General features: G+C 43.0%; 1 protein-coding gene across 1 annotated transcript; it reads left to right on the top strand.

The window, feature by feature from the left end:
* Positions 1–29,506: 29,506 nt before the first annotated feature.
* LOC310799549 (LIM domain only protein 7-like) lies at positions 29,507–70,938 on the top strand (the record flags this gene model as incomplete). The annotated part of the gene is made up of 30 exons (XM_083662146.1): positions 29,507–29,575; positions 33,755–33,825; positions 35,261–35,330; positions 35,775–35,881; positions 38,275–38,305; positions 43,432–43,545; positions 43,853–43,997; positions 45,023–45,182; positions 48,550–48,891; positions 51,033–51,092; positions 53,634–53,802; positions 53,995–54,143; positions 54,737–54,833; positions 55,916–56,539; positions 58,886–59,209; positions 59,538–59,652; positions 61,625–61,786; positions 61,978–62,138; positions 62,292–62,355; positions 64,713–64,738; positions 64,842–64,949; positions 65,142–65,231; positions 65,735–66,378; positions 67,162–67,203; positions 67,844–67,896; positions 67,980–68,151; positions 68,311–68,535; positions 69,104–69,212; positions 70,321–70,423; positions 70,635–70,938. The coding sequence occupies 30 exons, from the start codon at positions 29,507–29,509 to the stop codon at positions 70,655–70,657; spliced, it is 4,629 nt and encodes a 1,542-aa protein (XP_083518272.1). The 3' UTR covers positions 70,658–70,938.
* Between the last annotated feature and the right edge of the window lie 1,151 nt (positions 70,939–72,089).

The following is a 72,089-nucleotide window of genomic DNA, read 5'->3' as shown; positions in this document are numbered from 1 at the left end:
CCTCTGTTATGATGTAAACATCTTAAGTGCATTTGAGAGGGGGAAATGGGTTATGATGCTGTAAATGATTTATGTCATTTTCACCCAGTCTCCTATCCAGATACATCATATATTCTGCAGTGATTAGTGTGCATATACAATGCTTCACTCCTCCTCAGTTAAAAAATGTCAGTTACTGCTGCTCACACAGACAGAAAGCCTGAAAACACTGGCAACAAATGTCCTTGGATTTTTACGACGCTATTAAATAATAACGATAGTAATATTCAGTCATTTCTGCCTCATATCCACCTCAAATCCCAGATGTCTCACATTTTCCAGGCGAGCGGATGATGGATCGTGTATGCCACTACGCTGCAGTTCTTGTGGTTGTTGAATGTGAATTTGTGACCACGTCTTTGTTTGAAATAAAATAGACAATGAATGCTGCGGCTAATAGGCTCTTAAACAAATTAGAAGCCATGAAGAAGAAGGGCCGTGCCGTCCACTAACCAGCCTTTTGGTGCCTTTATTCACTTAGCGTGTGTTGAAAGCCAGACTGCTTCCTGCTGCTGGAGACATATTGATTAGCATTATTAATATAATGAGAATGCATTAATTGTGGTATTAGCTAATGGACATGAGGCCTGGTGGTGGTGATGTGGAACTACGTCTTGCTGAGATCTTGTTACAGGCTGGAGTGGGGGGAAAAACACAGTGTGACAATTAGGCGACATCGTGAGCGTTTTCTCATCACTTAACTCTGGTATTTTTATACTGAAGAATTTAATACAATGAAAGAGCAGCAGAGGAAGTGATTCGGCCGCAGTTTTCTAACTTTTTCATTGTGCAGATCCTCTGAGAGTTGAAATGTGCCACAGGCCCCCAAATAAATTAGTTGATACATTTTCTTTGTGGTCTTTTGCGAGTTTCGTGTCTCTATATATATATATATGTATATATATATACTGTATATAGTATATATAAGTGTGAATTTGGGTGACATTTTATTTAGAGCTTTTTCGGCCTTACACAGATTTCTACACCTAAATACACAGAGTTTTATGCATTTGGCCCCAGACGTTGAAGCGGAGCCAGTTTCCTTTCGACACCCTTTGTTGACATGGTTAGACCGTTCAGACCGTGTGTGAAGCCAGGCAGGAAGTCAGTACAAGTTGTAAGCGTCACGGAGCAAAACGGTGTGTCAGGTGTGAACGGCCAAGTTGAGTTCACGCTTGCTGGTGCTTTGGAAGCTGCTGTGTTTGCACGCAAGACTAGGATAGTCGGGCACCTGGGTAGTGCTTTGGAAACTCCTCGCTGTCAGGTGAAAAGAAGTGGCTGGCAAGTTCACATGTAGGAGGCATGTGCGGGACTACAACACTCCCCAGATCGGCAGAGGGGGCGGATCAACGACCAGGGCAGCAGCTTGGCAGGGGGCAGTGGGGGGGGGGGGGGGGGGGAGGGGGGAGAGTAGCATAGTCTTATGGAGGAAAGAAAACATGTTTGTGATTTGAAAAGTAGAACGAATACCGTAAATTATGAGATACTTTCCAAAGACATTGGATGACATTTCTCTTCCTACTGGCTCACTACAGTCTAGACTAAAACCAATTCCATATTCAAATATAGACATGACTAAAAAACAATGTCAACCACTGCTTTAGTTTCGACTTTCCTTTTACTGTAATCAAGTCAGATGATCACAGTGTTTTATATCCTAAAGGCCCATTTGAGAAGCCCTTGATTTATTCTAAGGCTGTTTTTGTATCTTTTCCAGCCAATCAATAGACACTATCAGGTAAACAGATTACTGGCATATGTCTCAACTGAATCATCAGGGTTATCTAGCTTATTGATTTGTGCCATGTGACATTTTGACGAATGTTTTTGAAGAAGTCAAAATGTATTTTTCACGAGATGGTTAAGACAGACTAACCTATCATCTGATGGAGACGCAGCATGAACAGTGTTGGGCAAGTTACTTTCAAAATGTAATATACTACATATTACTAGTTACTTTCATTTGAAAGTAATTACTTTACAATATTACTTTCTGTGTAGAGTAACTTGTTACTTATTACACTACTTTTGCATTACTTTGACCAAAACAACAGCAGCAGCAGAAGGACATCGCCGCCCCGGAACCATCCCGAAAAATAATTTCACCCGCCTTGAAGTCAGTGTAAACAATCCAAAATTCTAAATGTTATTCGTTTCCTTTGTTATGGTCATCTATAGTGGTTATTTGCATAAAAACACACAGTTTGATTAGGAAATGATTGTATCTTTTTTAAATATGGCTTTGATTTAATAAAATGTAACTCAATTTGTAACTTGAGTTACTTGACAAAGTAACTGGTATAATATTACTGAAATCCTATAAGCAATAAGTTATATTACTGAGTTACTGCTAAAAGTAATATATTACATGTAATATGTTACTTTTGTAATGAGTTACCCCCAACACTGAGCATGAAATCAGTGCCTACTGTAAGTCCACTGACGACTGGACACCTGATGTGTGCCATTATAGAGAGCCAAAGTGAACGTGACTTCCTGCTACAGCACTGTAGCAGGAAGTGTCTATTTTCCCATAGACATTTCGTAAAATGCTTATAAGAATAGTTTTACTTGGTAAAACCAAACGGTTCAGCTATATTTAGAATCGGGAGAGACCATAGAACATTTCACTTGGACCAAAACAATATTGGAAAAATATTTTCTTTAAATGCGAAAAGATCCCGCATGTGTAGAAGGGTAAAACTGACAAATATCCTCCTCTGGCTAGCCAGACATCGTCCAGACTTCATGTTTAGAAGTGGCTTTACAGTAATGGTGATTAACGTGTTGTCCCTGTAAAAAATAAAACGTGAAATAAATCAATATAATGTTCCTGTAGATTGGTAGCTTCTGTCCAAATGCTCACCCGGGTATCAGTAGTACTGTATACTATAGTAGTATTAGTATCAGTAGTACTGTATACTATAGTAGTATTAGTATGTACTAGTGCATCCTAAAATAGTGACTGCTGTGAACAGAGCGGCTGGCAACTGAGGAAAGAGCAGGTGACAGCCTGGAAAGACAGATGACAGCAGGGAATAGAGCCCAGTCCAAACAGCCAGGTTTCCATGGCTGTTGACTTTGGAATAAATTTGACTATGAGCCGGGAGAGAAATCCAACGGATGGCGCTAGTTAATATATAGAGAGGGAAAGAAAGAAGCGTCATGTTTGCTCTTGTGGCTGAGAAAAAATAACAAGCCTCTGAATTAGGGCTGCACAATTCATTGTATTTTCATCATCATCGCAATATGAACATGCACAATAAACACATCGCAAAGACTGCCTGAAACGCAATGAATAGCAAAAGTGGTTTTATTGACATTTATTTAGTGGCATTCCCACTCAGCATCTGACCATTTTGTCTAAATCCAGCGTACACCTTTCCCTTGCAACAGTGCGCTCCGCCCCTCTGCCAAAGCCCAAACACGCTGTGTGTAGTTTCAGCTAGAGTCAGTGTGTATTTCATTTCTTTATTCAGTGGGCATAGGCTATGTTTGGGGTCTATGTTAGCATTATTAAAGCAGAAAGACATAGGAACTGTATAGCTAATATGCATACTTTTAATATTTGTTTATTTATCGCAAGTCGTATCGTCATCGCTATATTGAACAATGTTATCGCAGATTTTCCTCATATCGTGCAGGCCTACTCTGAATACATAAAAGGGAAGAAAAGAGCGGTTGTTCAGGGATACCTGTCCACTATTTCCTAACAGATCGGTCAAGTCAAAAGCAGCCTCGACAGGATATCAGTATCCCTGTCAGGCAGTTGTAGGCTACTGTCTATAGAGCTCAACAGGCACGAGACTTTTCCTGATGTCATTTGCCCCAGAAGTAAGTTCTGCATCCATTTTCTCCATAGACATTTCGATAAATCCAAATATAACGAGTTTTAAGGCTCGAACCAAGCCAACACGTGATCCAGAGAATCTTGAGTGACCATAAAACATTCGGTTTAAGTGAGAAACAACAGGGGGGGGGGGGAGAATCTATTTTCTAAGATTCTCTGGAAGACGTGTTGGCTTGGTTCGAGCCTTACAACTCATTATATTTGGATTGATCTAAATGTCTATGGAGAAAATGGACGCGGAACTTACTTCCGGGGCAAATTACGTCACAAAAGGTCACGTGCATGTTGAGCTGTATGAGGCAGGCAGGCAGGTGTAGGCTACTGAAGTGCAAGGTTGGGCTCTGGAGGGCAACGGGCTCAGTCTGCCAAAAAGCAAAAGAACTGTGGGGAAACGGCCAACGGAGGAGAGTGAAGGAGGAAGCTGTTACTATGGTGACCAGACATCTCCATTTTCAGTCCTGAATGCGGTGCGTTGTCCCCAGTTATAGAGACACATGGAGAGAGTTTCACTGATGTTTTACTGGTGGGATGAAATGGGTAAAATAGTCGACAGTTTATGTGGCCAACTGTCGGGACCCACTCGGCTAGTAGTAGGACCAAGTTCAGGCGGCAGAAGGACATTGATAGATTGATCCAAGAGAGGAGGCAGCTGAGGAAGCAGTGTAGGAAGGCAACAGCTAACAGGAAAGAGGGTGTCAATGTCCTGCAAACAAATCTGAAGAATTGGTGAGCAGCAGCTTGGAGGAGAGCATAAAATAATGTGGAAAAATAGCAGAAAGAAAGAGTGAGTCAGGACAGCATTTTGTAGGATACATTTAAATGTGTTAAGGCTCTAATAGAGAACAGTCAGGCAGCCTGCAAGCAAATCAGGAGCTAAGACTCTTAGGCCATGTTCACAGTAGGAGGCACAAATCCGATTTGTGAACTTTAATGGCCTATTAATGATTCTATCCATCCAGATTGGTTTTATGAGTCTGGACGCTCCAAGTCTGACTGATTTATGTCACTTGTCCCAAACCACATATGGAGGTAGTTTCCAATCTGCATTCGACTGATGTGACTTCAGTGTAGACGTCTTTTTCAGGGGGCGGGGACTTGAAGAGCAGAGATCAGATATGCAAACACTGCCAGAAACATTGTCTGTTGGCTCAGATTGTGTGTGAATAAATATGCCTTACACACACACTGCATTAAGAGTGGTGTTATTGCCCTGATTCCCATCACAATACATCCTGCTAAGCCAAATTCCTCGTTTGTAATCTGATTACTTACTGTGGCTAATCTATTAAAATTAATCTTGATAGTGTCACATCATTTACAAATCACTACACTGACAACAAGTGGATTATGATTTTGGCACACAGTTTTCAACAATCCCTAGGCTGTAGCCTACTCTTGCTATAGCCAGTGTTGGGGGTAACTCATTACAAAAGTAACATATTACATCAGTAATATCATTATACTAGTTACTTTGTCAAGTAAAATAAATTAATCAAAGCACATATTTCAATAATTTCCTAATCAAACTGTGTTTTTATGCAAATAACCACTATAGATGACAATAACAACGGAAAAGGATAACATTTAGAATTTTGGATTGTTTACACTGACTTCAAGACGGTTGAAATTATTTTTCAGGATGGTTCTGCTGCGGCGATGTCATTCTGCTACTGCTGTTATTACAGTGAAAGTAATGCAAAAGTAGTGTAATAAGTAACAAGTTACTCTACACAGACAGTAATATTGTAAAGGAACGTATTACTTTCAAATGAGAGTAACTAGTAATATGTAGTACATTACATTTTGAAAGTAACTTGCCCAACACTGGCTATACTGTAGCCTACATATCATTGTATTTGTATCCTAAATTGCTGCACCCTCTGCCACGTATTACATATCGTGGGGATGAATTGTCTCTGCAGTCATAATCCACTTGTGTGGGAGGAAATTAAATGTACTCTGTGAGATCTGATTTCATTCAAAGGGTGAACCTCCCAAAGGTCTGTCTTGGCAATGTGCTGCAAAAACAAAATCGGCGACAGTCGTCGAGAAGGTTGAAGCGATTTAGTCAGCTGATAATGAAAAATAGTGAAATAATATTCAATTGTGAATATTGTTTAGGTAAGACTATTCCATCCAGAGGCACATTTTGTGTTGAGAGAGGGATGTTAATATTACAGCGATCCAGCTGTATCAGCTGTTACGCTCTCCATTTACAAATCCATTGGGTTGTTTGAGTGAGTTGTTTTCTAGTGGGAGGTCTCTCTTGCCTGTCTGGACGTATTACCAAGCTGGCGTTTAACACAAGGCCTCCAAACATGTATAACACAAGAGACACGCTGAAAGCCTTCAAGCAAAGCACCCTTGCTGACACTGTCTGAATGGTACCGAAATGTGCCAACAATGCTATGAATGTTTTTAAAATGATGTTTTATGTGCGCTCGCTCACTACTAAGAAAACTGAAGACCTCATTTTCTGAGTTGGTATTATTATTAGACTGGACTGATAGCTTGACTGAATGTGTGTTGTGTGTGTCGGACACTGTTGTGTATGAGGTGCTTTCATTGCAAACTGGGGACAATAAATTGTTTTGTGTAGTTGTATTGTTACATGTCTGCGCCCTTATCTGATGCACCACTGACATTTTAAACTGCATTTTTGGAACTGCCTCAAAAGAAACAACTGTAGTCATGCGGTCTCAACAATATAGCTGTAAACTAAACATCGACTATAACTGAAATCTGCGTCTCCCCCTCTGTCTGTACAGAACCAAAGGTGCTGATGCATCTGAATGCCTCTTCTTCTCTGGGAATAGGTCCATCATTATTATCATATTGGATTTGCATCAACTCCGCACTGTCCCAGAAATGGAGCAGCACCTTTCTTCTCATTCCATGCATGTTCCTCTCACAAGCATTAACCCCTGCCAACCAACTCAGTGGTGTCTGTCATTATTTCTCCGCTTTTCCAGGTGGACCTCATCGTCCCCATTAGGGATGTTCATCAATTATCGAAAATCGATAATCGATCGTTAAGGATTGGAATCGATCCTGTGGCATTTGGATCGATTTTTTAATTATTAAAAAAAAAAAAAAAAAAAAAAAAAAAAAAAAAAAATTTGGACTAGGTTTGGGTGGAATTCGTTCCTCCTCGCCCCACTCCATTGCACAGCCGACTAACGTGAGGTGGAGCTTCATATAGTCTCTAGTTTTCTGGCTGGGCACGGGCCTTTGTGCCAACAAAACTGTTTTAAACATGAGAAATTCACACCGGCATGCGCCGGGGACAGCAGTGTTGGAGAGGAGACACATTGAAATAAAGAGTTCATTGAGGAGAACACGTTGTCTTTCGTATTTTCTGCCATAGGCATTCATTTTGTTAAAAAAAAAAAAAAAAAAAAAAAAAAAAAATTGAAAAAATTGAAAATTTTCTAAGTATTAATAAAATCGATAATCGATAATTGATCGTTAATTCTCACCGATTATCGATTTTGGAAAATTTTCAAAATGAACATCCCTAGTCCCCATCCACTCTCACTGTACTGTGTCAGTCCTCTCACAAACCATTACATCCATAACAAAGTCAGAAAATGAAAGCGAAAGTCAAAGCTAAAGTAAAAGCTAAAGTAAAAGCTAAAGTAAAAGCTAAAGTAAATAGGCTACATTATGAAAAAACAACAAATAAACTCACACGAAAGGAGTGAAGTCCAATTCCTCCTTCAATCCTGGATGGAGGCATTTTAGCCTGTTTCATGTCATTTCTTTACCATGTCTTTCATATCTAATCAGATGTTTGACCAATGACTCATTTTTGACTATACCTCTTATCTATTGAAGAAACCGAAAACAAAGACAATATGGCTGAAATATTCAAGTGCTGCTAACCTCATCAGATGGAGTGAGAGCGCTTGCAATCCCCTAAAACACACCAAATCCAAAGCTTGTTTAAACTTTCTCCAGCTATACTGCCAAGAAATATGTGTCTGCCTGGCACTGTCAGTGGACAGCTGGCCTGGGCCTCTGGAAGCGTGTGTTTTATTTGCTCTGGCAGATACGTGTGGTCCTCCTCCCCTTCACACACATTTCCACCCAACCTGAAAACGCTCAAGGCATCAATCACAGCCGTTTATCTAATGCTGTTTTGATATGATGACTGATAGAGAGGAGCACCGTTTGTTTCGTAAACAACCAAGATGTGCTACGTCACATGTTTCCGTTGCTCTTGGAGGTAGAGGTCGACTGATCGACCCGGACATGCGACGCACTGTTTACCCACTACTGCCCCCCCCCCACATTTCTGGTCACTCCAGATTAAGGATTTTTTTTATATCAAAAGACATAAAAGTGGATTTTATGCAACAAGTTGGAAGCCGCCCATTCTGCTATTTAGAAGAAGAGGATGTTGCGCATCGGATAGGATCTTCACTTCAAGTTTCTGGCTCAGGTAAATGATCTTTTAAGACGTAGCCGCGAGAGCGGAACGCTGGTCTTATGGAGAAATGTTAAGTGGGTCCCCGCGGGCGCTAATGCTCAGTATGAGCAAGAAGCGCCCGGCTAGCGGGGTAACCATCGGCCGTGCACTATCGGAGCCAAGGTCAGCCCATAACGATGATGATGCTGATTAATTGGCCGACCTCTAGTCGTAGGTGTAGCCAAACTGTTGCTCCGCGCACGACCCCTTGACTCAAAGTGCCAGAAGCACACTGCATTCTTACACCGAGTCAAATTCCTCATTTGTAATCTGATTACTTACTGTGTGTGGTAATGAGGGGGCACGGTGGCTCAGTGGTAGAGCTGTCGCCTCACAGTCAGAAGGTCCTGAGTTCGATTCTCGCCTGGGACACTGTGGGCGCTGTGGTTGTGTTCCCCCCCATATCTTCAGTGCCTACTGCCCAGGTGGGTTATCTCGTCGTAAGGGCCTTTCTCTCTGTGTGGAGTTTGCATGTTCTCCCCGTGCTCCCCCAGGGGGTTCCTCCGTATATACCCCCCCCCCCCCTCCACCAAAAACATGCAGAAGATCACATCGTCATCGTCATCCGACCAGTGACGACAACACCCGAAGTTGGTCCCCGGGCGCTGTACGAGAAAGCGACCACTGCTCCTGGCCTGCCCCCCGGAGGAAAGGACAAAGCCAGGATGGGTTAAATGCAGAGGACACTTTTCACCGGCCACCGTCAGCATGAGTGTGTTGTGGCCACATGCATGTGTTGTGGTGTTCGTGTGACAATAAAAGACGGGGCTTGTCCCGTTACGAGAGTTTCTTTAATGAAAGTGAATTTGAATCTGATGAAATTGAAACTGAACTGAGTTTCCAGACTCATTCGCATTTGCCAATTGATCCGGCAAAGTCAGGTCAGAGGAATGCTTGACCTGCAACATTTAGGACCTGCCCACACAAACCGTGTGGGTTGGAGGAATAGATAATAATATGCATGTAAAAGCGCATACCAAGCATTCTCCAGTCATGTGTGCAATAAGCGCCAGGGAACTAATTGTATAGTCATTAGGATTAGGCTTATAGGCCATAACTTTTTGAACAAATAATTTAATTCAGAAAACTGGGGTGAGAGGTTTAGGATTAGGTTTTAACATCAGGGGGGGGGCATTCAGGACGATCCCTCTAAGCTGATAATAATGGATACAATTAATATGAATATTAATAATACACAACAAATATTGGGGGGTGGGCGGGGGGTGCAAGCAGAGGGAGGATGGGGGGGTGGTGGTACAGAGTGGGAGAGCATGATGTGTAAATGGGGGGGAGGGGGGAGTGAGGGGAACGGGCATTGCACTTTTGTTATATAATCATAGCACTGGGTCAAACACGTGGTCTGACCCAGTGCTATGATTAAAATAACACTAGCTGCTGTCTCACTAGCTGCTAGCTAGTTCCCACATGAAACTAGCAGCAGCTAGCTCGTGGGTGTAGTTCGGTCGAAAATAGTTCCTACATAAAACGGCTCACAACAAGTCTGTGGATTATCTTGAGTAACGGGGGGGTCATGATTTCTGGAAAGAGACACTGCTCTTGAGTTTTTCCAATTGTATTTTTTGGCGCTTTGAGCATCACAAGCCGAGTGCCATCCGGTTCCATTGTATTGGAGAGAAGGCAGACATCTCTACGGCTGATATCTCCAAAACACAGACTACTAACACAAAACAATCTAAATGGATAAATAGCACTATAGGTGAGAGGAAAAATACATATTTTGGATTTTAGGGTGAGCTGTCCCTTTGAAGTATGAAGAAGCAGTTACGAGTTCAAAGAGGCCATGGTTTCACAGTGAACTGCTATTTAAAAACGAGCTGCAGTTGCCTCCAGAAGCTGTAGAAGCCGTTGGTTTACAAACAACCGGATCCCTCGTATCACTTATGTCAGATATATTATAATTAAGAACATAGGTCTTGTTGGTGAGAGCCTACGCACTTTTAAGAGGCCCATATTGATTCTAAGAGAGCTGCAAACATAAATCACGGAAGCCATATAAGGCAAGGAGGTTGAGTAACCTGTACAAGTTTTTCTATTGAAACTCCATTAGTTCTGAAACTCTGCCAAGGAAGCCGTGTAGAGCAGGAGAGGCAGCAGTGTTAGCCTCTGTACACACAGTGGTTCAATGGGAAATAATACAATGTTGGAGTTCTTCTGTAGTGCGGCACATACATTACATTCCATCTTCAATATGAGATAATATAATTTCTGGGTCGTATAAATAACTGTGCTAAGAGATTAGTGCCAGCAGAGCTTGTATTTAAATTTTAAACGACATAGAGACAGTCCGCATGTCTGGGAACGCCCACAAAATGTTAAACGGCTGGCGCGCGAGTGGGGTAAAACCGCCCATATATCTCATGGGCTGACTCACCAAAAGACGGTGCTGCGGCTCTAAACTACAGGTTTGGGGGTTCTAGAGCAGAACACAAGAGGTCTGCTCAGATGTGCGTTTACTGCGGTGGTTAAATCCCCGATCGTGTCTGCCTGGGCTGGGCTATCAGCTAAATTCTAACTTTGCTGAATGGATAGAACAGGAGGATTTACCCCACCCTGACCACGCCCTCAGCCAGGCTGAGCCAGCTATTGCTAACCCAGGTCTATTGTGGGCATCCCTAGAGCCTGTATGGGCGTTCCCAGACATGCGGACTGTCTCTATAGTCTATAGATTTTTTTCTTGTTGTAATTTCATTTGAAGGAATTGACTTGTTCAATAGACTCAAAAATACAGTTAGTAAGGCACAATTTTACAACAAATGCAATGGCTTGGTCTTCATAAGTATTGTGTAGAAATATACTTTTCACTTTTTGGAATCTTTCCTTCATTGCAACTTGAGGCTATAGACCAGAGCCATTCCCAATCCCAAACTGTGGGCAGGGGCCCACTGGTGGGCCGCGAAGATATTGCAAGTGGCCCACCAATTTAATCATTAGCAAAACATTATGATTTTCGTGAGAGAGAAAAATATGTATGAAAACGCATTTCTCCATTGTTGTATGATACCGTTATTCAGTAATTAGCCTATTGCAGACAGCGCCTCAATTTTAGTTGCTTTTATGGTTAATATAAAAAGTGCTGTAAGAACGCTTTTTTGGGGGGCCTCCATACTGTTTACAGTCAGATGTGGGCCACAAACATTTTTGAGATTTTCCAGTGGGCCATGAGTTGGAAAAGGTTGGAACCACTGCTATAGACTAATAAGCCTATAGGGTAAAATTGGGATGTTTTGCATTATTGGTAGAACGCAAGGAATGCAGCAAGGAATAGGAAGCCATCTTCTTCCAGTCTCAGATTCAGTCTTATGACTGGCAGCATGATAGATATATAATTTACTGTTTCACTGTTTACTTGATTAACAAATTAGTTGCTAGCCAATTAAGCTAACAAGCTAACATTATGTTGTCTTCAAGTGGAAGTCGTGAACTCCTGTTTACGAGTTGGGAAGTAGTGTACACACAACATGCTTGGCATTCAAGTGGCCAACGTCATGAGCATGCCCAATTGACTAGAAGCCACCGAGGCTAACAATTTAGCTAATGCAAGCTAGCATTAACTATGTTAATGGAAGAAATGCAAAGGCATAATGACAGACGAAAAAAGATGAGACCATTGGGAATATCAACATTTTCCTTAGACATATAAGACTATGAAAAACTCAATACGGCTAAAATTACAATATAGCCTATGAACTTTCCATCCATGTCCATGGCCTAAACTTTTTGTAAACTATCCAATGTGAGTAGTTTGCCCGCCGCCAGGCAGGCAGAGCCGCACGCGCCCACACACTAGTGCAGCAGCGCAGTAAAATTAACCAACACAGTCCAGTAATACAATAGAAAATGAGTCTGACTGACAGTAATATGTAGGTTATACATTTATTTAAAAAAAATATCCTACCTTGCCTTCCGAAGACCAGTCTGCTGCGTCGCTCATTGTCCACCAGTTCCAGGACGTCATCTCTGGGATGGTGAAGATCAGTTTGTACAGTAGGAAGGCTGTAGCCACTAGTCTCACGCACCTCCTTGGCTAGTGGCTACTAAGCTAGTTAGCAGCACGGCACACCACCAGTGGGCGGTGGACTAGTTAGCAACAGGTGATTGAAGCTCGTCAGGGTTGGCGGTCGAGGCCAAGGCCACAGCAGAGGTAAGTTAACGCCTCTTCGTTTGCTAACTAACAGCATTCTGAAATGTTTACATTACTGCTGGCGGGCATTCGTCTTCTTCTGTTTGGTTTTACGGCGGTTGGCATCCAAAATGTTGCATTAATACCGCCTCTGGCGGGCATTTCTGCTGCTTGCTATGATAATGTGTCAAGCCACGGACGTGAAGTGGATTTGGAAGATCCGGTCCGTGAGGAGGAATTTCACAATAAAAGCACTCCTCAATAAATTGGCTATATATTTTCATAGTCTCTTTCAACACATTCTACCAATATTTATAAAAGAGTTTATACTATGTTTTTGTTTTTATTTCAAAATTTTAATTTTTAAAGTTATTGCCAAGTGAAAATCCACGGGGGCTTAGGGGGGGTTGAAACAAACATCACAACTAAGAATTGAAAATCAAACAGAGAAATAGATCAACTCAGACAACATCAATAGTTTGAATAGTCCTGTATGGGTCAAGAATATTATATCTTTGAATGAAAAGATGGTATGACACTTCACATTCTGTACTGAGCCACCCGGGAGACATGACAGCAGCATCCGTGGAGGCAACTGTAAAGGACATAATGCAGTGTGGTGATGTGATGTGAATTCTGATCTGACAAGAAGTGGTGATAATAATTGCACAGGCAACAGCCTGCCACAGAAAGCTCCCAGCCAGCCAGAACAAGCATCACTGTATCATTACTGACTTATTTTAATGAAGGGATAGAAATAAATGTAATTAAATTGTACATACATCATTATCTGTCACCTGACACACCTTGTTACTGACAAATCAGTAACAAGATGCATCATTCCCTCCAAGTTTCATAAAAATCAGACCGGTTATTTTCAAATTTTGACCTTTAATGATAGTGTCTCCATCAATTCAACCAGTGAAAGTTGTAGCAGGATTTGTGGAGCAAGTTCCATGTCAATCCAACTGGTACAGTGTAGGTATAGGGCAGGGATGCCCGGGGGCCACTTTCGTGAAATGATAGAAGGCCAGGGGCCAGTTAATCAACAAACAATATACATTTTTCTGTAGCAGATTGTAGGTTTTTGGGGTGTCAGCCGGAGTTTGGTCTGCACACCGGATAGTTCGTTAGGTTAAGTTAGTTAGGTTAAGTACATACATAAGTGCCTGGGTAGCGAGCAGACGGCAGTATTTGACAATTTAGCAGCTACATGTAAATGATAGATTATTGAAAGATATTCCATATTCCAGACTGAAATGCTATAACAGAAGTGGAGTATTGGCCAGAATGACATGAACATTTGGACACTCAGCGGGTATCTTGCATGTTGCGTTCAGGTGCACTGTAAAAAAATTTTTTTATAAAAAAACAATATATATATATTCCATCGTCGGCCACACAGGGGCACTCTGGCCGCAAGTTGAGTATCACTGGTATAGGGCCTTTCAGAGTTTGATATTTTCAACTTTAGTCATCCCACATCAGACCAATCAGTGTAATTAAAATGTTTGCTGTCTGATTTGTATGTATGATACTTTGGAGAAAACGTGTCATGCATTAAACATGTCTTGGTAAATGTATAAAAGTCATAATACCTGAGAGGACAGTCGACTGTGTGATTATGGTACTTCAGTGCTGCAGTCCCCAGGGAAGCACCTTGGAGTTGCAAAGATTGCAATCCAAAAGTGACACCTCTGAAAGCGGGGTGAGTCGTCCAAGCTTTTACAGCAACAGTGGGGGAAATATTGAGGGGCTGTTTTTTACTCTCAACTTTTTTTGTAGACATAATATTTGAGTTTTTGGCCGGTATGATTTCCTCAGAGTATATTGCTGCATTTTTTAACAGCTCGAAATGCTCGTGCACTTGGCGAGGTCTTTCAAGGGGAACTCAAACCAAAAAGACCTCTAGGTTATTATTATTATGGTCTAGTGCATTCAAATCAATATTTAATTCCCAAAATTGGGATGTCATCAGGTGTAAAGTGGCTCCATAGCGAGAGGTGTAAAGTTTCTCCTTCCAGAATGGTTTGGGAACGACAGTAAAGGTGAAGAGCAAGGGTGGATATTTCATTTCACTGTTTGGGGGCGACAATAAACACGAAAAGTTCTCAAGAGCAATTCCTGAAGGGGACACCTAAGGTGCCAGCAAAAAGTTCAATGAGCGTCCCTGAGATGCTCAGCTGTGTTCTTAGTGTCTGACTGTCCCTTCCTCTGTGTGTTCAGCTCTGTTCTTAGTGTCTGACTGTCCCTTCCTGTGTGTGTTCAGCTCTGTTCTTAGTGTCTGACTGTCCCTTCCTCTGTGTGTTCAGCTGTGTTCTTAGTGTCTGACTGTCCCTTCCTCTGTGTGTTCAGCTCTGTTCTTTGTGTGTGACTGTCCCTTCCTCTGTGTGCTCAGCTCTGTTCTTAGTGTCTGACTGTCCCTTCCTCTGTGTGTTCAGCTCTGTTCTTAGTGTCTGACTGTCCCTTCCTCTGTGTGTTCAGCTCTGTTCTTAGTGTCTGACTGTCCCTTCCTCTGTGTGCTCAGCTGTGTTCTTAGTGTCTGACTGTCCCTTCCTCTGTGTGCTCAGCTCTGTTCTTAGTGTCTGACTGTCCCTTCCTCTGTGTGTTCAGCTCTGTTCTTAGTGTCCGACTGTCCCTTCCTCTGTGTGCTCAGCTCTGTTCTTAATGTCTGACTGTCCCTTCCTCTGTGTGCTCAGCTCTGTTCTTAGTGTCTGACTGTCCCTTCCTCTGTGTGCTCAGCTCTGTTCTTAGTGTCTGACTGTCCCTTCCTCTGTGTGTTCAGCTCTGTTCTTAATATCTGACTGTCCCTTCCTCTGTGTGTTCAGCTGTGTTCTTAGTGTCTGACTGTCCCTTCCTCTGTGTGTTCAGCTGTGTTCTTAGTGTCTGACTGTCCCTTCCTCTGTGTGTTCAGCTCTGTTCTTAGTGTCTGACTGTCCCTTCCTCTGTGTGCTCAGCTCTGTTCTTAATGTCTGACTGTCCCTTCCTCTGTGTGCTCAGCTCTGTTCTTAGTGTCTGACTGTCCCTTCCTCTGTGTGCTCAGCTCTGTTCTTAGTGTCTGACTGTCCCTTCCTCTGTGTGTTCAGCTCTGTCCTTAATGTCTGACTGTCCCTTCCGCTGTGTGTTCAGCTCTGTTCTTAATGTCTGACTGTCCCTTCCTCTGTGTGCTCAGCTCTGTTCTTAGTGTCTGACTGTCCCTTCCTCTGTGTGTTCAGCTCTGTTCTTAATGTCTGACTGTCCCTTCCGCTGTGTGTTCAGCTCTGTTCTTAATGTCTGACTGTCCCTTCCTCTGTGTGCTCAGCTCTGTTCTTAGTGTCTGACTGTCCCTTCCTCTGTGTGTTCAGCTCTGTTCTTAATGTCTGACTGTCCCTTCCGCTGTGTGTTCAGCTCTGTTCTTAATGTCTGACTGTCCCTTCCTCTGTGTGCTCAGCTCTGTTATTAGTGTCTGACTGTCCCTTCCTCTGTCTGCTCAGCTGTGTTCTTAGTGTCTGACTGTCCCTTCCTCTGTGTGTTCAGCTCTGTTCTTAATATCTGACTGTCCCTTCCTCTGTCTGCTCAGCTGTGTTCTTAGTGTCTGACTGTCCCTTCCTCTGTGTGCTCAGCTCTGTTCTTAATGTCTGACTGTCCCTTCCTCTGTGTGTTCAGCTGTGTTCTTAGTGTCTGACTGTCCCTTCCTCTGTGTGTTCAGCTCTGTTCTTTGTGTGTGACTGTCCCTTCCTCTGTGTGCTCAGCTCTGTTCTTAGTGTCTGACTGTCCCTTCCTCTGTGTGTTCAGCTCTGTTCTTAGTGTCTGACTGTCCCTTCCTCTGTGTGTTCAGCTCTGTTCTTAGTGTCTGACTGTCCCTTCCTCTGTGTGCTCAGCTGTGTTCTTAGTGTCTGACTGTCCCTTCCTCTGTGTGCTCAGCTCTGTTCTTAGTGTCTGACTGTCCCTTCCTCTGTGTGTTCAGCTCTGTTCTTAGTGTCCGACTGTCCCTTCCTCTGTGTGCTCAGCTCTGTTCTTAATGTCTGACTGTCCCTTCCTCTGTGTGCTCAGCTCTGTTCTTAGTGTCTGACTGTCCCTTCCTCTGTGTGCTCAGCTCTGTTCTTAGTGTCTGACTGTCCCTTCCTCTGTGTGTTCAGCTCTGTTCTTAATATCTGACTGTCCCTTCCTCTGTGTGTTCAGCTGTGTTCTTAGTGTCTGACTGTCCCTTCCTCTGTGTGTTCAGCTGTGTTCTTAGTGTCTGACTGTCCCTTCCTCTGTGTGTTCAGCTCTGTTCTTAGTGTCTGACTGTCCCTTCCTCTGTGTGCTCAGCTCTGTTCTTAATGTCTGACTGTCCCTTCCTCTGTGTGCTCAGCTCTGTTCTTAGTGTCTGACTGTCCCTTCCTCTGTGTGCTCAGCTCTGTTCTTAGTGTCTGACTGTCCCTTCCTCTGTGTGTTCAGCTCTGTCCTTAATGTCTGACTGTCCCTTCCGCTGTGTGTTCAGCTCTGTTCTTAATGTCTGACTGTCCCTTCCTCTGTGTGCTCAGCTCTGTTCTTAGTGTCTGACTGTCCCTTCCTCTGTGTGTTCAGCTCTGTTCTTAATGTCTGACTGTCCCTTCCGCTGTGTGTTCAGCTCTGTTCTTAATGTCTGACTGTCCCTTCCTCTGTGTGCTCAGCTCTGTTCTTAGTGTCTGACTGTCCCTTCCTCTGTGTGTTCAGCTCTGTTCTTAATGTCTGACTGTCCCTTCCGCTGTGTGTTCAGCTCTGTTCTTAATGTCTGACTGTCCCTTCCTCTGTGTGCTCAGCTCTGTTATTAGTGTCTGACTGTCCCTTCCTCTGTCTGCTCAGCTGTGTTCTTAGTGTCTGACTGTCCCTTCCTCTGTGTGTTCAGCTCTGTTCTTAATATCTGACTGTCCCTTCCTCTGTCTGCTCAGCTGTGTTCTTAGTGTCTGACTGTCCCTTCCTCTGTGTGCTCAGCTCTGTTCTTAATGTCTGACTGTCCCTTCCTCTGTGTGTTCAGATCTGTTCTTAGTGTCTGACTGTCCCTTCCTCTGTGTGTTCAGCTGTGTTCTTAATGTCTGACTGTCCCTTCCTCTGTGTGCTCAGCTCTGTTCTTAGTGTCTGACTGTCCCTTCCTCTGTGTTCAGCTCTGTTCTTAATATCTGACTGTCCCTTCCTGTGTGTGCTCAGCTCTGTTCTTAATGTCTGACTGTCCCTCCCTCTGTCTGTTCAGCTGTGTTCTTAATGTCTGACTGTCCCTTCCTCTGTGTGCTCAGCTCTGTTCTTAGTGTCTGACTGTCCCTTCCTCTGTGTGTTCAGCTCTGTTCTTAATGTCTGACTGTCCCTTCCTCTGTGTGCTCAGCTCTGTTCTTAGTGTCTGACTGTCCCTTCCTCTGTGTGTTCAGCTCTGTTCTTAATGTCTGACTGTCCCTTCCGCTGTGTGTTCAGCTCTGTTCTTAATGTCTGACTGTCCCTTCCTCTGTGTGCTCAGCTCTGTTATTAGTGTCTGACTGTCCCTTCCTCTGTCTGCTCAGCTGTGTTCTTAGTGTCTGACTGTCCCTTCCTCTGTGTGTTCAGCTCTGTTCTTAATATCTGACTGTCCCTTCCTCTGTCTGCTCAGCTGTGTTCTTAGTGTCTGACTGTCCCTTCCTCTGTGTGCTCAGCTCTGTTCTTAATGTCTGACTGTCCCTTCCTCTGTGTGTTCAGCTCTGTTCTTAGTGTCTGACTGTCCCTTCCTCTGTGTGTTCAGCTGTGTTCTTAATGTCTGACTGTCCCTTCCTCTGTGTGTTCAGCTCTGTTCTTAGTGTCTGACTGTCCCTTCCTCTGTGTGCTCAGCTCTGTTCTTAGTGTCTGACTGTCCCTTCCTCTGTGTGCTCAGCTCTGTTCTTAGTGTCTGACTGTCCCTTCCTCTGTGTGCTCAGCTCTGTTCTTAGTGTCTGACTGTCCCTTCCTCTGTGTTCAGCTCTGTTCTTAGTGTCTGACTGTCCCTTCCTGTGTGTGCTCAGCTCTGTTCTTAGTGTCTGACTGTCCCTTCCTCTGTGTGTTCAGCTCTGTTCTTAGTGTCTGACTGTCCCTTCCTCTGTGTGTTCAGCTCTGTTCTTAGTGTCTGACTGTCCCTTCCTCTGTGTGCTCAGCTCTGTTCTTAGTGTCTGACTGTCCCTTCCTCTGTGTGCTCAGCTGTGTTCTTAGTGTCTGACTGTCCCTTCCTCTCTGTGTTCAGCTCTGTTCTTAGTGTCTGACTGTCCCTTCCTCTGTGTGTTCAGCTGTGTTCTTAGTGTCTGACTGTCCCTTCCTCTGTGTGCTCAGCTCTGTTCTTAGTGTCTGACTGTCCCTTCCTCTGTGTGTTCAGCTCTGTTCTTAGTGTCTGACTGTCCCTTCCTCTGTGTGTTCAGCTCTGTTCTTAGTGTCCGACTGTCCCTTCCTCTGTCTGCTCAGCTGTGTTCTTAGTGTCCGACTGTCCCTTCCTCTGTGTGTTCAGCTCTGTTCTTAGTGTCTGACTGTCCCTTCCTCTGTGTGTTCAGCTCTGTTCTTAGTGTCTGACTGTCCCTTCCTCTGTGTGCTCAGCTCTGTTCTTAGTGTCTGACTGTCCCTTCCTCTGTGTGTTCAGCTCTGTTCTTAGTGTCTGACTGTCCCTTCCTCTCTGTGCTCAGCTCTGTTCTTAGTGTCTGACTGTCCCTTCCTCTGTGTGTTCAGCTGTGTTCTTAGTGTCTGACTGTCCCTTCCTCTGTGTGTTCAGCTCTCTTCTTAGTGTCTGACTGTCCCTTCCTCTGTGTGTTCAGCTGTGTTCTTAGTGTCTGACTGTCCCTTCCTCTGTGTGTTCAGCTCTCTTCTTAGTGTCTGACTGTCCCTTCCTCTGTGTGTTCAGCTCTGTTCTTAGTGTCTGACTGTCCCTTCCTCTCTGTGCTCAGCTCTGTTCTTAGTGTTGCCTTTTCCTAAACTGAGAAAAAAATAGCCTGTTAGGTTGCACTTGCGGGCCAAGGTCATCCATACTCTAAATGTTAATACGCTGAAATATTATCATAATCTGTTCTCTTCTCTCTATGTATTCCGTACTGTATGTCTTTATACAAAATATAGAGAAACATACATTTACCTAGCCTGATATTCAGACTGAATTGTCAAATCGTAAACTCAATTCCATCTTCTAGTCTGAGATCGCAGTCAGTTCTGGGGATTTCTATGAGGGGAGGGGCTTCAATTTTCCCTAACCAATCACTAGTCTTCTTAATATAAAATTGGCTAAGTGGGCGGTGTGGGCGGGCGGCGGTGTCTGTGGTTGGCAGCGGTGTCTGTGGCGCCGGTGTCCGTCACGATTGTGATGTCATCAGTGATGTCAGTTGAGCAATTGTGATGTCATCGGTGATATCACTCGAGCAACTGTGAGCCGATGATGCACAGTTGCACAATGGCGCCTAGGTGGGTGGGCGGTGTCTGTCTTGTCTGTCTGTCTGTCACGATTTTGGGAGGACGCGGAGCGGGGTCGATTTCCATAACTGCAGCCATGGCGCATCATCTGCAGAGTCTCCACCCTAGGAATCGAGATCCCTAGTTGTTTAAAATTGAGTTATGTTTACAATGATATATTTATGGGGACAACGCTCTCTTTTTTCCCCGGGAAGAGGGCGTCCGGTCCACCCTGTCAGTGTCAACCCCATAATTTCCACCCACGGTGATGAAGAGAGCACCAAGGCACCCCCCTGTCAACCCCATAATTTACACCCATAGTGACGAGGAGAGTCTGGAGATATGGCTGCATTTTTAATTCCTGGGCTTGTAGCAGTATCAGTCTTCCATTCATCGTCTATGGTGCAACTCTAACACAAGTTGGAGGATAATTAGGTGAAAACACCACTAACAATGATTATTTTTGTTGTTGTTGTTGAACTCATAGGACTTTATTTCAAAATCCCCTGTGATAAATGGCAATTCCTTGATGTCTTGATGGTCATCTCGCACTCCAGTTGGGGTCCTTTCTTTTCAACCACAGCCAGTTGCTGCTTTGCTCAGCAGGCTTGCCGGAGGGCCTGTGCTCGCTGCTCGGACTCCCATCTGTTTCAGCAGCCTGGTGGTTGATGTGGCTACAAAGCTGCACTGCAGAGCACCCCTGTTCTCCAGCCCCGTTGTACCGCTTTCGGCCACTATGTCCGAGTAGACTTCATCCTTTTGCGTTCAAATGCTTCACCAGCCTCCCATGGTACAGTTAGCTCCATGATGTGCAGGTGCTTCTGCGAGGGCTGACCACAAGATCAGGTCTGGCCTGAGATTGGTTGTGATGATCTCAGGCGGAAACGAGAGCTTCTGGTAACCTGCATTTCCAGTCCTGAGCTGTGTCCAGTAGGTCTGATTTCCTTTTTGCGGATGGCTTCTTCGGGAATTGTCCTGCTGGTACGTAACAAAGGCAATGGGGTTTGACAAGTTGGATGGATGGTGGTGGAGGAGGGAAAAGCAGTTATCAGAATTATTTTCCACTTTCTACAACCAGTGACTTGTCGATGCTGCTGACCATGGTTATCTTCTTTTCACATTAGGTTTGCAGAGAGAGGTCTGTAGCTGAACTGTGGAGCGTGATGTATCCCCAACTACCACTTTGACAACGTTGCCGCTTCAGATCGTCATTCACACTAACCGCCAATCGGATGGCGACGTCGTTTCTAGCCGTTTTCGAACACAGTTGTTTTGTTACCGACTTTGCAAGACAATTGTTCCAGACCGGGGGGTGTTTAAATATTGATCAGGCTCGTCTAGACGAGGGGGGATTTATATTTTCATCTTCTTTAACCGAGGAGAGTTCCCTTAAATACCTAAAAGGATACTTCTACACGACCACTTGAGTAAGAGAAAACACGATCAATTCGGCTTCTCCTCCCCACAAGTCTGCTTGATGGCCTCCTGTGTTTCTCCACCTCTCTTTGGTCTCGCAGGGTTCCAGCACAGCTCGGGTTCAGGAGCTGCATTAAAATGCAAGCATAATTGAAGACGCTCCCAGGTGACTGGCACTGCAGAGAGGAAGCACTCTCAGTGTTACCCCCAACCCACATCCTGTTGTGATAATGTTTCAGACCTTGGCAGAGACAACACACACTCTCACACACACTCTCACACACCACACACACACACACACACACACACACACACACACACACTCTCTCACACACACACCAGACACACACACACACCAGACACTGGGGAAGAGTAGGCAGTAAGGGCGAGGAAGCTGCACCTAAATGCCTGAGCCATTTGCATCGCTTTTACTCTCTTCAAGGGATGTTCATTTTGAAAAATTTCCATAATCGAAAATCGGGAAAATTAACGATCAATTATCGATTATCGATCATATTAATAATATATATATTTCCACCCAAACGTAGTCCGCAAAAAAAAAAAAAAAAAAAAAAAAAAAATATATATATATATATATATATATATATATATAATAACAATAATCAATAACAATTCCACATGATCGATTCAATTCCTTAACATGAACATCCCTACTCTCTTCTAGTTGAACTTCTAATCTACACTGGATGCAGATTTTGTGGCGATGTGTAGCTCAAAGAGCAGATCAGAAACACTGGAGAACAGTAAGTTAATATGAAATGATTGTAAAGCGTTGTTGAGGTTTCTCTACTGATCTTTGATACCTTATTCTCTGAACTCTATTCATGTTTTAGTCCACTTCTTCATGCCAGAAACAGCCATTATTTACTCTTGGGTATACGGTCAAAAGAGCCGTCTCTGATGATGAGATGATCCGTTTGGGGCGTAGGGTGACCAGATGTCCCTTTGTGTGGGACTCCACACACAGCATTTGCATGCATTTTCCCCATGTCCCACATATTGAGATGATGTCCCACATTTTGATTGGCTCTAGTTTTCAAAAGCCAAACCGCAGAGAGAGAGAGAGAGAGAGAGAGAGAGAGAGAGAGAGAGAGAGAGAGAGAGAGAGAGAGAGAGAGAGAGAGAGAGAGAGAGAGAGAGAGAGAGAGAGAGAGAGAGAGAGAGAGAGAGAGAGAGAGAGATATTCCGGCTCCTTAACATGTGAATATTTTCTGGTGTCTTTAGTCTTCTATGACAGACTATCTTTGGGTTTGGGGGGGGGGGGGGGGGGGATTGATGATTGACATTCTTCACCATAATCCACAGATGAATCAATAATGAAAATAATCGTTAGGTAGTCCCCTACTCAGTATTGATAACGTGTCTCACATTGGCCCACACAAACATACTATTTTTCCCACATTTTGGTTTGCTGAGATCTGGTCACCCTATTTCTGGTCACCCTATTTGGGGGTGATGCCTCTCTCAGTGCCAGTGGTTGAGGAGGAGGAGGAGGAGGAGAGAAAGTTTGATCAGTTTTAACTCCTGCCTAATAATGACCATGGAATTGTATAACTGTTGTGTGATCATGTTAGAAGAGACTTTGATGCACAGCACAGTGACATACTTTATGATGCCTCCAGACACAGATCTGAGTCAGTGCCATGACCCCGATGATTCACTGACGCAGTCGTATCTCATTCCCCTCTTTTGCTGGTGTAAAAACAGCTAATATTAGTACGTGGAGCGATGGAGGTATAGGTACTGTAGGTAAGAAGATACATCAGGGTGATCCCACCGGCATCCAGAGTCAAGAGGGTTGAGTATTGAAGCAGAGTGCATGTAGGCCTGGCTGTGAAATAGGCTGAATGCAGGCGTTGTGCATAATGCAGTGAGTGCTCTTGAAAAACCTCCCAGCTTCTCACGAGGGTGGCAGCACTTATATTAACTTTTCCATTAACCTTATTAATTTGATGTCATGTGTTCTGCTTATTAATTTGACGTAATGTGTTCTGCAGACAGTCGACGTTCCACAGTTCCACAGGCAGGAGCGCCCCTGCTGCTGCCGTGATAATTGTTTTGGGGTGAAAGATCAAAGAAGGCAACGACGACGACTACCACTTGACTTATTAGTGCTCCCCTTGATATATAATGAAGATTCAAACGGGATTTATATTATCACAAATGTTTTCTTTCGGTGGGCACCCCCCCACGTGGCTCACTTGTGGCTCATTTCCACCACATATAACAGCACAGTACAGCTCTACTCGACCTGGTCTTACTCGTCTCTACTTGATATAGACTCTGTTTCCATAGCAAGTTTACTCGCCTCCCGCCCACACCTGGTCGTCATAGCGACCGCCTATATCTGCCCTCCGCCCATAGGCGAAGTAGGCTATAACGTATAATGTTCAAATTAAATCCGTACACGGAACTTTTCAACTGGAATACTGGTGCCTCTAAATGACCTACAGTGTACATTAATAGAGTGCATGATAAGGCTTAGTCCTTCCTGTGGCCCGTTTGCCGCATGTCAAGCCCCCCCTCTCTCTACCTACCTTTCCTCTCGCCCAACTGTAGGCAAAATGCCCCCCCCCCCCAAAGCATATATATATATATATATATATATATATATATATATATATATATATATACATACATACATATACATATATACAGTATATATATATATATATATATATATATATATATATATATATATATATATATATATATATATATATATATATATATATATATATATATATATATATATATATATATATATATATATATATATATGGTGAAGAGAGGATTCCCATGTACACAGCCAGTAGAAAGATCAGGTGCTGGTCGGTTGCAGGAAAAATATAAATTGAAAAATTAAAGGAACCACCGCAACACTGAGAATGACTTACTGATATTTATTTATTGTTCACAATAAATAAATATCAGTAAGTCATTCTCAGTGTTGCGGTGGTTCCTTTAATTTTTCTATATATATATATATATATATATATATATATATATATGAATGAATGAATGAAAATCTATTTTGAACATAAAAAAAGTATACTGTATCTCTCTCTCTCTCTCTCTCTCTCTATATATATATATATATATATATATATATATATATACGGTATATATAAATGAATGACTGAAAATGTATTTTGAACATAAAAAGTATACTGTATATCTATCTCTCTCTCTCTCTCTCTCTCTCTCTCTATATATATATATATATATATATATATATATATATATATATATATATATAGCCACCTTGGCAGTGCCCTGCTACCAGCCTGCTACTGTCAGTTGCTTTAAAAGCGTCAGTGGTCAGTTCAATGTAGCCTGCTCTATACAAACGATGTGTCATTGGCTCATTTTAACGCACATTTCAGATAAATGGCTCCTCACAATGTCAATAGAGCGATGGCCCTTGTGCCCTGGCATGTGATGTGACCCCTGTATGTTTTCTTTCACATGCTAGTTTACAGTTAGATATTAGCCTCTATTCATGTGTGCAACGTGTTTTGAACAACATGGTGTGTCTGACACATACTGTACATCATGTGTCGCTGCCCTCCATTTCATCATGTAAAATGTAAATGTCTCTCCTCTTTGTTCTCACTTCAAATTCATTTTGGAACATAATGGAAAAGATGATTAGCGGTTGATAGTGCTGCTGCTGCTGATAATGGTGACGTGCCGTATCTGTGGATGTAGTTGAAAAGTGCATGTTAGTAACAGCAGCTTTAAGGCAGATCACATCACCCCTAAAGGCACAGAGGAACAAGCAGAACTACATGGGGAAATGATTGGTTCATACTTAAGCGAGTCAGATCGTCACAAATGTCAATCTCATTTAATCTGCCCCTCCCCCACCAGTCTCTTTCCTCAATCCAAGCCATCAAACCACCAAATGCTCCCCCCCCCCCCTTCTAAAGCATCCATAGGCTACAGACCACTACAGACAGAGGTACAGCGACACCTACTGGCAGTCACGAATAAATGCACACTAGATTATTGCCTCCACTATGTCAAGATGATATATTCATAGAAAAACTCAAACTTGCCACAGATAAAATAAATTGCATTTCATGTTGTTGTTGATTTTTCTTTTCTCTTTTACAGCCTATATTTCATCCACAATCGATGCATAAGAAGTAGTTGTGTTCATCATCATTTATGGCTTGTTCACTCTCTCTGCAAATATTCATAGGCTACTCTTGCTCATTCACTATGAGACTAGTCAGAGGAGCACACAATGTGCGCTGCAATGTGCTATAATACTACAACATAATACAGTACATCATGATGTGACAAAATACTGATATTTCAAAGAAAGAAAACAAAATCCAATGCACTCTTCATAGAAAAACATTGTAATGCTCCAACACGTTTCGACATTGGCTTTGCTCAGGAAGCAAAATGTTTCAAACAATTTCATGTTCAATAGAAATGATATGTTCATACTGACAGTTCATTTCCATATGGCCAGTACAGTAATGTAACTACGTTTGTTATTCATGATTCATATAATGTGAAGATTAATTAATTTACACCAGAAGGTCAATTTATCTGTATGCAGCAGATATGAATCCATTTTGTGTGTAGTATGTTAGTGTTTTCAGCTAATTTAATATAAAGCTACATTTGAACATTTCAAGACCAGAGAAGAAGTCGATAAGTAGTAGTAGAAGAAGAAGAAGAAGAAGATGATGATGACGATGAGCAGAGGCACAGCGCATATGGCCTAATACACTAAGAAATACTATAAAATCAAGAGAAAAACAGATTCATGGCAACTAAACATTTTAAAATCCAACCCAAGAAGTGTACATATTTTTAAGTCAGATGTTAACAAAATATTGTATGTAGTCAATCTTAGAACAGCCTCTTTAAACAGGTGCAACATCAGAATATTATGTCAGCTTGTGAGATTTTAATAGACTCAGAATATGACTACAGTGTATTTGTAAAGGGACTTCATGGAAAACAAGGGGAAATCTCTGAATCATGATTCCACTGCACATGCTATTGTTTGCATTGCTATGGTTGATAAGCTGTGCATACTTGTGCTGCTATTATTAGGCACCATAAACGGACTACAATCGTGTGTCTCATCTAATCAGTGAGTATGTACAGCAAAGCCACATCGCTGCAGTGAGGCTGATAAGCATCAATCTGTCTTCTCAAGTGCGCCACGTCTTCAAGAGCAAGATCAATTAGCGTCACACGTCACTTGGGGAGTATCGCTTGCTTCCGTGTGGCAGCGTGTGGTACAAACACAGAGGGTCAGGGCCGTGCCCGTCATCTCAGGTTTTATACATTCACCAACACTAATTACCAAGTGCAATCAAGATGTTTATAGAGATGACCCACCTTGGGAATGAGCTGTCCATCAAAGGGTGAACTATAACTGCAGGAGACAACTGTCACATAGTAGCCTACTGGAGGCTGGCTATCCACCTTCTTTTTGAATGCCCCGCTGTAAAATAATTATGGGTGCGACGTCCGGTCTAGAATGTGACTGATTGTTGCAGCTTGCGCATTTCCTCGTTAAAACTCCGATGCTGGGGGGGAAAAAAGTTGCTTGTCACAATAAATAATAACACTCGTTTGACGACTTATTTGAGGGAACGTAATAGTTTTATCTATCACATCCGCTATTTCTGTTGCTCTTTGAACAACTCGGGATATTTATCGTCGACGAGATTTTTGCCAAGCTGGACCTGATTTGCTCCGTTCGCCTGCAGCTTTGAAACATCGTTTATTACTGACGGGTGTCAGCAACGTAACGGGTGAGGGGGCTGGGACGATTACACTGGAAGAAGCACCCATATGTCACATTAGGTATCATGGCAGCTAGAAATAAGGTTGATATAGGGCCTATTCACCTCATGTAGCCCCGCCCACTTGACCCAGTGGTGTTATGACTTCCTGTTCAAAACACCGTCTGTTTTACCTGCTCACTAGTACTGTACTGTCACAGGAAGTGTCAACACAATAGGAAGTAACTGGCTGACCCCTGTGTTGGAACATAAGGCTAACATAAAACTAACATAGGCTAACATAGGCTAACAGTAAAATAAACAGAAGCCGTTACACGTAAAGTCATAATAAATACTCAGCATTGTAAAGTAGCCTACATTGCTCTCCTGCCGCCACAGCCTAGTAGCTGCTGCTTCTTCTTCTTCCTGTAGTTTCCAACAGTGAGCCAGAGGATTTAGGAGTGAAAGAGAAAACATAATCCCCATTATCCAGTTTGACTGATAATACTCCCAGATGGTGCCGTAAATTAACTTTTAATTTCCTTGGTTTTGCTAATGACTTGTCAGTCTGTTGAGTCTGCACTGTTTGCCTCCACCTCCACACCAGCCCCCATTTTACTCTGAATTATTTGATACCATCGCTGCTGGCCTTGATCGCCAAACTCTCGCTTTGGCCCCTTTGGCAGGAAATTGGGTTGAGGCAAAGCGTGTATAAACAGAAGATGTATGTGCCACATATTTTCATTACGCTTTTCTTCCAAATCTTGGAAGATTTTTTTTTTCTTTTGTATTCATACTGTAGGCAGCATATCCAATTCAGAGGAGAGAATGGGAATGCCACAGACAACCTTTCATCACTCCAGTGTGTCAGCGTGGAAGGGGAGAGCGATGCCCTTGAAATGTACACTATATCTATGAATATGACATTAGACTGGTACAGGGAGGAGGACCAGGAGGAGGAGGAGGAGAGAGAGTACTGGGGCGCGGTTAGAGCGATGGAGGGGCACACAGGAGAGGCAGATTGTTTTACATAACTGTGTACAAATAGCGGATTTTGCACACATCTGCCACGCATGGGCGAATGCCGATGCATCACAACGCGCGTTATTCATCACCTTCTGAAGTTAATCCATTCATGGGTTATGTATGTTTGGCTTTTTATATTTTCTATGCCTCCCTGGTTGCACTGTGCGGGATCATCAGACTAGCCTACATCTTTGGATCAATAAGCAGAACCTGCATTTCTCTATTCATATTATTCTGCCACATCACCACCAGTGTTGTGCAAGTTACTTTCAAAATGTAATATACTAGTTACTTTCATTTGAAGGTAATAAGTTACTTTACAATATTACTTTCTGTGTAGAGTAACTGGATACTTATTACACTACTTTTGCATTACTTTGACCAAAACAACAGCAGCAGCAGAATGACATTGCTGCCCTGGAACCATCCCGAAAAATAATTTCAACCGCCTTGAAGTCAGTGTAAACAATCCAAAATTCTAAATGTTATTATTTTCCTTTGTTATTGTCATCTATTGGTCATTTGCATAAAAACACACAGTTTGATTAGGAAATGATTGTATCTTTTTTAAATATGTGCTTTGATTTAATAAAATGTAACTCAATTTGTAACTTGAGTTACTTGACAAAGTAACTGGTATAATATTACTGAAATATAAGTAATAAGTTATATTACTGAGTAATATATTACATGTAATATGTTACTTTTGTAATGAGTTACCCCCCAACACTGATCACCACACAGTACACAGCCATCTTGGTAAGAAAATAAGTGAGTTTATATTATAATCAAATGACAATCACAGCCTTATATGTATATGGCAAAGCACCATATTAGTAGGACATGTTAATTATGGGAGAATAGGGCTAGTCTACAACTGTTATCCTATTTGTTCACTATCCTACCGACTAATAGGTCATACCCCAATAAGGCCACTAGAGGGTCGCATCTGCATTGGTTCCTTTCTGTTTCACTTACCACAAATAAAAGTGTGCTTGCTGTCATGCTGTGTCACTCTTGTAGGCTGGATCAACTGAGTAGGCGGGGACCTGTTCTACCCAATGAACGAGGCGTTTCAATGATGGACAGCCGGTGCTAGAGAGATGTAGGCTAGAGACTGCTGTGAAACTCATCTCAATTAGCGGGGAACTTTCACCGGTCAACAGCTTGACGCAGCACAAGGTGACTGACCCAGCTTGCTCAGGGCACAGGGGGGTTGTTTTAGTAATGTGTTGTTGTTTTTTATCGCATTGAATTTTGCCTCGTGTTTCTTGGCAATGCATTAACATGGCTGGAGGTTAAAATTGCAAGGTGGCGGCGGCGTGGTGCGCGCTTCAAAATGAATGAAACGCGTTTCAATATTGAGTGAAGTTGTCGCCTGTCTGTCTTTCCAGCAGGGTTTGTTTGAGAAGTTTGAGAAGATGGAGTGGCGCCAGCAGACCAGTGTCAGCTGTGTGGACGCCTTCAACGAGGCTCAGCGTTGGATGGAGGTAACGTTAGTTTCACTTTTAGACCTTCCTTGACTACTTGTGTTGTGTTTGAGACAGACGTGGTCTACTACAGTATATGTGGCTGCGTTCAGTCACAGGGGCCCAGGGGGGATCGTTTTGAGTCGGTGCAGGTTCGTTTCAGCCAGTAGCCTGGCTTATAATAGACTACCTTTCATCATTCTGTTGTGCTTTTTGAGAATTTCCAGACATTTTTAGCCTCCCTACCTACCACCAACCTGTCCACTTATAAAACTAAAAGAGACTCAAGACCAAGACCCATACACGTCAATTGGGCCTTATCTTTGAGTTCAAATGTAAAATAGGTTTGATAAGACTCAGGTAAGAGTTCCTTACATGGAGACATTGGATGTTATTTGCATGGATGTAATTTGACTGCTCTTTGCCCCATAAACCCTCAAAGGAGAACGGCGGAAGAGAAGGCAAATTATTAGAAAATGTTAACTTGCAAATGAAAAGAGATGACTAATAAAAACCACACTACCAGTTAACTTTGGGGTCTGGTTTGTTGTTTCCTGGAAGTTTGTGATGTTCTTGATGGCTGTGGGTCACATTCGCTCATCTAACTGTACATGTGATTTTGTTCTTGGTTGATTAAAGGATCATTTCACCCAAAAATGAAAATTCTGTCATTATCTAGTCTACTCAGTACTCGTCACCCTGTGCCGATGGGGAAAGGACGCGTGACGTTTTTTTTACTCAACAAAAACATGGAGTTTCACAGCAAAACACTGTTGCAGCTTTCTCCTAAACAGTTGAACTGGATTGGGGAGCAACTTGCCTCCATACTGCTCACCTGGTGTAATCCAAGTCTCCAGAAGCCCCCGAGATGCCAAGTTGACTTGAAAATACATCATTTTAACCCTGTTTTTAGCTGAAATCTTCAGTGTAAGCCCTTCTTGCGGAGCACATGGCTACATGCTACAGTGAGGATATCAGCTAAAACAGGGGGTGAATGACGTCTTTTCAAGTCAACTTGGCATCCCAGGGCTTGTGGAGACTTGGAATCCACACCATGTGACATTTGAAAATTTGTCCCAATCCGCTTCAATTGTTTAGGTGGTGAATGCTGGAACAGTGTTTTGCTGTGAAAATGTTTTGTGGACTTCCATTGACGTGGTTGTGAGCAGAAAATGACTGAATTTCCATTTTGGGATGAACTTCATCATTTAAAAAAAAGGAACCGCATTTACCACAAGATAGGTTACTCTGGGTCAGCTTGTTCCCTTTTCATCTTCCCTTCATTCCGTTAATTTATTGGCGTTTTATTTTGTTTTCTCTGGTTAATCAGTAGGCGTGCGCGTGCGTCGCACAGCACGGTGATTGTCTTCACAGAGGAAAGAGCGCTTAATTGGATACGGTGGGATGTGGCGTGGTCGGCATGCTGTTGGATCGGACACAGCGGGACGTTAGAGGGTCCAGGGATTGAGGATTTTAATTAAGCTAGGATTAATAAATATTTCAAGGTTGTTGTATACAGTTAGGCTAGGCTGCTGTGTCCAGGCTCTCTGTGAATCTTAATCACAATATCGACGATGTAAACACGTAGAATAGAATGCGGGTGCTGCTGGATGTTGACAAAGTGTAGGCTCAATCGCCCCATTATTGTCAATTGTGTCTAAGTGGATAGTTACAGTATGAGAGGCTGTCCAACGCTTTCTTGGCAGTGCGCCCATGCAAATGTTCCTGAATGTCCCACACCGACAGATAACAGGAGGGACGGAGCCAGGAATGGATGAACGGTGATGAGGTGTGTTTGTTTGTGGAGGAGGGGGGGAATAAAAGGCACACTGTTTTTGAGGAAATGGTAATTGGCATCATAAATAAACCCTTCCTGGTGCCAAAGCACAATCTGAATGTCCTCGCTAACTCATCTGTGTTAAAGATTGCAATAGGCCCTATATTAAGCTGTCGTCATATATTCAGGAATTTATCGACTTAATTGTGTATGTTCACTTGGCCAGCGGCAGCAGTCTGCTTTCCAAGTTCCCTGCAAATGTGTGCTCAGTGCCTATACGAAACCCAAATGTATTTCAAGAGTGGGATTTGACACTTCTACAAGACGTAAACAGTCAGTTTGTGATGTTGTCTTTTTGTTTTGTTTTGCCATTAGTGTGGTGAATCAAATGCACTATCTAATTTTAAAGCAGGTGTTTGTTTTGTGGATATATATATATATATATATATATATATATATTAGGGATGCACCGATATGAAAATTTTGGCCGATGCCGATAACCGATATTAACATTGCTGTTATGGCCGATAACCGATATTTACCGATGTCGATATGATCTGTATAAAACCACATTTTTATGATCATCACATTTTGTACATACTGAAAAACACATGTTAACACTGAATTTGAAAAAGTTATGCATTTCTTTATTTGCAAAGCCTTTGGAAAAGCCCATAAATCATAGATTTACTGCATTATTTCATATCAATGTGAAGAATTTGGCTGATAATGATAACCGATATTAACATTGCAACATCTGACCGATACCGATATGACCGATATGTTAAAAAATGACTAACATCGGCCGATACCGATATGATTGCCGATATATCGTGCATCCATAATATATATATATATATATCAAGGGAAAAGTACTCGTGCACAATCCAAGCAGGGAGGTGCTGGTCACAACAAGCAGGATCAAAATACCATAAAAACAGTCTACAGGAACAAGTCCATACGAAGTTGACCACACACTCCAGAAGAACAGGGTGACCAAAAATGTATCAAATTATCATATTTATTTTATGAAGAACAATGCGTTTCGCAGGCTTGCTGCTTCATCAGGTTCATGAATATATATACCGTATATGTATATGTATATATATATATATATGTGTGTGTATATATATATATATATATATATATATATATATATATACTGTATATATATATGTATATATGCGCATCAACTTCACTATTGGTCTAAACTTAAGAATTGACTGTAAGCACAAGTATTTACATCGAAATGGCTTTAAGATAATGCAAATATAGTACATTCAATCCGCTCTGTCCAAACTTTTGACTGGTAGTGTTGCTGTCCAGGGAAAACCCTTTTTTTTTTACCCATATGGTTGAAATCCATAGAATCTGTGGTTTCGTTGGGGCTATTGTTTATTGAAATGACCAATTCAAATCTGCTGCTGTAGAATGGAAAAAAGTATCTTGACCACATGTTTGTGTTGCATTGTTTTGACTTGGCACTGTGTTTTCTGCATGGTTCCACAGAGAGGCGTCTCTTCAGTTCTACCAAACTAAATGAGTGACTGTGGGTTGCTGCCTGGGGGGACTAATTATTGAGAAGAATGGCCTTTTGGGGCCCTCCGTTAGTTATGAATCTGAACCTCAATAACCCCCGTTTCTATGTCCTCCTCATTATAAGGCCCTTTTGCTTTGTGCTTGTTCCCGTCACATTCACAATTATGTATTCTGGATTTGTTTTTTTACCAAGATAGTTTTTACAGTACATGTTCTGTGGGCGCACTTGTCTATGTACACTATCTTTCTCGGTAGTTTATTTTGTGATTTTATATAGACTATTTTAACTTGACAACAAAAACATTCGAAATTGAACCTCAGCTCACTTCCTGTTGCAGTGTTTGCTAGTACAGGACAGAGCTGAGAGCAGGACTGACAATTCCAATTCTCTGTACAGTAGTTTGAAGTATTTACTTTTTGAACTTTAGCAACTTGGTGCAAAATAAGGCTGGGCGATAATGGCCCAAAAAATTATTGATCGATATCAGTCAGTATCGATGGTTGATCATTTGTAATGATGACCTAATTTGAATAAAGACCACAAGAAAAAAGGTTGAATTTAACCGCTTTATTTTGAACCACCGGTGACGGCACACAGGTAATAATTTTGATGTTAACACAACAATTGCTTTAGGATTTGTCTGATCGGCTGTTTGCGTGTCACTCATAGCGCACTCCGTTATCAAGGGACATATCGATTTATATTACTATTTTCTTGTTGTATTGAAGTATCGATCGCCGATGTATATTGCTATTGTTTTATCGCCCAGCCCTAGTGCAAAAGATGGGAAATGCTTTAATTGTACTTAGCTCATTCTCCTTCAGGTGGAGATCTAATTGTTTCATTGAAAAGGGATAAATTATGCATGTTTGTGTTCTCTTAGGAAGTGACCGGAAAATCGTTTGGGAGCAACGATTTCCGCGCGGCTCTCCAGAATGGAGTCCTGCTTTGCGAGTGAGTCATTATTTCATGGCTATTTTCATTTGATCTGGTGAAGTAGACTGTCTGTGCTGCATCACTGCACTGGAGGGGGGAGAGAGAGGGAGGAGTCCACAAAATCTTCACCAGATAGGCTTAGTTCAAGGAGGCAGGAGTTCAGTTTAACAAAGCAGAGACTGTAACCGTCAAGACTAACCTGGGCCCCGTTCCAATACCCATACTTCCATACTATTTAGTAGGCAAAAAAAGATTTAGTATGTCCCAATACATAGTATGTCAGATGCAGTATGCCAAGAGTACCAGGATGTTGTACTACATCAGCTCCTATTTCGGAGTATGCATCGATGCATGCTGCACCAGGCAAACTTCCCCACAATCCTTTGCGCAGCAGGAAGTTATGTCTTCTTCTTCTCCTTCTAATGTTTTATGGCGGTTGGCAAACAACTTTTTGTGCATTACCGCCACCTACTGGAGTTACGTCGCACTGACTGAGCTGCGTGTTCATGAATGAGATAATTAACTTTAAGAAAGCCTTGAAATATGTTAAAACCAAACAAGCATGGTGTGTACCAAAACATGCATATCTTGATTCCTGTTTAGAACTCTGACTTAATGTTTTTGCTTTATTTATTTTATTTTGTTTATTTGATTGTCTGTTCCAATTTTGTAAATGTTTAGTCTGAATTTTTTGTATAATGTACTGTTTGTTACTGCCAGACTTTGTTTATTGAATAAAAAAAATAAAAAATAAAACTCAAATGTGGCGCTGCGGACGTCGGCGGAAGTGAGCAAGAGGTCGGAGTTCAGGAAGCTCATGTGACGACAGATGTAGTGTGTCCCAATAGTATGCATTTTGCATGCATGCTGCACACTACAATCCATACTTTGTGAGGGCAGCGGCAGTACATACTACAAGAAAGAAGTACAAGTATGGGTATTGGAACGGGGCCCTGGTCCTCCTGGGCATTGACTGTATACGATTCGTCCCGCCCGCTTCCTATACCGCTACGCAAAAGTGAAGCCAAAATACGTGGTTTCAGCGAGCGGCCATCTTGCGCGTGTGACGTCATTTGCAACCGGAGTCTGTGCAGTAGAGTCGGGCTGCGCCTCCTCAGGTCCTCCCGCCGTCTGACGGAGGTTTGTGAGTGGCTGTCACAGCTGTCAATCAGCTCATCAACAAACCTATCAGAAAAATTAGTACTTGTCTTGAACATACATCAGCATAAGAACTACCTAGATGCTTTGGTATGAGTTGCAGAGTTTTGCCGTAGAGATATTGGCCGTAGAGATGTCTTCCTCCTCTTCTCTTAGCTTCCTTGTGGAGCATCCCCCTCTGGTGGTGATGCAACACTTCAGCTCTTTTCTCATTGCCTCAGTGATGTAGCATCATCCTGCAATATTTATATTTCTTATACGAGTTTGTTTATTTATTATATTGTTATTTTTTTAGTCTGATCAACCAGCTGAAACCTGGCATTATCAAGAGGATGAACAGGCTCTCTACTCCCATTGCTGGACTGGTGAGTTTTGGAAGTGTGTGTGTTGGGGGGGGGGGGGTTCCAAGTATGTCATGGGGGGGATGTAAGGGGGGGGTCCAAGTATGTCATGGGGGGGATGCAAGGGGGGGGGGGATGCAAGTATGCCATGAGGAGGCACCTTCTAACCAGGAAGTGTGACGCATCATGTGGTTTCCTGTCAAGGTAGGTACAGTAACTGAGAGACAAACACACTGGGTCTACTACAGCTTGACTGATCCTGAGTAGTACAGCCAAGTTGATATTGACAGTGAGATTCTGTTCTTCTGCAGTTTGTACTGTATGACTGATTACTTTATTTTGATAACTCTTTTCTCTCTCCATTCCCCTTCTCCTCACTGCTGACTGGCTCTCTCCTTTGCTCTTATGTCCTGTCGACCGCTTTGTCTCTCATCCCTCTGGATCTTCTCCGTGGTCTGGTCGCTCCAGGACAATGTGAACGTGTTCCTGAAGGCTTGTGGCAAACTGGGACTGAACGAGGCCCAGCTGTTTCACCCGGGCGACCTGCAGGACCTGTCCACTCGCGTGACACTCAGGTATAATTGTCTCCCGACGAGAAGCAGTGTCAGGTCAGATGTTAAGGTGTGTGTCTGTCTGCTTGCACAACTGTTCAAATCTACATGCTCAGGGCAACCTGTGAATTAATCCAACCTAGGAGCTGACAGCCCCACAGAGATATAAACATCCTGACTCTCTTGGCAGATACAGTTAGTGGGAAGATGTAGACTTTCACATTATTGATTGTGACGGGTATGCAAATGAGCTGTGTCTAGGACAGTGTCAGCTTTATTGTAATGCTGGTACAGCACATTTGCTGTTTAGTGGCTGTAGGGAACTTGCATTGATAAGAACTGAAGGTTTATAGGTCGTTTTTTAATTGCAACGTGCGAGCGCGACATTTCTTGCCTTACTCTGCCTCTGATTGGCTGTCATGGTTCTGTGCTGCTGTCGTCCCATTGGCGCAAGGAGGTGTTTTCAGGCCAAAATGGCAGGCAGCGCTCTTGTCAAAAAAGCACAAGTTTAGGCTCTTGGCTTCTATACTCTTTGACGAAAGCCCTGTGGCTTTCAGTCCCCTGGGTCCGTCCGTTCGGACCCAGAATAGTGCTGCTTCTCTATCCTACCAGGTAGTCCTTAAATAGTCCCTGACTAGATCATGTACGTATTGCTGCAGGCTGAGAGGAGCTCCAGTGGGAGGAGCTTGTATTTCAAACTTGGACTCTACTCAAAGTCCATTCCAACCCCCCACCTTTATTCACTTTATTATGGCAGACATTTATGGGCAAGGGTCCTTCTCATTGGTCGGTTTAGGCTGCGCTTGGTTTTCTTTCGGAAACGCCACATCACAACACATTATTATAAAATATAAAACATTTACTTGTAAAATTGATATAAAAATTATGACTATTTTCAGTCAATTTGTCATTAATAGATAAACCAAATCTTATGTCAATTGAAATTACACATAATATAAACATACAGTGAGAGTGACTCTGAACCAATCGGAGCAGTGAAGTCTTCCTCTTGTAGCTCCATCAGGCCTACAGAGATGCCAGATTTGATTAGACAACTAGAATTTGGATCAAATATGAGGAAAACACTGACGCTGCCTTGCCAGACAAGCTGTGTAAACAATGATCATCAGCTCAGAACATTGCAAAATGACAAGTAGTTTTGTTTAACACGGAGGGAAAATCTGCGCTTCAGCTGACGAGCCTTACAAAACCGGTGCCTCTCAGAACAGGGACGACGTGATGAAGGATGACAGATGAGATCTGGAGCGCTGCCATTCGCACTAACAACTTGGATTATGCAATGACATGTGATTATGATGATCAGGCCCGCCACGCCTCTGTGGCTTCCCTTCAAGTTTGGGGAATTGAAAAAAATCCCATCGCTACCAAGAGGGGGCGACATCGTTAAACTCCTCCGCAGAGAAGCCTACGGGACAGACCCTCTTAACACTATCCAGCCCTATGGTCTGAATGAAGACAACAGCTTACCTCGTTTTCTGCAATGGTTCTGTGTTAGGTTGGTTGATGAATTTATTGAATTACTTTTATTCTTACTGGTGTTTTGCACTTGTCTTTGTACTTGGCATATGTGCTAACTTATCATTGGCTGATTGTTAAGGATGCAATAACCATGCTCCACCTATGAGAGACTTGATTTATTTGAATTTGGAGTATTTAGACCGGTCATCCATCCCATGTCTCTTGTTTGACTCTGAGAAAGACACTTGTCGAAACGTCAAGTCGGTTGTTTACACCTGAATGAATGGTTGAATTTGACCGTGTGCTCCAGATCTCCTCTTTCATCCAACTCGTTTTGTTTCTTTGACTCTCAATCTGTGAGCACCAGGCGGACATACTGGCAGTCTGAATTAGAGCCCGACCGATATATAACCGATATATATCGATGTTGGCCGATATGCCGATATTTTTTTATTTTGTATTTTTTAAGTCATAGACAGCATGTTGTGTATATTTGATCTTTTTTCTTAACTCAAGTTATATTTTATATTTGTTCTATTTGTGTTTTTCTATGTCTAGTTATTTATAATTATTAAATTCCCAGTTCAGTTTACCGTTTCATTGCATTGATGTCATTTTCTTGACAATAAAGTTTATTGATAAGCTGTAAAATAGCTGTAAATATATGCCTATATGACATATCTCGAGTCATATCTTTCTCAAGTGTTTGATATTTGAGGGATCATTGCAAAAACATTGTATAATATAATGTGTATATTTAATATAAGAATATCGGCCGATATATCGATATGGGAAATTTTTTACTCCCTAATATCGGTATCGGCATCGGCCTGAAAAATTCAGTATCGGCCGGGCTCTAGTCTGAATTGTATCTTTGTATGCGTGACTTCATGGTGCCAGTGCTGTTAGATCTTCACGCAAGATCTTTCTTGTTTCAGGAGAGAAGAAAGCAAGAGGAGACTAAAAAATGTAAGTATTATGTTATACAGTGTGTGTCGGGGAGACTTGTGTGTTCATTATACACCTGTTTAGCCGCCGATAGTTTCAATGCTCTGCAGCTTCTGAAGCCGTTTGGTCATCTGGGACGCCTCTTCTGATGCACATAATAGCTGACAACTTGGACTCGCTAATGAGGTTGTTTGTTAGAGGAACCCATTCTTTTGAAATTGGGCTCTGGGTTTATTCTTTTAATTAACCAATTAGCGTCAATTTGTGCCTCTGCCTGCAGTGGAATCCACCCGTTCCATGCAGCTCTCTCCAACCTCATAAATAGTTATGCTGCTGACTAAATTCACATTACATTTCAGAGAGTTGGGATATACCGTTTTATAGAGTTGAGCAGCATCTCCACGAGGAATCATCTTCATCTGCACCCTCGCTTGTCATGTGGCTGATCTAGTAATTGAACCATTCTATGGTGACCGTTCATACAATCCTGGATTAGATCTGTCGGCTAAATGTATAATGTCGATCCGAAGGTGATTTTACTGGATTAAGAAGTCAATGCAGAGGTTACAGGGTTACATGACGAAGAGTAACTCTTTGTCATGTAACCAGATGAAGGCTTTTCTGCCAAAACGGAACGGCACTGAATGAGTGCCTTACATAACTTTGTCGTATACGAGGGATCAGCCGAGCAGCATTTTGGTAAACAAACCGCATCACTGGGCGTGAGCTTTGGGAGGCTTGAATGCCTTGACTCTAGCCGGCTTGACTCGGTTTACATTTTAAAAACTGCGACAGTTCACACAACTTTAACGCATATATTTATACATCAAACTCTTGAGCTACTTCTGCTCTCACTCAAAATGTCAAAATATAAGCGATGTGATGTATAGTTTTTGAGATATTAACGTTTGTTTGGCACAACTCGTACTACTAATAACTGCCGCGGGGTTCCGCATTTCTGGGTGGCAAGTGACGTCACGCTGATTCGTCCTATACTGCTCCTGGTATAAATGAAGGAAACCTAAAACCATTTTTAGCTCTAACTGTTCACATGAGCGTAGAGTGAACAGCCTACAAATGGGTTTCCTGTGTGTGGGTTCTTCTCTTGGATGAAGCTTTGATGAAAATTGTTAGTCAGCCCACTGCACCTGGTGTTACAGGTGAAAAATATCTGAAAGCAGCCCCATTAACCCCCATAAGAGGTACTTTACGGTGACACTCATGCTTAGACCAAAGGAAAAATGTGTCTATTCACTGGATTTCTCTAGAGATTGACCTGTAACTTAGCCTGAAGGAGAATCCCTGCTGAGTCCTGCATTTCCACCGCAGGACCACAGTGGAAATAAGCCTGACTATTCTGTGTTTTTTATCCTCCTTAGTTATGGAATGTCATACTTCCCTGTGTCTGTGGGAAGGGGGGACTATATGTGTGTGTGTGTTGTCATGAAATTAGAAGTTAAGTTGTGTATACTATATATAGAGATATATGGGTATATATTGGATATACATATATCCATATATCCAATATATCCATATTGTGTATACTATATATATATATATATATATATATATATATATATATATATATATATATATACTGTATATAGAGAACCCATTCAAAGATGTAATAATAATAATATGGATATAATGGTATAATATGGATATACAATGGGTTATATGGTATATGGTGTTATGGGTTATGGATATACAATGGGTTCTCTATATATATATATCATAAAACGTTCATAAAACGTTCACGGTAGGTATTTCTTTCAAATAAAGTTTATTTAATAAACCAAACTCAAAGTTCTGATCATCTAAATAGCAAATAAACGTTTGCCAAGTGTATCTCAGTAAAGAGTCAACACGATGCAGCACCCTGGACAGTGCTTTGTGCCGTGTCCAAAGGGCCAGGTGCACGTGTGGAGTTTGGCGTGGTTGTTGGACAGTCCTTCATGTTTCTTTGTGCACAGGTTTTTTCCCTCTCCCTTAGTCCCTCTCACCAATCTCGACAATCTTCAGAATTATAGCAAACATTGATTACTTTTTGTCTTTTCTTCATTTTTGCAAAACAACGGCGTTATTCCACAATAACTTCGGTTTAGAGGATGAAGATTGACGTAAGCTGTTGGCCGGCAATTTCTTCTAACAATGACAGTCTACACTACAGTATAGGGATGTCACAATATATCGTCCCACAATATATCGCGATATCAAAACGTGACAATTTGTATCATTGAGATGAAATCTCATATCGCGAGAAAAAGAAGCTGAACATGGTGGCACTGATCTGCATCTGATTGCATGCTCGCTCTCCTTTTCATTGCTTTGTTTGAACAGACGAGGGATGTTATCCGTTATCTCTTCCTTCTCTCCTCTCTCACCGGTAGAAATCCTTAAAATCATAACATCAAATCGTGCCACCTCCTGCCCCCTAGATCCCATCCCTTCCCCTCTCCTCCAGTCCATCTCCCCTGACATTTCTCTTTTTCTCACTTCCCTTATCAACTCCTCCCTGTCCTCTGGTGTCTTTCCCCCTGCCCTAAAATCAGCTATAATAAAACCACTCCTTAAGAAACCATCCCTCGATCCCACTGTCATTAATAATTACCGTCCCGTCTCCCTCCTGTCTTTTATTTCAAAAACTCTTGAAAGAACTGTATCTAGTCAACTCTCTTCCCACCTCACCCGAAATAATCTTTCCGACCCCCATCAATCTGGCTTCAAACCGGCACATTCCACAGAAACCGCCCTCCTCTCTGTCACCGAAGCCCTTCACTCCGCCAAATCTTCATCACTTTCTTCAGTACTCATCCTTCTCGATCTCTCCGCAGCATTCGATACAGTCAACCATCAAATCCTCCTATCCACCCTCTCCGACCTGGGAATCACTGGCACTGCACTATCCTGGTTTTCCTCCTACCTGTCTGACCGCACATTCCAAGTCCTCTGGCGAGAAACTCTTTCACAGCCCTGCACTCTCACCACCGGTGTCCCCCAAGGTTCAGTCTTAGGTCCATTTCTCTTCCTTCTTTACATGCACTCCCTTGGCCATATAATTTCATCCCACGGTTTCACCTATCACTCCTACGCCGATGACACCCAGCTTTACATTTCATTTCCCCCCTCTGACACACATATCAAATCACGCATCTCCTCCTGCCTCAGAGACATCTGTCAGTGGATGTCTGCTCACCATCTGAAACTCAACCTCTCTAAAACTGAACTCCTCCTCATCCCCAGTAAAGACTGCCCTCTGACCGATCTTTCCATCTCCATTAATAACACCACTGTAACCCCTTCCTCATCTGCCAAGAACCTTGGAGTAATAATTGATAACCATCTTTCCTTCTCCAATTTCATTGCAGCAACGGCACGTTCCTGTAGGTTCTCCCTCTATAATATTCGTAAAATTCGCCCATTTTTAACATTAGCCGCAACACAACTCCTCGTCCAAGCACTTATCATATCCCGCCTTGATTACTGTAATGTCCTCCTCGCCGGTCTCCCTGCCTCCGCTACTCACCCCCTTCAACTAATCCAGAACGCTGCAGCCCGCCTGATCTTTAATCAACCAAAATTCTCCCATGTCACTCCCCTTTTCCGTGACCTTCATTGGCTACCCATCTCAGCACGCATCAAATTCAAGACATTAATACTGACCTTCAAGGCAGTTCACTCTACAGCTCCTCCATATCTACAATCCATGATCAAATTCCAAACCCCCCACCGTTACCTCCGCCCCTCCACCAGTGCAGGCCGTCTCGCCCCTCCGCCGCTCCATGGACCATATCGCTGCACTTCACGACTGTTTACACACCTCGCACCAAAATGGTGGAACGAACTCCCCCCCGCAATCAGAACCACAGAAACACTACCCTCTTTCCGCAAAAAACTTAAAACACATCTTTTTATATCCCATCTGACTCCCTCCTGACTGACTTTCCTCAGGCACCACCTTTTCTTTGTTTTCTTTGTTTTTCTTTTCTTTGTTTTCTTTTCTGACTCCCCCCTGACTGACTTTCCTCAGACACCACCTTTTCTTTGTTTTAAAAAATGGATTATTGGACTTGACAATTTGTCTCACCTGACTATAGCATGAATCATTTAATTAATTTATTATTGCTGTCTATTCATATTATTATTGCTGTTTATTATTATTGTTTATGCTGTCTGTTTGTTGCTGGTTTGTACTGCTTTTCTATCCGTTTTTTATTGCTGTACTGTACATAATTTCTGTACGTCGCTTTGGATAAAAGCGTCTGCTAAATGCCAATAAAGTAAAGTAAAGTATGTTACAGACACGGAGGATGAAAATGGTGAAATTACTCAAATTAGCGTGGAGGATGCCCCCTCAACTTACAAATCGATCGCAAAAAAAATTGTTAAAATATCGTATCGTTATCGTGAACCCAAGATCGTGTATCGTATCGTATCGTGAACTGAGTGTATCGTGACACCCCTACTGCAGTATATTTATGTCAAACTAGAAATATTGCATGCTTTGCGTGCTGCTCACTTCTACCGTGCCCCTCGCGCGCTCGCCGTGAGGAACCCTCTGGCTTATGATAGTAGTGAGGTTTAGGAAGAAACAAGTCACATGAATTAATGAATCTATAAGAAATGTTTCTACATTGGGTTGCACTTATTTAGATCGTGTGCTGCCTCAAACTGTCCTCAGGGTCTTGGCATTGTGTTATTGATGCCTGCGGGTGCAGTATTGTTGAAGACAGGTGTTTATGCAGATTTGTCCTCTGGTGCTCCTGCAGCCCTGCCTGCTCATACATCCTAGCCTGCCAGCCCCACACATCAATAGCTCTGCTCTTAATCAGGTCTCTGGTGACTGACTGTGTGTGTGTGTGTGTGGGGGGGGGGGGGGACTATACAGTATAAATTGGTTTTATTGCAAGGATAAAACGTTCATCATGGTTGGTGATATGAGGAAGCAAAATTGTTCACGATCTGGCGGACATTTTAAACTATTTTATACAAATGCAAAGTTAGAAAAATGGGATTGTTGCGAGTATGGGATTGTTGCAAATAACTGTTGCGAGAGTTGTCAGCATGGTTCATTTATTTGATTTTCAATCTGGGAGTGTACTCACTACTTGGATATCATAACATCGTTTCGTCCGTCTCTTTCCGAGGTTCTGATCACGATCTACTGGTTGGGTCGGAAGGCTCAGCTTGACCTGTTCTACAGTGGACCTCAGCTTAACTTCAAGGCCTTTGAAGGGCTGTTGGGGTTGGCCCTGTGCAAGGTAGGCCGCTCTTCTTCCAGGCTCTATACATGGTAGGCTGCTCTTCTTCCAGGCTCTGTACATGGTAGGTTGCTCTTCTTCCAGGCTCTATACATGGTAGGTTGCTCTTCTTCCAGGCTCTATACATGGTAGGCTGCTCTTCTTCCAGGCTCTGTACATGGTAGGTTGCTCTTCTTCCAGGCTCTATACATGGTAGGCCGCTCTTCTTCCAGGCTCTATACATGGTAGGCTGCTCTTCCAGGCTCTGTACATGGCAGTCTTCCTGTTTTTCCCTCTCACCTATACTAACCCTGCCTCCTACCTCCAGGCTCTAGATGATGGCAGCGGATACAGAGAGTGTTGCTACCCAGAGAGAGAGGATGTCCGGCGCACGAGGCCTACCTACAGGAGAGTAGACTCTGTGGACAGCATGGACTCTCTGGACGCACGGGCGCTCCGCACCTGCACTGATTGTAAATGTCCTTTATATTCTCAATCCATTCTGCACAGCATACAACATTGTTAAAGTTGTAATCGGCAAGATACACGTTTGTTAATTCAAATTATTCTTTCTTTTTTCTTTTTTTTTTTACTTGTTTTGGTGATAAGCAATCACCGCTGTGGTGTGTTTGCGCTGCACGTGCTCATCTAACAGTAGTGTGTCTTTTCTTTGAATTTTCGACTGATCAAGTCTGATTGAATATCTGTCTTTTGTTTGTCTGTTCAGCTATTATGGCTCTCGCTGCTCCAGCCAATCATCTAAACAACAAAACACTGTTGCTGCTTCTGGCCAGACTCACCTTCTCTACGCCCACCTGTTGTCTGTAGAGCAGGCTAACCTCAAAGCTTTCATGGCCTGCCCTGTGTATAGGTTGAATCACTAGTATTGCATTAATCAATAGAGTAGCAGTTGTGTGGTGAGAATTTAGAGTTGTTGTAATACCTCCCTCAAGACCTAGAGGGCGCTATCTGCCGTAAGCTGCTCTCTATCATACCACACAGTATCAGAGAAGAAAACAATGGAAGTTTACAGTGTATGAAAAAGTTAATTCTTCAATTTTTACCCTTCTATATGCGCTCCTATGATGTCTATTCAGCTTGACTTCATGTTATCTTCAGCATTCTGATCGCCTTCTGAATGTTTAGTTTCTCTGCAACCCTGTCGGTGTCATGCTTGTGGTCGCTACACGTAGCCGCTAGCTTCCACACACTGGTGATACATTGTGTGTGTTGGGAGTGAGTGAGACGCGGGGTGGACTTCTCCCTCAAGGCTGGGCTGTGTGGAGACTCGGTAACCCAGTGAAGGTTCATCCGTTGTCTGATTTGGCCGTTTTACTTGCTTATCTTCTAACCATAATGCCGTTCCTTTTCATTTTTCATTTTCATTTTACATTGTAATTTTTTTTTATTGACGTTTTCATTTCCCACGTTCGCCAACTTTGTATCTCTTCTTCTGCTCACTTGCCGTATATCTCCGGTTCTATGTGTGTGTGTGCAGGTTGTGAGAGCGACGCAGAGGCGGAGCAGGTGTTCAGGATGGAGGCCACCCAGCCCCCCTCGGCCCAGCAGAACAAAGGCTACGTCCCTCCAGCCAGTCTGAGGCGGAGGAAACAAGCCAGGGATGAGGTTGGAAGGGGCTGCCTCAGTCCTCTCACCAGGTACTGCCATCATGCTCACGACAGACACTTCACATGTCAGTCCTCTCACCAGGTACTGCCATCATGTTCACTACAGACACTTCACATGCTGCTGCCTCAGTCCTCTCACCAGGTACTGCCATCATGCTCACTACAGACACTTCACATGTCAGTCCGCTCACCAGGTACTGCCATCATGTTCACTACAGACATTTCACATGCTGCTGCCTCAGTCCGCTCACCAGGTACTGCCATCATGCTCAATACAGACACTTCACATGTCAGTCCACTCACCAGGTACTGCCATCATGCTCACGACAGACACTTCACATGTCAGTCTGCTCACCAGGTACTGCCATCATGCTCACTACAGACACTTCACATGTCAGTCCTCTCACCAGGTACTGCCATCATGCTCACTACAGACATTTCACATGGTGCTGCCTCAGTCCGCTCACCAGGTACTGCCATCATGTTCAATACAGACAGACACTTCACATGCTGCTACTAACTCTTGTCTATAGATGACTTGTCAGTGATTTGCAAGGCTGTCTGAAATCCCCCCCCCCTCCATAAATTCCATTTCTCCTTTTACCATTTTCTGGTTTTCTTGCATTTGATTTTTATACTTTTTACTAGAGCCCGACCGATACTGGATTTCTGAGGCCGATACGATATTAGGGAGTAAAAAAATTCCGATATGGATATATCGGCCGATATTCTTATATTATATAATACACATTATATTACACAATTATTTTGCAATGATCCCTCAAATATCAAACACTTGACAAAGATATGACTTGACATGACTTGAGATATGTAATGTAAGCAGGATATTTTACAGCTTATCAATAAACTTTATTGTCCAAAATGACATCAATGCAATGAAACAGTAAACTGAACTGGGAATTTAATAATTATAAATAACTAGAAATACAAAAACACAAATAGAACAAATATAAGATATAACTTGAGTTAAAAAAAAAGATCAAATATACACAACATGCTGTCTATAACTTTAAAAACTACTAAATAAAAAAATATCGGCATATCGGCCAACATATCGGCCGATAATATCGGTGGGCCGATATACTGTATCGGTCGGGCTCTACTTTTTACTAGGGATGCGCCGATCCGATACTCTGTATCGGGCCGATATTGGCCAAAATCACTGGATCGGATATCGGGATGAAGAAACTTAAACTAGCACATGCTTCCTCCGAAACATGTGCAGTCACCAGCTGCTTCTTTTCTCCTGACAGAGGACGTAGCACGTGTGAGGATCACGCTATAGACCAGTTTGGAGTGGACGTCACAGGGTTACGGCACTGCGGTTGCGCACGCATCGCGGTAGCACAAACAAGTGAAACTGAAACTAGAGAGATCCCTGAAATACGGGAAGCAGCACTATTCTTACAAGCATCACCTGGTCCATTTCAGGAGCTTGCTGCTGAAAAGTTTGGTGTTGCGCATCCAAGTCTTTCATAAAAAGTAGGCTAGTAGCCTACGTTATTACCTTGCAGGCTCGCAAGCATCGTGGACTTCCGTGGGCACTGGGCACTATAGGCTACTCTGTCTTTAAATCGATGTTTCTCATCTCCTCCCGATCAGAAATGTCGGCTTTTCCTTTTGCATGCCAGAGATGATGGATTATATGATTATATCGTCTGTTCTAGCGCTTTCTACCACACATCAGTTGACCACAAACAGGCAACATGCGTCGCAAACTGCGGTTAAAAACGCTGATTGAGACGCATATTCCGAATGCTCTGTATACATGATCAAAGAATCCTCCCAAAACCCGAATAATACTGGAATAACCCAGATGTCTTAATCGGAAAATGCTAAATTCGGAAGAAGGGCAAATTCGGAAAATGCAACTGGAATATGCTGTTTACATGACCCTTATCAAATTCAGAATATTGTCGTTTTCCGAATAATAGTGGAATATTGTGTGCATGTAAACGTAATCAGTGAGTACGGGTCAGGAAACCTCACCCCATTGAAAGAGTGATCTTATTTGTGTAAGATAACGTGTCTGTTGCTGGCAAAGCTTTAAAATACGTGGAGAAGGCGTCTAGACCTTCCATATTTCTATGACAGCTGAACCGCTAGCTGTCACTTTCTGCAACCAGTCCGGCTCCGCCCACAAAATACATAATCGCTGTTTACAAACGTATAAGGGGTCTATTCCGCCCCATGTTTTGTTGTCAGCATGCTGAAACCATCACCTCTGCTCATCAAAGTAGGGGCTACAACACAGTGTCTTTGATGAGTATGCAGCCTGACTTTGGCGTGTTCTCGATGTCTGCCGTGAATGATTTTCGACTTTGCAGTTGTCAAGTCGTTGCTCGATTGCTTCTGGTGTTGCTCAGTGAATATCAACTGCTCTCCCCCCCCCCCCCGAGTCGGCTTTCTCCTGCCAACAACTGTTTCCAGTTAGTCTCTAGTCACCATAATGACAGTGAATGCTGTGCCCGCAAGCAATGAACCACATACCTCACTCAGACGGGCCTTCGTGTCAGAGAAGTGCTCGCCTAACCACAATAACACTGTTCAGCCATTTGTTTATCTGCAGACGACTACAGACAGCATTTGATCTAGCAGACCACTGTCTTCTTGACTAATAGTTCTCTTCTCATCCTGCTATCAAGCACTTGAGCATGGAGCGTGTGTGGAAGACACTTCCTCTGTGGAGCTCAGCGCTGTGGTTCGCTCCTACTAATACTCCACTCCGTTTCTATTCACCACACCCACTTTTTCTCTCTTCCGCGTTACCCGCAATTGTATTTGTGCTTCCGGTTCAGCGCTAGTTGGCGGCCAATTTCAAAACAAAATGTCAACTCTAATAATGAATGAAGTTTGGCAACATTCAGAATTAAGCTACACCGCGGCCAACTTCAGTGACATGTTCATAGCGGTACTGCTGCGAGGAGCCGATGGCTGTACCCGGTCGGCATTTATAACGTTAGTTACAAAAGCACGTCGACGGTGTTTTCTCACTGCCAGTAAGCCTACAGTAGGGTTTGACAGATGGCTAGTCCTCGCTGCTCGTCAAATATTTCCAAATAGGCGTTATTCTGATAAACTGGTCACATATACAGTATGTTACGTTCTCACCTGAAAAATATTAAAACTTTAAAACAGTTTTTTTTTGCTTAAACAGCTTTTTGGCAAGTCTAAAAATGACTACGGTATGAGTCATCTACTTCCGTGTCTAAAACCTTTTGAATATTGTGGGCGAGACAAGCTTGTGTTACCTGAGGTAACGTGCATAGAGAATCGCTGGTACCTGTACAATCATATCCACAAGTGATGCCTGTGTGGTGGAACACCATCCCCACCCCTGAATAACCACACCTCGTGGGTATACCACTCTTTGCAGCAGCAACGCAGGTGCCCCCTCCTCCCTTCCGCCCCGCCTGGCCCCATCTCCCCCTGAGCACCTCCTCGCCCCCTCTCGCCCCGAGCACGCCACTGATGAAGAGCTGTACCTGCGAGCCCTCCTGTGTGAGGAAGACTCCGAAGATGACTACACTGAGGCCAACCCTGTCCTGGACGACCTGTATGCCCGCAGAGTGCAGCAGACCCGTCACCAGACGTCCACCAACCGCAACTATGACCGCTTCCTGCCCCGACACTGGACACCCGAGGAGGAGAGTCGTGTCCGCACGATCTCCCTCGGCTCCCAGAGGAGACCCTGGTACCGTCAAATGCACGGCTTAAGGTCTGTTGACTGTTGTCCATAATAGCACTATGCAAGGCTGTACTAAGAATGGCGGTATGACAGCAGATCTGCTTCACCTAATACAAGGCAAAGCTGAAACTGCAGTATATACTCACTCGGTATGCTTAATCTTTGTGTTTCTGCACAGTTGCATATGTATTGCTTGAGGACAGTGAGTATTCTTTGCTAACTTTAGTTGTTGAAAGTAGCAAAACGCAGATTCCAGTCTGTGAAGCTAGCTATGTACTGACTTATTTACTTTGATGCAAGCTAACACTAAAGCCCGCACATTTTTGCATTACTGCTGCTACCTCAGGATTTGTGTTGGAGCTACAATAATCTGCTATGTATAATATTATGGCACCAGGTTCCATGTCTTTTATTGGGTTGTATTCTTCACTATGGCTTTTAGATATTAGCTTTACTGATCAGCTCAACTGTCCCAGCAAGCTAGGATTATAGAGACAACATAATCATTCAGTATGCTAAAATTGCATGAGTTGTTAGTGCTCAATTTCCTCAAACTTAGACAACTTGTGTTTTTATTGAATTCATTCACTTTTTCTTCCTTTCTTGTTTTCCTTTGGACTGCAGCCATAAAGCTTTAGGGTCTTCTGAGGACGGGTTTGATGATTTTGACATCATTTCCTGGCTCGTCACAACATCTGCTGCTGCACGAAACATCTCTCCTACATCTCGAGAGCCTCAGAAGCACCTCTGAGAATCCCTCTCTGACACCCCGGACATACACCCCCCCCATTCCCCCACTACCCCAAAACCTACCATGCATATTATAATGTACACACACGTCATGCGCAGTACACACACACTGCCTGCAAGCTCTTGGGCGCCATAGACCAGACCAGCACATCCGGGTAATTTGCAAAACATGAAGGCCGCGCCCCTTTTTAGGGGACAACACAAGCCACTCGCGTTGACTTCAATGTAAAATAGCAGTACCCAAAAAATCTATAGAAAAATTACAGAATTAATTTCGTTTATAAATGACCCAAAGACACATGTCATGACATGACAATATATTTCAACTCGGCCGGCCATAGAATGCGCAAGATACATCGACACGAGGTACTTGCCTTATATGAACGCTGTATCCAGTTTTCACCAGGGTACATGCATTGTCCACATTGACGGTGTCACCCCTACTCTATCGCAGACCTTTATTTTTTCTTTTTTTATTGTTAGTGAAACTATAACAACACAGCAACTCTTCGGCATATCTCTATCAAATTAAACCGTTTTAAATTGTTTGTTTGAAGTGGTTTCGGCTTCTTGTACCGTCTTTTACTATGGTGGGTTTCCCCTAAAAAGGGGCGCGGCCTTTGCGCTGGACGCTTGAAGACGCGGCGCAGTTCTGGTCTATGCTTAACACTGACCCCACCCCCACCACACACACACACACACCCTGCCTCCTCCCTTATCCACTGTTGCTGTAGCAAAGCGCACCAATTATTTTTCTTATTTGCAAGTCTTATTTCATCAGCAAACAACATAACTTTTGGTTAAAATATGCATATGTTGCCTGTGTTTATGAAATGAGTTTCTCTGAAATTATCAGGGGAGTGAAATTTGCCTTTTGAATTTGTTTATCTTTTTTTTTTTTTCTAAACCGCATGTTGTATTTAAATTATATTATCTGGCATTTACTCAGGCACCTTTTTATAGACTACTGGAATGTGTGACGACAGTGTCTTGTTGCCGAGTCATGACTGAGTTATCGTTTTATACGACGGTCAAACAAAATGACTCATGCCGTGTGTCATATCTTGATGGCCATAACAGAATCATGCTATTTATATAATGCCTCTTTTGGCACTAGTGTTTTGCAGTGTGAATATGATTTAAAGTTATTGTATGTGGCGTTTCTGCATTAAATATGTTTTCCCCTTGCTAAAATCTTCCGACTTTATTACATTCATTTTCTACAGTGTATAGTGGGTTTTAGAGGAACATTACAGTAGAGCTATGATATAAATTATAACACCTGCTCCTCTAGATGATACAGTTTTAGTCTGGCCCCCTTTTTAATGTCTGATCTTCATCACTTAACTGAGTTATTCCGGTCATCATAACCAGTACCTTATGTGTAGATCCTCGTGTCCGTTTCTTTGGTTCTGTTGTAGAGCATGTCAAATCCAAGTCAGACCTGGGAGACCACCCCAGGTCAACCCTGGCTGGATTTGGTAAGTCCTTGAGCAAAATCTGTTTTTTTAGGCATTTCTCACAATTCTATATTGACTTCCTTCTCATATAGGGAGGCAAAGTGACCGCCTACTTCCTGCTTCAGCACTGTACCAGAGATTTTAATCCGCCATTTATTTTCCCATATACATGTAAAATGCGTATAAAAAGAGTTTTACTTGGTCAAACGCTTCAGATATATTTAGAATCGGGAGAGACCATAGAACATTTCAATCGGACCGAAGCTCAAAAAAACGACATCGGAAAAATATTTTCTTTAAATCCGCATATTTTTTTTAACGTTTTTAGTCTGAGTGAAATGTTATGCGGTCTCCTTTTTCTAAATATATCTGAACCGTTTGGTTTGAACAAGTAAAACTATTTGTATAAGCATTTTACGAAATGTCTATGGGAAAATAAATGGCGGATGAAAATCTACAGTGCTGAAGCAGGAACGTTCCACTTTGGCTCTCTCTATAGATTGGAGGAGAAGGAAAGAACTTCCTCTCCTCATACAGCAGTGAGAAGGAGCTCAGTATAGGTTGTAAATGGAATGAGAGAAATGTGTGTGAGAGCGCGCCTGGACCATAATGGCTTTGTTTTGCTTCGTCTTCATGCGCTTTCCTTGTTGTGTTCAGCTTAATCTGCATCAGCGTCCACCTCTGGCCTGAGGATACCTGACATACCTCCTACCTTCTACTGCTCTGGGCAGTTGCAGGATGACACAACCACAGCATTGTTTTGTAATCAGTCGTGGTTTCTTCAAATGATGTCAGAGTTCAGATATAGCATCTAGCTGCTAAACGCTGCTGCGGAGTTATTTGAATATGGAGTCTGACATTCTCTGTCGCCCGCAGCCATCTTATTTGTCATAGCTGTTGTGTTGTACAAACGGCAGCACCCACTGTCATTTGTACCACTAGGGGGCGTCACCTGCTGCTGCTGCTGCTGCTGCTCCCACATGGTTAAGGATTCTGTTGCTTGGATGCAGAATGTGCTGTTGGCCTATGATATGTTTGGGAAGGCTGCCATGCATGTTGTGTTTTGAAAGCTGGCATAGACAACATGCAGTGCAATGCAAAATGGTGCCTGTGTGCGCGCTGTGTTGGGATCAGTGTTGGGGGTAACATATTACATGTAATATATTACTTTTAGCAGTAACTCAGTAATATAACGTATTACTTATAGCATTTCAGTAATATTATACCAGTTACTTTGTCAAGTAACTCAAGTTACAAATTGAGTTACATTTTATTAAATCAAAGCACATATTTAAAAAAGATACAATCATTTCCTAATCAAACTGTGTTTTTATGCAAATAAGCGCTATAGAGATGACAATAATAAAGGAAAAATAATAACATTTAGAGTTTTGGATTGTTTACACTGACTTCAAGGCGGTTGAAATTATTTTTCAGGATGGTTCCGGGGCGGCGATGTCATTCTGCTGCTGCTGTTGTTTTGGTAAAAGTAATGCAAAAGTAGTTTAATAAGTAACGAGTTACTCTACACAGAAAGTAATATTGTAAAGTAACTTATTTCAAATGAAAGTAACTAGTAATATGTAATATTTACATTTTGAAAGTAACTTGCCCAACACTGGTTGGGATGCTTCAGTTAATTCATCATGCTTTACTTCTTCTGCTACTGGCTGTCTACTGGATACTCAGAAGGTAGTCTCTGCTAACTGGTCTCTGCTACTTGATGCTCAGAGGGTAGTCTCTTAAAACGGACACGTTGGCTCCCGCTATTTGCAAATGCTCCCCCCTGCCCGTCTGTACTTCCCGCAGGGGAAACTTGGTCAAAACGGAAAGGGAAACTCGGGTGAAAATAGTGCGCTCTGATTGGACTAATGAGCCTTTAGGCAGGACATCCGCTCATTAGTCCAATCGGAGTCCAATAGTTCCCAACGGATATAAGGCGGATACATCCGCTGAAGGCAGGCACAGCCGCTAATTTCTCCAATCACCTGCCTCGGTTTTGTTTACATGGGTCATGATTGATCGAATATCATCGGGGTATTTTCCCAACTTCCTTTGGCCAGGTTCTATGGGCGTGAAGTACAGACTGTCTATGGTGCATTGGAAGGATGTAGAAGAGACAGTCTGGCTTGAGAGACTACTCAGAGAGTCAGTCTGTCTTGAGAGACTACTCAGAGAGTCAGTCTGGCTTGAGAGACTACTCAGAGAGACAGTCTGGCTTGAGAGACTACTCAGAGAGACAGTCTGGCTTGAGAGACTACTCAGAGAGACAGTCTGGCTTGAGAGACTACTCAGAGAGACAGTCTGGCTTGAGAGACTACTCAGAGAGACAGTCTGGCTTGAGAGACTACTCAGAGAGACAGTCTGGCTTGAGAGACTACTCAGAGAGACAGTCTGGCTTGAGAGACTACTCAGAGAGACAGTCTGGCTTGAGAGACTACTCAGAGAGACAGTCTGGCTTAAGAGACTACTCGGAGGGTGAATGTGCATTCTCGTCCACATCATGTTTAAATCCTTTGCTATCCTGTCTATACCATGAAATCTTCTGCCTATCTGAACCAGGAGCAAATCGTTGAGTGACATCCCGATGGTATACCCTGTGTATAAAGTTTATGGGAGGACGAATACCTTTGATGCGGGCCAGGATAGAGGCAGGGCGAGGCAGTTGAGTCTGGGACACCCACAGACGAGCAGCACTACTCCCAAGGATGGTGAAGCTAAGTGGCACGACGTAAGTCAAGACGACGCAACTCACCTAAGTAATCGTTAATTAATTGTTAATTGTTAAATAACAAATAGTTGCTTTCATAGTGTACTTTTTGAAACCGAATTTCCCCTTTTTGAGCCTTCGAATACTAAAATAAATACTAAATAGTACTAAAGAATGCATTGTTTAAGTTGTATTTGTGTGCATTTGTGTCAGGATTTGACGAAGTGGAAGAGTCGTCGCAGGAGCACCAATTCTGACCGCAGGAAGTCGCAGGACCGTGAGCATGTCATTCATCAGATGACCAATGGGGGGGCTGTGACTAACATGGAGGCGAACGGAGCGCAGGGCGAGCTGTCCAAGAGGTAGTAGGCTCAATCCACTCAACACCTAAACTGAACACTCACTAAACCCTTATAGCCTATGATCAATTGAAGTGTGTGGTAAAGCTTAAAGATATTGACAAAAAACAAATCTTGATAGTGATTTAGAATATTGCAATTGCATTTTAAACTTCTCATACTTTGAATTTGTTTAAAATGTAGTTATTGTATTGAAGTGTGTGCAGATTTCACTTAGTTGAGTGTCATAAAATGTTTTCTTCGGTATTGCACTTGGAGCACTAAAAGACCTTTTTTCAGAAATCCATTTTGGACCCCCCTCTCACAAAAGTAATTAATATGATATGTAATTAATATAATTGCAGCCTCTCTGAGTTGGAAATTGCACAAGTTCATAGTGCGATGTAAATGTTTGAATATTTATTTTTCTTCTGATTAATTGTTCAACTCTCGTGTGTAGGTGTGTATGAACGACTGCTGACCCACGGTGATACACCTGTTGAATGAAGTGCTAAACGGAGGTCATGTGTAACGTGACCCTCCCATCCTTCTCTATGCCCCTCCTCCTCCTTCCTCCATTGTATCTGCTGTGACCCCGCCCCCTCTTCCTCGTCTAGATCACCCAGCTCTGACCTGCGACCCCACACCCGAGCTCTGCTGGCCCGCAGCTATGCCACCGAGGCCCCCTTCAGCCCCGTGGCTCCAAACACCCAGGTGAGCTTCCATACTTCTGCTCTGCTGTGCTCTCTCACCACGCTGACTTTGATGAGTGTCTTTGGCAGTGTTTGCCTCAGTATAATAATAATAATTATTATTATATATATATTATTATATAATAATAATTATTATTATTATTATAGCTATGGTGAAAACGCCCCATATGAATGAGAGCAGAAAAGCTTATTGTTGAAGTAAAGGTGATGTGTACAAATTTTCTGAGCTGCTACAAGGCAGACTTTGCACATTTGTGCAATGAGATCTAGGGGTGGGAATCGCTGAGTAGCTCACGATACGATATCGTCACGATACTTGGCCCCCGATAACGATATTATCACGATACAGCGATACTGCGATAATTGATATATTGGAAGACGATACATCACGATACCTGTGTAACTGAAGAGAAAAAAATACCCCTAAAAGGCAAGAAGCAGGTATTATGTATTTATTAGCAGAATTGACATGAACTCTCTCAGAGTTCACTCACTCACTCATACCATTTTCGATACCACGGAGGAAAAGTTACACATTAAGTCTTTTTATTATTATTATTAAAACAAGAAAACCTATATAACCTACCTACCTATATAATTTCTAAAAGATATTAATGATCAAACATTTCCATTCATGTAGCCTACAGTATTTATGTTTTTGTTTCAACTACAAACATAAATAAACGTCAACTTGAAACTATGTTTCAACTACCACACACAGCATAATATTTTAGCCTGTTTATTTAAAAAAATAAAAAAAATAAAAAAATAATAATAATAATAAACATATCGATACTTGGTGCCAGTGTATCGATAACGTATTGCAAGTGGAAATATCGCGATACCGTGAGTATCGATATTTTGTCCCACCCCTAATGAGATCGCATACCATTTCGCCCTGGGCAGCGCGAATGAAGCGAAATTTCATGGCGCGGATGACATCGTATTCTCCTCAGCCGCTATTCGCTCGAGTTGAAATTTTTTCAACTTGAGCGTAGAATTCGTGCGGTCAAACTCGAGTAACGCGATTTGTGTGAACACAGTAACAGTGCTTACAGCCAATGTCAATGAATTTATACGCAGGGATCTATCGGAGCCATGCCTGCCTCTGACTCCGCCACCTTGGGAGAGGAGAGCTACTCAGCCACCTTGGTCTCAGATGGAGCAGGAGTCACCACACCTTCTCTGGACCGTCCTTTCAGCTCTCAGACCCAAGTCAAGGCCCACGGCAGCCAAGCTCCTCTCCAGTGCACATCTGAATTTGGCCAGCCTGGGAATGTTCTTACCCAGCAAATCTCCCCTCCAGTCACAACTGCACTGCCAAGCGTAAATGGCCGCATGTATATGGTTACTGACTTGACTCACAAGGAACTCTCATTCTGCATGGATGCTAAAGTTCCCAGCGTTCAACCTGGTGCTGGTAAGCAGCCACCAGTGTATGCTCTGAAAGACTTGTCCCACCAGAGCCATCAGTCTGAAGAAGAGGCCCAGCAGACATCTCGGCAACAAGCTGCGGAGCACGGCAGAGACCAGCAGGCCCGAATCTACCAGAGGTACTTGACCAGAACCGGGTCATGGTCCGGCTCGGCCAGCCTCCCCCGGGGTTACCGGAGGTCCGAGGGCTCAACTCGTCTCTCTGCTGCCATCACAGCCAGGCCCTTTGGGACCAAGCCGTCCAGAGTGTCCTCGCTGCCCTGGCTGTGCAGCGTGAGTTCACACTCCACACCCCAACATGCACGCACCTTCTGTTCACCTGAAATACACCACAGGCAGAACAATACGTGCAAAAAGTCACTATTTTACATAAATCTTACATTAAAACATGTATTGATATTCACACGATAAATTAGGTTTTAAATAGTTGAAGCCTATTGAGTAGTAGTACTGATTTTAAGGTTTTAATATTATATATATACACAGTATATACAATTTTGCCTAAGGTAATGGTACCATACTATGAAATCTTTATCAGCAGAGGCCTAATCTCAACACACTTAATTCACAATTAAAAGTAATTAAATGAAAAATCGCCATAATAATAATTCCTCATAATATACACAACACTCAAAGTTACAAAATTATTATTATTATATCAAAATCCCATTACTTTAACTTCCTGGAAAGTGGCATATTTTTAGTGGTTACTACATGACGTACCAGTAGGCCGCCCCTCCCATTAAATACAACTGTCTGAAACCAATGTTCTAGGAGGTTATAGTGGTGAAATGGGTGGCAGAATAGCGATAATAAACCGTGTGAGTCATTGCTTGAAAATAGAAATGAAAAGGTCTGCAAAAATAGCCCACAGATGACTCCAAAAATAAACGGATAGGAAATACCCTGAATGCAAAAAGTAAGTTAATGTTCCTTAGGCCGTGTGTCCATCTAGCTTCTTCTCCTCAGCTCCAGCGTCTTTTTTCAATTGTTTCCAATGAGGAGCGAGTGTATGCAGGTGCACACGGACGTCTAGAGAAAGTGTGCTGCAACCAGCGTCTTTTTCCAGAGCGCTCCGACTGTTTTGTGCGCCGCCGTTTCCAGCTGAAAATATCTGAACTTTTCAGAAAGATGCTGGTGTCGGGTGCACCGTTTCATGCAACTAATCATATGGAGAAACTATCACAACAGAGACAGACAGGCTCAATTGTGGGCGCAGATTGGCCACACACTGAATATTTCTGGTGAGTGTTGAGCTAAATCAGCAAGTTTATTTGTGTTGTTAGCTAATGTTAGTTGTCAGCTATCAAGCTAGCTACCGCACTGAGCTAACGTTACTTTCAGACTGCTTCCTTGCATATTGTGCGCTGAGATCAGCGCTCCCCAGCGTACTTCCAGCGTTTACCTGTCAGGTAAAGAAGCTATATGGACACGGCCTTAAAGTGCACAAATGAAGTACTGTATATACTGTAATCTATTTTTGGGTTTATCGCTTACTTGCTAATGCACTTTTGTTCATTTGTGCCACTTATGTGATGCATTAAAAATAAGATGTTCTGGTGATAGCCGTGGCCGGAGGCATTATGTTTTTGGGTTGTCCGTCTGTATGGCCGTACGTACATCTGTCCGATGCTCGTTAACGCAATATCTCAGGAACACCTTGAGGGGATTTCTTCCAATTTGGCTCAAACATCCACTTGGACTCGAGGATGAACTGATTAGATTTTGGTGGTCAAAGTTCAAGAGTCCCTGTGTAGCAAAGTTAAGTACAGAACTTTTTAAAGGGGAAGAAGTTGCCACCAGCTGATCTTGTTTGAGACGATGGCTTTACCGATAATCAACCCACAATGTATCATTAATAATCTGGGTAATATAAGCACATGGGCAGTGTTTACCTTCTCTCCGTTTTGCTCACGGAGATCTCACATTTCCTCCTCTGGCAAAGAGCTCCACTCATATTTATTTTTATTTTTTAAGTATGCGCATTCTAGAGCCTTAACGAGCCTTAATGACTTGCAGTTGGGGGGGCGGAGTTCCTGCAGGAGGATTTTTCTCCGAAAGGTAAACACTGGCCATGTGCTCATATTACCAACATTATATATGATACAAAGTGGGTTGATTATCGGTAAAGTAATCCTTTAAAGGCCTGGCTTAACTGAAGCGGAGGACACGGGGAGGTGTGTAGGGACAAATCAGCCAAATAGGCTGAGGCTACCGTAGTTAATTGGAATAGGACATTAAGAGCATGTCATGTGTGTGTGTGTGTGTGTGTGTGTGTGTGTGCACAAACACACACACGCTGTGCGCACGCGCTATCCGAGAGATCTTGTGTTACCTTAGTTTTCCCAGATCGCCTTTCCTATGAATAATGAAATGCCTCTGCACCATTGTGCGTCAACTCACTACTACAAGCTCCATAATTTTCACTCTCACCTACTTCAGTTGGCTACGCTAATTCACTTCCAACATGTAAGGCTTTTATTTTGAAGGCATCTGAGCCTAGTTGCATGTTAATGCTTCAGTGTGAAAGGGTGCAAACAATCAAATGGTACAAGTACTTCCATACGTGAATGTGTCTGTATCAGAGGTCTTCATTCTTGCGTTTTTGTTCATCTATAGGTGGACGACAGCAGCCTTGTGTTGAGTAGTGAGACCAGCGGATCCCTGCACCCCGGCAGACCGACCCTCAGCAGACAGGTTGCGACCTCCCAGGTCAGGGGTCAGCGCCAGGCTTCAGTCAGACAGAACAGTGCTAACCAGGAAGCAAAGCAGAATGGTGCAGAACAGCAGGAGGAAGGGAAACGTAGTTCTTTCAGCCTGACCTGCCAGACCAATGGCTATCACTATCAACCCCAGGCCCAAACCCAGCTCCTAGCCCAGCCCTACTCCAGCCTACAAGCCCAACACAGCAGAAGCCAGTCCCTGCCATCTAACCCCCCAAAGGTATGTAGGTAGTTGTCGTCCTCTCCAGTGGGTTTGATATTTGTAATTTATGTGTATAATGACGGTGTGTCCTTAAACCATTTTGAACCTTTATAATGTTAGAATCATCATATTTAGTATAGTGGAGCAAAAGATACTGTCACATTATAATGTGAACACATTTAAACCTTGGTATACTTTTGTAGCATTCCACCACAGTCTCTGGTTTCCACCAGGAAGCACGAGACATTGGATCACATGGTGTCACCTTTACCTGTGTGTGTGTGTGTGTGTGTGTGTGTGTGTGTGTGTGTGTGTGTGTGTGTGTGTGTGTGTGTGTGTCTCTCAGGTGCAACACAGTGATATGAGAGTGAGTCTTACTCTTAAGCCTAACAGTAGACCAGACTTTGGCTTGCAGACCCATTGGGACTCCACTGGAGCAAGAGTCAAATCCATTCAAAAAGGTAAGACTTTGCTATATTTAATTCTAGCTTGCTGAAATGTCGACGCGTTTTCATTACATTTTGTATTTATTTAGGGCAGAGTTTCAATGTATTGTGTCAGGTCTTTGCTTGAAACCTTGTGCCCTGCGACGGTGCCTTGTTAGTAATGGGGATGGTAGCATTAGCCCTCATACAGTATTTTAATTTGACTGTCTTCCCAGAGGACATTTATTCTCATGGCCTGTATTTGGAAACGATGAAAGAACAGTAATGTAAGACATTGACAGGTTACGACATATGGACATATTGGCACTATACAAAAACGATTAGATCAGAAGTAGTCCAGGGTGTTTTTAGACAGTTTAAGAGTTGTGAAGGCACAAAAGTCCTGCCGATATAACAAGCTTTTGTGTTGATCAAGACCAAGCATCTATGGCGACATGTGAGAAGAACAGGGTGGCATATGTTGGAGGCTTTCACTCATTTACTTAATATGCACTCACAGAATGTTCTAGGCCTGTTGTCTCGACGTCAAAGTGTCTTGAGAACAGATTATAATCTAGACCTGAACAGGGAAATACTCTGTGAAATTCTCAGGAAAATTAGCTTACAGCATAATGTATCTATTATGTATGTCAAACAAATCATTTGGCCAGCGGTGTAAAGACAATCATGAATGTTTAAAGAGCGATGTGAGAGGTGTGACCTAGCCTACTCACACTGCCAGGCAGTTTTGACTTACTAACCTAACGGAACCAACACCACACACGTACACATATACCCAAACCCGGACAGCTACAGTAGTTGGGGGACGCGAGTGACGTACTTCCTCCTTCTTTGCGGGCTATTCAAGAGGTTAATTGTCAGCTGCCGCAAGTCGCTTTTATTTGCAGATATCTGACAGTCTATGTGTGTAAAGTTTCATATTAATATGTGCATGATAAAAGGTCCAAATACCTTATGAAAGTGCCTTTGATAAGAGAAAGTAGCTTGGGCGGCGGTACCACAGAAGAAGAAAAGCCCCGCAAAACTAGCAGCATGCGCGTTCAGACAGATTTGGCGTCTTCAGCTCGCAGCTTTTCCACCAGCAATAAGGTCATCTTCCAGACTCTGGTAAGGAAAAGGTTATAGTGAATGATTCAAACAAGATGTCTCCAGAAAGAGAAGAAGTTTGGCTTGTGCTTTCAGCCATTACACCGGGTGCAAACAGCACATGATCATTTGTAGCAGCAGTTGAAACAGAATTTTTATAGAATATTGTCAAAAAAGTGTCCGTGTTTGGCGTCGGTGACGCTAGTTGGTTCTCTGCTTCGGCTCTGGACACTGGCCTGTTTAACCACTAAGAGACAAATTATTTTAAATTGGAAGGAACGCAAACCAACCTGCTTCTCCAGGGACTCATGGTTGGAGGAATACCTGGACTTATTGAACATGGAGCGTGCAGCCTGTCTGTTAAAGGACTTTAATAAGGGTCTAGAGGAGGACCATTGGGATACTGTTCGCAAGTTCCTAACCTGAGTATGTAGGGGTTTTTGTTTAGTTTTTTGTTTTGCTCTGTACCTTATTTCTTTATATTGCCTTTTGCCGGTAATGAAACCCATGTCTAATGTCTGCTGCATCTTTGTTGTACAAATACCATTGTATGCTATGGCAGGCTCAGGCTGACACCCCTGCATCACCCCCCCCCCCCCCCCCCCCCATCCCAACTATTTTTATTTTATAATTTTATTTTTTATTGTCTTGTCCTGTCGTGCTTTTTCTTTTTTTTTCTGTCTTCGTTATGTTATGTTTAAAATGGCAAATAAAAAAAATGTATATAAAAAAAAAAGTTAGTTCTCTGCTTGTGACCAGCAACCTAGTCCTCAAGTCTGCAGCTTAGTCCTCAATCTGTCAAAAACAACACATTCCTCAAGTTCGAACCCTTCTGTCTTTCACTGTCCTTACCCTTGACTCTGTTCCTTGTCTTGGCGCCGGTCCCTCCTCTCTCTCTCAGGCAGTCCAGCAGAGCTTTGCCAGCTGTGTGTGGACGATGAGATTGTCGCCGTCAACGGAATTGCAGTGACACACATGAGCTACAACCAGTGGAAGAACACCATGACATCCGCACTGCAAAATGGAAGCCTTAGCATGGACATCCGACGCTATGGCAACAAGGGTAAGACAATAAACGAGAGCTTTTCATCTGTCACCGCCTCCTGAAGTTATACACTCTTTGTCTGTGATACATTTGGTCACCAATGTATCACAGACAAAGAGTGTATAACATATCAAATGTAAACTCCACATAGCAGCAGAGGTGTCACTTTGCTATGTGGCCTTATCTCTGATGGGTGCTATGATCACCAGATTGGAGCAGCGGTGGTGGGAGTCATCCGAACCTGCCATGTCAGAGCAGGAAGACCCTCAACCTGACTGCTGCGGCGCCCATGCTGATAGGCTGTCCTGATCACCATGCCAACATCGCTGCCTCTGCAGAAATCACAGCCATGATGCCGTCCAAATTCAATGTGAGCAACAATACGTTTTACTCAATTCATTCGTAATCAATGTCATTAAAAGCAACAATGTTTTACTCAAATCATTCATAATCGAAGAATCGCCTTGATTCTTGAAGTGAAGAAGTTCTGCTGATCAGATGAAACTTTCTCCTTCATCCTCAGGCTCTGGACTGTAAAGGCATGGAGGGAGATTTTGCTGACAGCTCCAGGATCTCCAGGAGTAAAGGTAATAACAGGCACAACTCTGATACAGCTTTACTGCAGATTAAAATGCAGCTCAAACATCTCTTAAAAGTCTTAATGCTTCTTCTGCAGTAAACCCTACCTCTCTCGATACTCACCTCACAGTTCTTTCCCTCTTTATGTAGATTATAAACATTTTATCAAGAGAAATCAGAAAAGGAGAGCAGAGTTTTTTAAACGGAAAGGTAAACTCCAGGTTGGACTTCGGCTCCTTGCAGACGCGGTGGCTTTCGGTGGCTGGTGCTTGGCTTGTTGGTCATTGTGATCATCAATCAAAAGGGAATAGAGAGCCAAAGTGAAACGTCACTTCCTGCTTCAGCACTGTACCAGAGATTTTCATCCGCCATTTATTTTCCTACAGACATTTTGTAAAATGCTTGTAAAAATAGTTCTACTTGGTCAAACCAAACGGTTCAGATATATTTAGAAACGGGAAGAGACCACATAACATTTCACTCGGACCAAAACGTAAAAAACTGCGGATTTAAAGAACATATTTTTTCTATGTTTTTTTGTTTGTTTGTTTTGATCCAAGTGAAATGTTCTATGGTCTCTCCCGATTCTAAATATATCTGAACCGTTTGGTTTGACGAAGTAGAACTATTTCTATAAGCATTTTACTAAATGTCTATGGGAAAATAAATGGCGGATGAAAATCTCTGGTACAGTGCTGAAGCAGGAAGTGACGTTCACTTTGCCTCTCTATAGTGGAAGGGCATCAGACAGTAGGAAAGATGCGAAAGTGATAAGTTGCTGGTGAAAAAGAGCAGGGACTTTGGCACCAATTAACATCAGTCACCATCAACATCAATGCAGCCTAAATATAACACAAACTAACACTTAGAATTATTATAAAGGCAATAATTCTATGAATAAACATTGTATTTTTTCCCTCGATCAAAAAGCCATTGATTGGTATGTTTAGTTTCCCTTCCTCTTGGAGCAACACTGCACAGCTGTACCCATAAATATAAATGCTAATGGCAGCTGTCATGTAAAGCACCGTATAACAGATGCTCCCACTCATATAGGATGCTCTGTGTTAATGCATAGTCATTTTGGATTAGTGAGTGTTCACGATTATTAAGTTCTGTATGTTCTGAAATGTTACTCTTCAGGTTCTGCAGGGTTCAGCTCATGGGTCTACCTGTGTGGTAAATGTTTACTGTGTGTGTGTGTGTGTGTGTGTGCGCGCGCTTGCATACACACTCAAGTAGTGATGTAGTTTTGAGCAACATGCTATATTCTCAAGGCTACACCTGCTGCTTGTTTTGGGGGCATCATAAGCAACTGAACAACGCAGGCTTGTTTTTAGAAGCGCATGTGAATGCCTTTTCTTTCCCTGTTGAGGCATGTTCAGCTCGAACACACCTGCTCGCCACCCACCTGTGTGTTTCAGTGTTTGCTGTGTAGTGTCCTTGCACTGGGGATACATTGGCCTCCTGGCAATCAGAGGGGAAACCTGATCAAAGGCTTGTTCAGGACCGATGGTCAAAGATCCGTCTGGTTTTGTTGAGACAATCACAAATTCAATCTTAGCCCCCCGGTCGACTCAGACTGATGTAAGCGACCCGCAATAAAAAAAAATGCGTTTTGATATTTTCGACCCGACTGCCAGCCAAAATTTAGAGTGAGAAGTATTACGGTAATTATGTTTCTATAAACATGAATACGTTTCACTTTGGGAACCCGTCAACTCAAGTTGCTGCAGCCTCTCTCAAGTCATGGCTTTACCCAAATCCTGTTTGTTTTTTTGTTTTGTTTTTTCACCCCCTTCAGTGCGTTTGAATGCATGCTTGATTGTGAGTTCCTGTGAGACTGGTACAGTACATTGTGATGTAAGTGACGGCTTGGCAGGATACGCAAAGCTAAAGGCCCAATTATACTCTACGTTAAAGACGGAGACGGAGACCTTACTCTGCGTTCATTTCGTGCGTTTTCTGTCCGTCCTCGGAAAGCTTACGGATAAGCATGAAAACGAGCAGAACCACACACACTCTCACACATTTGACTCTCTACTGCCCACTGGTGGATGTATTGCTTAACATGATACCAACGTGAAAGACGCGTGGAAGTATGTGGGCAGTGACGATTACACCGTTTGAAACGGACGCATCTATTTTCCTATGAAAATGGAGTATAAATGAGCCTTAAGTCAGTAAGGGTGTAATAGCCATTACATAATCACATGGTGTGTGAGCAGATTGAAGACTGAGACTAAAAAAAAAGATTCTAAGTCTTCTAGTGTGTCCCCAGTATAAGATCTATGTGAGAATACAGACCACTTGATTGAACTGCAGTGTTCTCTTCACTAACATTCTTTTTTTTTCCCTCATCCAGGAGGTTCAGAATCTGCAATATCTGATGTAAGTAACGCGCTTACTTGCATCGTGTGTGTGTGTGTGTGTGTGGAAAAGTGATTTTGCATTGTGATCATGTTTGAGAGCCTATACTCTGCATCACCACCAGCTCCAGGTGCCGTCCCTCAACCCCTCCTCATCCAGCTCGTCTTGGGACCACGAAGAGGAGCGCAGGCGCCAGGAGAAGTGGCAGGAGGAGCAGGAGCGCCTCCTACAGGTCAAGACATTTCCCAGCACTAGGAAGGAAAATACTCTTTGTTATCTTCATTTCAACGTTTTACGCGGGGTGATGCAAAATAGCACACCTAAGAAAACTTTGAATGGAGGTGGTACTGATAACCCTGTGTGTGTGTGTGTGTGTGTGTGTGTGTGTGTGTGTGTGTGTGTGTGTGTGTGTGTGTGTGTTCAGGAGCAGTACCAGCGGGATCAGGAGAGGCTGGAGGCAGAGTGGCGGAGGGCACAACAAGATGCAATGGTGGAGGAGCACAGAAAGCCAGAGGTGAGGCTGTGCTGTTCGTGCAGTCTTCATCCAAGCTGCAGACACACTTTTAATCATAATTGATGGTATATCCGGGAGGCGCCCCAGTGGCTCAGCGCGCAGGAGCGCGTACCATACGGCTCAGTCCTTCCCGCAGCGACCTGGGTTTGAATCCAGCCCACGGTGTGTCTCCAATAAAGCGTGCACAAATAGCTCATTCTATCCACGGCAGCATACTTTATGAATATTGTATTTATTTCCCTGCATAAGGTCACAATTCAAAACATAGCAATACCTCCACAGTAGATACAGTGTATTCATTAAGCTTGGGTCTATTGACGGAGAAAATCTTGTCCCAGGACAAAACATGACTTTCGCTCCCTATTTAAATGTCAGTGTGGTTATTTAAAAAAAAAAAGGGGCCCCACAGTAAGCTAGCTAACTTAGCTGGAGTAGCCTAGCAAGGAGACCAAGGGAGCTCTGCAGTGTTACTATAGAAATGTAATTATTTAATCTATTTGAAGCAGGCCACCTATGAGATCACCAATGGTGCCGTGAGACCTGCCAGTACCCACCTCCCTGTGAATGGAATGACAAACAAAAGCAGAGAAGATGAGCGGAGCACCCACAGAGAAGAGCTGAAGCAAGCAGGGCCAGCAGCACCTCAGAGGAGCACCCACAGAGAAGATCTGAACCAAGCAGGGTCAGCAGCACCTCAGAGGAGCACCCACAGAGAAGATCTGAACCAAGCAGGGCCAGCAGCACCTCAGAAGAGCACCCACAGAGAAGATGTGAACCAAGCAGGGTCAGCAGCACCTCAGAGGAGCACCCACAGAGAAGAGCTGAACCAAGGAGGATCAGCAGCCCAGATCAGCACCCACAGAGAAGAGCTGAACCAAGGAGGATCAGCAGCCCAGATCAGCACCCACAGAGAAGAGCTGAACCAAGGAGGATCAGCAGCACCTCAGAAGAGCACCCACAGAGAAGATCTGAACCAAGCAGGCTCAGCAGCACCTCAGAAGAGCACCCACAGAGAAGACCTGAACCAAGCAGGCTCAGCAGCACCTCAGAAGAGCACCCACAGAGAAGATCTGAACCAAGCGGGGTCAGCAGCACCTCAGAGGAGTGAGCAAGGAGCGCAGAATGTTAAGACTACAAAACAAGATGGGTAAATAAACCTTTGCTGCTCTTTGCTGTGCTGTCTCACATTGTACTTACGGTAATCCAAATTACATATTTTTCTTCTTACCTGTAGTGCTGTTTATCCATCTATTGTGGGTTAGTTGCCTGAGTTTTGGAGATATCTGCCCTTGAGATGTCTGCCTTCTCTCCAATTCAATGGAACTGGATGGCACTCGGCTTGTGGTGCTCAAAATGGCAAAAACTAAACTCCTCCCACAGCTGCTCGCTAGCTGCAGTTTCATGTAGGAACTAGCTAGCAGCTAGCGGGTGTAGTTCGGTCTAAAGAAAATACTTCCTACATGAAACTGCTCACAACAAGGTTTGTGGATTATCTTGAATAAGCAGGTCATGATTTCTGGAAAGAGACATTGCTGTTGAGTTTTTCAAATGTATGTTTTTTTTTTGCTATGAGTACCACAAGCATAGGGCCATCCAGTTCCATTGTATTGGAGAGAAGGCAGACATCTCTAGGGCTGATTTCTCCGAAACTCAGGCAACTAACGCTAAACAATGTAGATGGATGAATAGCACTACAGGTGAGAGGGAAAATATTTATTTTGGATTTTAGCGTGAGCTGTCCCTCTGTCCTCGTTGAGCACAACCAGGATTCATGCAGTACACACAACCACACTTCATGTATGATTTGGGAAACTTCTCAACCAATTGCGTGACATTCCTTGCCCTGTGTGCCCCGCCTCTTCTAAACTGTGCATGGTGTGGTTGATCTTTCCTACACTGCTGCTGCTCCTGCCTCTCTGCTGCTCCTCAGGGCTGAAGGTTCCTGCTTTGCCCAGCTGTCTCCTGCACACAGGTCAGTCCACACGCTGAGCTCACGTTCCTCTTCTTTTCAAAGCCTTGCTTGCTATGACTCGGGCCTTGTTAGTTCTTTACATCAAGCTTTGGGGTCAAGAGTTCCCAGCATAGGGTGTTTTATAAAACTGGAGTTTTGCAGGCATTCGTTTAGTTTGACAGTTATTGAGAGTTGATTTGAGTTACGTTGTGGACCAGTCATCATGTCATTTGTACATGAATGACATTCCTGGTCCACAACTTCACTCAAATCATCATTCAAAAACGGTCAAACTATGTGAATTGCCTGCAAAACGCTTTACAGTTTTTGGATATAGGCTACTACTGATTTTGTAGGGTTAGCAGTGAGACTGATTCACAACGTTTCCACAAAAAATGTCGATCACAGATGTCAGGCTTAGATTAGAAACTGAAAGCTTAAATTCACACTCTGTAGGAAACTGCGCTGTTCTGCACGACACTGATTGAAGTGACCTATAGGTCTTATCTTGCCTGTGTCGCTCATCTCATAGCTGATCAGTCCTGATGGCCTACTGTGTTATCGTTGTAAATATGCTCTTCTGATGTAGTAAGTGGCCCCTGGCGTCGGAGTTCGTTCATGTAGAATAATGTGGACTGTCCTTGACTTGTCTTTCTCACAGGGGAAAGTCCAAGTCTACTCCAGCACTATCTGGCCTGCACAAAGAGACAAGAGGTTAGTCCATACCATACCATGGCTGTTCTTCTTCTGTGTTTTGGTGTTGTGCTCGGCTGACCCCCATCGTTTGATTGGTCCAGGGGATCAGAGGAAAAGAAAAGGCCAGTGTTTGTCCAAGGTGGAGCAAGAAAGGCAGCAGATTTTGGAGGAGATGAAGAAGAGAACTCAGCTTCTGACGGACAACAGCTGGATACGCCAGCGCAGCGCCAGCATGTACAAGGAGCCAGTCTATATTGGAGTTCCCCTGAAGAGGTGGGTCCTTCTTTGGACCTGGTCCAAACAGAACTTAAGTTGGACAGCCCTGTGTCTTGGCCAGCTGTTTATTTCACAAGCTTTGCTTATGAACTAGTTCTCATTCTCTTGATAAGAACTGGTACCACTGTTTTCAGAACTGTGGTCTCTCCTCTTCAGGTATGATTCTCTGGACAACCTCCTGTCTCCTGAGTCCTCAGGCTTGTCCAGCGCAGCTAGTTATGCTCGCCCACAGTCAGCTGCTGCTGGTTACTCTCTCCCAAGTAGGAGCTGTTCCCCCCGCTACAGCACGGGGGCAGGGTTGTCCATGGACTCCTCCAGTCATGTGATCCCTGGAGACGGGTCAGCTGACCGAGCCCTGCCTGGGTCTCAGCAGTTTGCCAGGTACTGTATGTTTATCAGTTAGGGCTTACATTTTAGTAGAGGAACTAAGACCCCCTAAAAGTTGAGATACGCCTCCCCAAGGTAGAACAAAGCACAGCCATGTTTTTTAATAAGTTTTAATATGTCTCCTTAGTGTATACATTCCGAAGATGAACAACGGTATTGATTAAATATTTGCTGTATTTTATGCAATAACTGTCTGTGAACATCCAGTCCAGATTTACTAACATTCTGATCATCATTTCCAGAGATACATGTGTGATAAGGCAGATGCTGTCCCTTTTTTAGAGAAGTCAAACTTTTTGCTATTTTTGGTTTTGGGGACCAAAATAAACAACTTTTGCAGTCAAATATTATTATACAACCATCCATTTCAAAAAGTAGACATATTAAAGTTGTGAAAAAACATGTTTCTACTTTGTTCTACCTCGGGGGAGGCGTGTCTCAAAAACTAAAGCCTTTTTTGGGCGGTTTGTTCCTCTGCTATTTCTTTCTTCTGGGATGTCACTTGTATATTTGTGTGCAAGTTCTTGTTTGGCCTCACACTATATCACATGTGCTGCCCCAGGTTGGTCAGTGGCAGGAGGACTTGCTGTGTGTGTGAGCGTGCCCTCGGTAGGGGGGCAGCCATGGTCATTGAGGCCCTCGGTCTCTGCTTCCACCTCGCCTGTTTCCAGGTGAGAGGTTCTGGCTGGGTTAGTCTCTTCAGCAGCCATAGTCCATATGTAACATCTAACCACCTTACCAAGCTTAATAAGCACATGCACGCCAGCAAGAGCATTTAATAAGCACATGCACGTCAGCAAGAGCATTTGTGTTGCCACCTCCCTTCACTTCTGCCTCTCCTAACCAGTCTGTATCAGGAGTCTTGGTGCATTCCTTTATAACTGGGAACTGGTAATCTTACGGTTCAAAGTTCATGAGCTGGGACGGTGACGTCACTAGAGCTGGTATTTCCCATTCCGAACTCGTAGGAGCCTCAGCAGCCCCGACCTCAAAAATCCAAGATGGCTGCGCCGCGCAACAACAGTAGTTATAATCGTATAAATGCTATTTAGCACTTCTGTCTTGTTTGTGTCTCATTAAATCAGCTGTACACACAGCACGGCCTACTTCTATCTGTGTGGACATGAGGCTGCAGTGTTTGTATGCACAAAATGCCACGTTATCAACTGTTATTGCTAACAATGGCTAGCCTAGCTAGCGAGTGGATCTGACCAGTGAACAGTGAACTTCCCAGCTCAACCTTTCTGCAAATGGAATGCTATTAACAAAACAGATGTGACGTCATAGCCTCGTCATTAGCCTCCACATCCCAGTTCTTTTGCGATAAAGGGATTAGGCCTGGTAGTTGTATGTCTGCTGTGGTAGACTTGTCTGCCGTCTTTCTCCCCGTCTCAATTCTGTCTTTATGGTGCTGGTTTGGTGGAGGAACTTCAGGAAGCCCACTATGTCTTTGCTTTCAGATGCTCACTGTGAACATCTCACTTGCGGAGGAGCTCCAGATTTAGTTGACCTGGGATCATTATCATGTAGATGTCAAAGTGGATGTATTTGTGTGTCTTAACTCGTATACAGAGCAGGAGGCTGTCAAATAAATACCGCTCTTAGAATTGGTATTCCGCCTATTATGCAAAAAAAACAACAACACGTTGCTATTTTCTGCTTGGCTGAGGTGAAGGATCTGGTGAAGTGATTTGGGACTGCTGATGGCTCCTCTTCTTGGTCAGTTGAACTTGTGAACCGTCTCTGATCCTCTTTTCACTTCCTCCTCCCGCCTCGCAGTGCGTCGACTGCCGCCGGCGTCTCGGAGGAACCGGGCCAGGCGTTCAGGTTCGGATCCGCAACGGGAAGCCGTACTGCGAGCGCTGCTATTTCCAACTCAAGTGTGAGTATTGGTCTGGATGACAGAATGACCCGAGTGACATATCGTACCTCCTCGTCTCTCTGTTACATGTTACCATCCTATGCAGCACCTCCCCATCTCTCTCAGCTCCATTCATGAAGACATTTCCTTTTTCCTCCTCCTTCTTTTGTCTAAACGTTACATGTCAAGCACAGATTATATCCTCATTAATCATCTTCATTAACACTTTTAGCCATCTCTGCCACCACCATGTGACCGGAACGGAGTTCTTCAGATTGTGGAATAAGCAGCCGGCCTCGAGTGAATGAAAATGTAGGGATCACACATCTTCTCCACACAGCCAGGCCACCTAACCTCCTGGTCAAACTCTTACCATGTGATGTACTAGCTCTGCAATGTCCATGTAGAAACCATGAGCGCTGCAGATTCTCAATGGCTTTGTTTTTTAATCCGATTTGGTACTTAGTTTTGTCTGTCCTTTTCTGCTCATTTATATCCACAAGACAATTAACTGAAATTTAATATATGAAATAAAATGTTAATTATTAGTTTGTTAAATGTTTTTTTTTGTTAAATGCTTTTTATTTAGATGGAAGTGTTGCCTTTCATTTCAATTATATTGTTAACACTGATTGTCAGTCATGAATTAATGTCACCTATATATGGAATAATGTGGAGGCACATTTTTACTTTAACTGAGGCACTTTTCTTTTTACTGCAAACTCACCTAGTGCACTTTGGGGTAAATCAGTGGTACATGATAATGAGAGGCATCTTAACTGAAATGTTTGCAAATAAAATATATCGAACTTGAATTCTGGAATGTCTGTGGTTTTTATATTTTTATACCACATGGTGGCATTGTTGTCCTCTAAGTGAAACAGCAATTTCAGTGACATGTCATGATTTAAAGATGAAAACATTTGAAGAGTTAATTTGCAAAAACAGGTAAACGCCATTTGTAAAATGAACAAACATCTGTTTGATACTCATAGAATGCACATAGAAAACATTGAGGTGATGTATGTGAAAATTATCAGATGAATATGTTTTAGTTATGATAATGAAATTCCCCAAAAATGAATTAATTACAGTATCAATATATAAAATAAAATGATAAAAAAATCCAAATGGAGATACCTGTTTTTGCAAATGAACTCTTCATTTGAACAATTACAAATTTTTTATGTATTAGGTCTGCACAGTACAGTTCCTTTGATTATATCATGTTACAGTGACAATGAGGTTAAAGTATCTTTGATTATATCATGATACAGTGACAATGAGGTTATATTATGATAGAGACAATGAGGTTATATCATGATACAGTGACAATGAGGTTCTATTATGATACAGTGACAATGAGGTTATATTATGATACAGTGACAATGAGGTTATATCATGATACAGTGACAATGAGGTTATTATATCATGATACAGTGACAATGAGGTTATATCATGATACAGTGACAATGAGGTTATTATATCATGATACAGTGACAATGAGGTTATATCATGATACAGTGACAATGAGGTTATTATATCATGATACAGTGACAATGAGGTTATATTATGATACAGTGACAATGAGGTTATATCATGATACAGTGACAATGAGGTTATATCATGATACAGTGACAATGAGGTTATATTATGATACAGTGACAATGAGGTTCTATTATGATAC

The sequence above is a fragment of the Poromitra crassiceps genome, assembly GCF_964638095.1.
Source record: "Poromitra crassiceps genome assembly, chromosome: 28".
NCBI lineage: Eukaryota > Metazoa > Chordata > Actinopteri > Beryciformes > Melamphaidae > Poromitra > Poromitra crassiceps.
This window is presented reverse-complemented; position numbering and strand designations above follow the sequence as displayed.